Here is a 72,089-nt window from a genome sequence, read left to right on the forward strand (position 1 = left end):
GTTTGAAGTTTTTTGGGACTTGGCGGGTACAACAGACGGTTTGTGAAAGGTTTCTCGATGATAGAAACACCGATGACAAAGTTGCTTCAGAAAGATATCAAATTTGAGTGGTCAGAAAAGTGCCAGAAAAGTTTTGATCAATTGAAAACTCTTTTGACTGAAGCTCCAGTGTTAGTTCAGCCAGAATCCGGTAAAGAATTTTTGATCTATAGTGATGCATCTCTGAATGGTTTGGGCGTGTATTGATGCAAGAGGGTAGAGTAGTAGCGTATGCTTCGAGATAGTTGAAGCCTCACGAGAAAAACTATCCGACTCATGATCTCGAGTTAGCTGCTATCGTTTTCCCTTTAAAATTTTGGCGCCACTACTTGTTCGGGGAAAAATACCATGTGTATTCCGATCACAAAATTCTCAAGTACTTGATGACTCAGAGAGATTTGAAGTTGAGACAAAGACGTTGGGTAGAATTATTGAAAGATTACGAGCTTGTCATTAATTACCATCCGGGAAATGCTAACGTGGTTGCTGATGCTTTAAGCCGTAAATCACTGTTTGTTTTGCGAGCAATGAATGTGCACCTATCTGTGTCCACTGATGATGTGTTAATAGCGGAGTTAAAAGAAAAACCGTTATTAATGCAACAAATCCGTGAAGCTCAAAAAATTGATAATGAATTAGTTGCAAAACGAGCACTATGTGTTTCGATAGAGGATTTAGAATTTTTAATTGATAGTAATGATTGTTTGAGGCTCAGAAATCGATTATGTGTTCTGAGAAATTCAGAGCTTATTCTGATGATTTTGAGCGAGGCTCATAGCAGCTGAATGTCAATTCACCCGGGTAGTACGAAAATGTACAACGATCTAAAACGTCAGTATTGGTGGCATGGTATTAAACGAGACATTTCTGACTTTGTTTCGAACTGTTTGATATGTCAACAAGTGAAAGCGGAACATCAAGTGCCTTCGGGATTACTTCATCCGATCATGATACCCGAGTGGAAGTGGGATGGAATCACGATGGATTTTGTACCTGGGTTGCCATTGTCTCCGGGTTGCCATTGTCTCCGAGCAAGAAAGATGCGATTTGGGTTGTGGTTGATAGATTGACAAAGTTGGCTCATTTTATTCCCATACGTACGGATTATTCACTTGATAAGTTAGTCGAATTGTATGTTTCTCAGATTGTAAGGTTACACGGGGTACCTACTTCTATTGTATCGGATAGAGATCCGAGATTCACAATGCGATTTTGGAAGAAATTGCAAGAAGCATTGGGTACTAAGTTGCATTTAGTAGTGGAGTTAAAAGCAAAACCGTTATGGATGCAACAAATCCGTGAAGCTGAAAAAGTTGATAATGAATGAGTTCTAAAACGAGCACTATGTGTTTCGATAGAGGATTCAGAATTTTTAATTGATAGTAATGATTGTTTGAGGTTCAGAAATCGATTATGTGTTCCGAGAAATTCAGAGCTTATTCCGATGATTTTGAGCGAGGCTCATAGCAGCCGAATGTCAATTCACCCGGGTAGTACGAAAATGTACAACGATCTGAAACGTCAGTATTGGTGGCATGGTATGAAACAAGACATTTCTGACTTTGTTTCGAAGTGTTTGATATGTCAACAAGTGAAAACGGAACATCAAGTGCCTTCGGGATTACTTCAGCCGATCATGATACCTGAGTGGAAGTGGGATCGAATCACGATGGATTTTGTATCCGGGTTGCCATTGTCTTCGAGCAAGAAAGATTTAATCTGGGTTGTGGTTGATAGATTGACAAAGTCAGCTCATTTTATTCTTGTACGTATGGATTATTCACTTGATAAGTTAGCCGAATTGTATGTTTTTCAGATTGTAAGGTTACACGGGGTACCTACTTCTATTGTGTCGGATAGAGATTTGAGATTCACATCGCGGTTTTGGAAGAAATTACAAGAAGCATTGGGTACTAAGTTGTATTTTAGCACCGCTTTTCATCCCCAGACCAATGGTCAATCCGAGCGAATTATTCAGATACTCAAGGATATGTTAAGATGTTGCATCCTTGAGTTTAGTGCCTCGTGGGAACGATACTTGCCTTTGGTTGAATTCGCATATAATAATAGTTTTCAATCGAGCATCAAGATGGCACCTTACGAGGCTTTGTATGGTCGTAAATGTCGTACACCTTTGTTTTGGACCGAACTCAATGAGAATAAGATTTACAGAGTTGATTTGATTAAAGAGGCCGAACAGAAAGTAAGAGTGATCCGTGAAAGTCTGAAAGCAGCATCAGATCGTCAGAAATCGTATGCAGACTTGAAACGGAAAGATATAGAGTATCAAGTCGGAGACAAAGTGTTTCTTAAAGTTTCACCGTGGAAAAAGGTACTCAGATTTGGCCGTAAAGGCAAATTGAGATCGAGATTTATCAGACCATACGAAATTTCAGAACGGATTGGGCCGATTGCTTATAGACTACTTTTTCCACCTGAACTTGAAAAGATTCACGACGTTTTTCATGTTTCGATGCTCCGTCGGTACAGATCCGATCCTTGTCATGTGATTAATCCATCAGAGATTGAAATTCAGTTTGATTTGAGTTATGAAGAGGAACCGGTTCGTATTTTGGCTCGGGAAGTAAAAGAACTACGAAATAAGAAAATCTCATTAGTAAAAGTACTGTGGCTCAAACACGGGGTTGAAGAAGTGACTTGAGAGCCAGAGGACTCAATGAAAGAATGTTATCCTAACCTTTTCACTGGTAAAATTTTCGAGGACGAAAATTTCCTAAGGGGGAGAGTTGTGACAGCCTTAATTTGACCCAAGTCAGAAAGTGGTTTCGGGACCACAAAATCGAGTCACGAAAATAATTAGATGTTAAATTCTGTGCTTATTATATGTGAAAGTGCATGTGTGAAAAATTTCATGCTTTGATTTTGTCATTTGTATGTGAAATTATTAAATAGGACTTATGTGAAAATTTTTGAAAATGTGATAGGTTAATTTAAAGTGGCCAAATAATTTATGGTGTAAAATAGATGGATTTGCATGTCAAATTTTCCACTTTAATTTGTAGTGGCCGGCCATAATGATGATGAGAAGCAGTATATGCATTATATATTAATATTATAATAGTTAATGGCTTAAATTATGAAATAAAAATTAATTAAAATAAGAAAAGATGATAAAAAGAAAAACAAAATGTTTTGGTTCATCTTCTTTCTTAACTTAGCCAAATCTTAAAGAAGAAAATGGGAGATAGCCATTCGGTCGCCTTTGAGTTGGAATTAAGGTAAGTAATTCATGTTAGTTTTTGAGATTTTAGCATAATTTAAGCTAGTTACTAAGTCCCTTACTTAGCCCATGTCAAAATTTTGAATTGTGTCTTGATATGAGTAACCGGCTATGGAAGAATTTGAAAGGAATGGTTGTTGTCTTCATGTTTTAATGAGTAATTGTGGATGAGTGAAGTTTGAGCTAGCTAAATGTTCATATAGGTGCATTAGATAAGAAGGTGAAATCGGTTTGTGTGTATTTGTAGTTGCCGAATGTGAATTTAGATAACATTGAGTAATGTTGCGTTTTAAAATGATGAAATGGAGATTTAAGTTTGATAGAATTTTGTTAAGAATGAATGAAAGAATATGTGTATTCGGCTATATATGTTTGGATAATAAATTAGTGTGGATGCCTTGATGAGTTATGCTCAAATTATAAGTTGAATTTAAAGCTTGTTAAATTGCTCTTAATATTTCCGGATAAGTTACTTAGTTAAGCTTGTTAAATTTTCCCTTATTATTTCCGGATAAGTTACTTAGTTAAAGAAAATTTTACAGTACTTAGTTAATTGATACTAGGTTAATGGTTTGTGTATAAATTAATATAAACTTTGTATATGTACTAAAGGTTGTAGATGAATTCAGCCTTGGGAGAAATTTTCGTATAAAATGCTTGAATGTTAACAGGTTATTGCTTTAATGACCGAATATGTCAATGGCTAATTCATGGACTAGTTGATCAATAGATGTTAAAAGGGAAATGTAAATAAATACCTATTTGATGAGCTATATATATATTTGGCTATATGGTAAAGATATATATATGAAAATATGATAAGCCTTATGAGTTTTGTGTTTGTGTATGTGAATTAAGTATACAATGAATATTCGGCTATAAGCTAGCTTGATGGGACCTTAATAAATTAAATTTTGTTTGAATTAGCTCAAGAGCATAGAGAACCAAGGTTGGACAGGGGAAAAGAGAAAGTAGTTGAACAGCCGAACCGAGACTGTTCGAAAATATGTTCGAGGTAGGTTTTAAGTAGTTAAATATATATAATATTTGATAATGACATGACAGATTATGAGAATTAAGTATTTCCTGTCATATTTGCATATGGCCGAATGGCAATTGTAATGGAAGTAAAATGTGATATGCTTTCATGATCAAATGATAGTGTTAGATGAATATGAGTAAGATGTTACGTGTAAACTATCAAATGTTGAATGTGAGTGATGAAATGAGATAAAAGTGAATAAAATGTAGGATGGTATATTCGAATAATGCTTGTACCCAATTTGGTGTGATTGTGTTATATGAAACTTGTTGATTTGAATATCGCACAGTATTATTCGGGCCTTTAAGCCTAGCAGGCTATAATGCCGGTGAGATACTATTCGGGCTTTCGAGCCTAGCAGGCTATAATATCGGTGAAATGATATCGGGCTTTGAGCCTAGCAGTCGAAATGCCAGTGAATGAATTCAGGTTTTTAAACCTAGCAGGCTAAATGCCGGTGATTTGATAAAAGTCTAAAACTAAGATACCTCGTGTTAGAATGACAAATGAATACATTCAATACATTAAGTTGGGCAGGTACGTATTATGTATTTATATGTGAGTACGATTTGAATTGAATCATAAGTGTATAATGTGATACATATGTAAATAAATGTTATATCTATATCTATGATCATGATACATTCGGTCAAAAGTCTGAAAGTATGCGAAAATGTTCGATTTATTTATGCCATATGAATTCAGATTAAGTGAAATTAGAATGCTAATTGTGCATTATGTGCTTGTGTATATTAGGCCAAATGGTAATATATCTAGAAAATGACCTCTTGAGAAATTGAATAATTGATGTAAAATTGAGTTTATTTGTTGCGTTGCTTAAAACTTACTAAACTTATGAAAGCTTACTCCGTTTGTTACGTTTCTCTGTTTTATAGATTGTTGATTCCAGTCACCTGCTTGGAAAGGGATCGTCAGCAACTCGTCACACTATCTATCATTTTGGTATTAATATGTTTTGAAGCTAGTATGGCATGTATAGAATAGACTTAAGTGAATTGTATTTTTGAGATGTTGTTGTATATGGGCCGTGCGAATATGGTATCTTTTGAATGTTTGTATAAAGTTTTTGAATGCATATAAAAGTTAATGTTCTTATATCAATGTGATTGTACAAATGTGATATTTTGGGTTGGTAACACTTCATAACCCATTCCGGCGACGGATACGGGTTATAGGGGTGTTACAATTTTATTGGTATTAGAGCTATGATTTAGTGATTCTAGGACTAACGTAGCGTGTGTGAGTCTAGCTATACATGCCATAAAGTGTTAATATGATAGAGTGATGATTTTTGACATTTGAAATGTGTTTTTCGTATAGTAATGAATTCCGATCCTGATCAAGCAGTAGCTAATGATGTAGAGAGCATAGCGCCTGCTCCTGCGCTAGGGACAGTGCCGTTGGACTCTCAACTGAATGCTAGTAATCAAAATGATGAGGCTAAACAAGCCTTCTATGCTATGATGAACGATTGGTTTACTCAGTATATTCAGACTAATCCGGCTGTTTCATATTCTTCACCCTTGACTAATACGATAAGATCGAAACATGTAGAAAGCAAATACGATAGCAAGTAACTCTTTTTCTATTACCGTATAATTTAATTGAGCACCTGTCAGAGTTCGGCTTGCATAGTACATGGGATGAAAAACTTTGTACCTTTGCTGGCCCATGACAGCTCCTATTGCGAAGTCACTTGCATCACACATTAATTCAAATGGCAAGTCCCAGTCTAGTGTGACAATTATAGGTGCCATGACTAATCGATTCTTCAGGTCATTGAAAGCTTTTAAGCATTCCTCATTAAATTTGAATATCATGTCCTTCTCCAATAATTTGCATAAAGGTTTAGCAACTTTGGAGAAGTCCTTGATAAATCTTCGATAGAACCCGGCGTGGCCCAAAAAGCTCCTAACACCCTTTACAAATGTTGGAGGTGGGAGTTTCTCAATAACATCTACTTTTGCTCTGTCTACCTCGATCCTATGTCTTGTTATCCGATGCCCCAGAACGATACCTTCTCGTACCATAAAATGGCACTTTTCCTAATAAAGTACTAGGTTCGTTTCTTTGTATCGCCTAAGTACCTTAGCCAGATTGGCTAAGCAATCATCGTACGTATCTCCAAACACTGAAAAGTCATCCATGAAAACTTCGAAAAATTTCTCAACCATGTCAGTGAAAATAGACATCATACATCTTTGAAATGTAGCAGGTGCATTACATAAACCGAATGGCATGCGTCTAAATGCAAATGTACCGTACGGGCAAGTGAATGTGGTCTTGTGTTGATCTTCCTGTGCTACCGTAATTTGGTTGTACCCTGAGTATCCATCGAGAAAATACTAGTAATCCCACCCCGTGAGTCTATCCAGCATTTGGTCTAAAAACGGCAAAGGGAAGTGATCCTTCCTTGTTGCCTTGTTCAGCTTCAGGTAATCGATGCAGATTCTCCATCCTGTAACTATTCTAGTTGGTATCAACTCGTTATTCTCATTCTCTATGACCGTGATACCTCCTTTCTTTGGTACGTACTAAACCGGACTTACCCATGAACTGTTTAAAATGGGGTAAATGATACCCACATCTAACCATTTGATAATCTCTTTTTTCACAACGTCCTTCATGATGGGGTTTAGCCTTCGTTGTCCATCGATCATCCCTTTTTCACCATCTTCTAGGATGATCTTGTGCATGCATACAGATGGACTAATACCGTGAATATCGGCTATGGTCCATCCGATAGCATTCTTAAATTGTTTCAGAACTAAGATAAGTTTCTCTTCTTACTCAGTAGTTAACTCTGCTGAAACAATCACAGGCATAGTAGAAGCGTCACCTAAATAAACATATTTTAAATGAGAAGGTAATACTTGAGTTCTAGTTTAGGTGGCTCCTCGATTGACACTTTTGGCCGTGTGTAATCTCTCTCCTCTAAATCAAAAGATTCAAAACGGGATTGTGGATTAAATCCCTTTTGATTAGCTTCTAGCAAAGCTAAGTTTTCATCATCCTCTTCATCACTTGGAGGGTTTGATGTCAAAATTCTTTCCAGAGGATCCTCAACAGAGTTGAGTTCCTTCTCCACTATGAAATCCTCTAAGTCGGATACTATAGAACAATCATCTATTGCTTCAGGAAATTGCATTGACTTGAAAACGTTAAATGTTACCTAATCATCCTGAACGCGCATAGTAAGTTCGCCCTTCTACACATCAATAAGTGTTGTTCCAGTTGCTAAGAACGGTCTCCTCAGGATAATTGGTACTTCTTTGTCTGCTTCAAAATCTAAAATTACAAAATCAGCAAGAAATATAAACTTATCTACATGTACCAATACATCCTCGATTTTTCCTTCTGGAAGTGCTAAGGATCGATCTGCTAGCTGAAGTGTAACCATAGTAGGTCTAACTTCACCTATCCCCAACTTCTTAAATATAGACATAGGCATCAAGTTGATACTTGCGCCCAAGTCTCATAGTGCCTTACCACAATAAGAGTGACAGCCTTAAAACGACCCTAGTCGGAATGTGGTTTCGGGACCACAAAACCGAGGCATAAAAATAATTTGATATTTATTTTGATGCCTATAATATGTGTTAACTCATGTGTGACATTTTAATGCTTTAATTTAGAGTTATAAATGTGAATTTCACTAGAAAGGACCTAGTAGAAAACTTTGAAAGTATGATGGGGAAATGTATGATGACTGATTAAAGCATGCATGCAAAACAATGGCCTTGCATGTCAAATACCCCCTTTTTACAAGTGATGGCCGGCCATGACAAGGGAGTATGGGCTAAACATGTCATGAAACATGTTTTGTTGGTGCATTAGGGGGAAACAATAAACAAATAAGCATGGGTAGTAAAGAAAAAAAAAAATGTGTGTGTGAGTGAAACCCCCCATTGCCGTACATGGAAGAAAAGAAAAGAAAAAATTTTGCTCATCCATTTCATTCTCTCTTGACCGAAAATACTAGAGGGAAGGGAGGAATTTTGCTTCATGCTTGGGTTGGAAGAGGATTAGGAAGAGGTTTGGCTATATTTGCATCAAGATTAAGGTATGTTTGATGTTGTGCCATGAGATTCATGCATGTTTTGGTTGCTAACTTGATGTTCTTATTAGCCCATGGTTCAAATCTTTGTTATATCATGGGGATGGTATTTGGCCAAGGTGGATTTTGAGTTAATGCCATTGCATGTTAAATATGAAGCTTGATGATGATACATGTGATGGTGGATTGAGGACTCTTAGATTTTCTTTGAGCATTTTTGAATGATATACTAAGTTCTTTGTGTAATCGTGACCAAAATTATGGTGTTGTGATGTATTCGCCATGGTACATCCCCAAGTGTGATTTATGCTCTTTGCATGGAGAGTAAGATTTGTGTTTCAAATCATGTTCATGTTTAGTTACAATCAACTTGAGATTCGGCTCTAGCATACATATATGTATATATGTTTGAGCATGATGTATTGGTATGACGTATATACTATCTTAAGGTATATACTTACTTATGATGATGTTTTGGTTATGAAGGAAATGATAGATGTGTATTGAGTTACAATATGGAAAGGTATTAGTTAGTAAAATGTATGTTGTTTTTGTGTGGTAATAAGTACATAAATGGCCTCAACATGGACATGCATATTGGGCCACATGAAGGGAAATTGGTGTGCATGTATTCGGTTAGAGGCAACCATATTGAAGGCTTATCTTGGCTTAGATTGTTGACTAAATGGGTAATAAGTGAGGATGGTTGCCGAATATACAAACATACATATGCATGTGTAATTGAATTATGAATGTTTAGCAAGATGGTTAAACTAGTTGATTTATTGATTAAGCTCAAGGAGTTAAAGAAGGAGAATCAAGCAAGGGAAAGGCGAAGGTCATCGAGTAGCCGACTTGGACTATTTTTACCCAACACAAGGTAAGTCATTAAGCATATATTTGATATTGCTTAAATGATTGTAATATCTATGCAATTGTGTTTAATGAGATGAAATATATACAAATGTATGTGTATGAAAAGATGATAATGTTGAGCGTAAAAGAGATAGTGAAATGTGTAGGAAGTTTGCTTGGCACTAAGTGTGCGAGAAATAGATGTGTACGGTGATTTGAGATTGGCTTGAGTGTGCGAGCTTGTAATGTACGGCACTAAGTGTGTGAGTTTGGACTATATGGCACTATGTGTGCGGGCTTGAATCACGTGGCACTAAGTGTGCGTGATTGAGTATTAAGCACAATGTGTGCGAACTCTACATATATCTCCGATTGAATATTGATATGGAGGTGTGACTCTATCGAGATGAGTATGGACAGCGGAAAGAGTAAGTACCTTGAGTTCATGGCTAATAGATGCTATGTTCATGCTCGGGGTGGAGTTGGTAAGATTTAAATCTATGTGATGATTTCAATTGCATGATTGTTGCGGAAATGAAATGATGTATGGAAATTGCTTCAAATATCCTATTGAATAGTATATGAAATGTAAATGTATGACTTGGTATGAGATTGATCCGAAGGATCTAAGGAACTATGGTATAGTTCGATGCGGCTAGAACACTTGGCCTTGTTTCATTATTTCATTTTATGATAATGTTATTAATGGATGGTTGTGGAATGCTTATGACTTCTTGAGTTATAAACTCACTCGGTGTTTTCTTGTCACCCATTTTAGGTTCCTTGGGCTCGTCTCCTTTTGGGTGTTCAGAATCACAACTGAAGTCATCACACCGTGAGCAATTTTGGTATTGTCTTCTTAGTCGACTTAGGAGAACATTTGGCATGTATGAGCTATTTTGTTTTGTTAAATTTTGGGTTGTAAACTTTAAGCCATGTGAAAATGGCCTATGTGGTCGTTTGAGTGGGATGCTAGAATCTATAGCCACGAGTCTTAGAAACCTTAATTTTGATAAGGTGGCCATAATTTGTGTCACGTATGATGGATGAGTAGTAAGGCTAAGGAAGGATTCATGAAATTGGCATAGTCTACTGCAGTAACTGTTGCGGACAGCAGGAGTGATATGAGATCGAAAAATCACTAAAAATAGTAGAAGTGGAATTAATAGCTAAAAAAAATTATGTACTCGAAGCTTGATGGGTCTATTTTCATATGGATGAAACGAAATGACCATATGAACTGTATTTTAAGAGATATTAAAGTTCTCGTGAAACAGGGCCAGAACGGTTTCTGGATCCCCTGTTCCAACTTTGGAAAATCATTGTAAATTAACCAGAGATAATTAGGAGTCATGCCATATATGTGTAGATTCCTCTCTGAGTATAGTTTCTATAGAAACAAACGGCATCAGTATTGAAGCCCTGTACAGGGATATATCCAATTCGTAACGGACAAAGGTCAGTGTAGTTGATCCCTGCAAAAGGGGAGATTTTAACTAATAAACTGTACTAATTGGATCGACCAAAAATTCTAGAAAAAAATCTGTAGATGGACATATGAGTCTATTTTCAGGGAAAAATTACGAAACTGATTTTTGAGTTGTAAAACTCAAGTTATGATTTTTGAAGCGACTAGTACACAGATTGGCAGCTTGTCTGGGAAATTCTCAATAAGTGGGTTGAAGTCTGTTAACACCTCGTGTTCGACTCCGGCGACGGTCTCGGGTTCGGGGTGTTACAATAAGCTGCTCCAATGTTGCATGGTATGGTAAAACACCCAGGATCCTTCAGCTTAGGGGGTAATTTGTCTTGAAGATATGCACTGCATTCCTTCGTCAAAGCTACCGTCTCAAATTCTCTAAGTCTTTGCTTATTGGATAGGATATCTTTCATGAATTTTATGTAATTTGGCATTTTTTCAAGTGCTTCAACCAACGGGAAGTTGATATGTAGTTGCTTGAGTACGTTAAGGAACTTCTTGAATTGGACCTCTTGTTTTTGCTTCTGGAGTCTTTGAGGGTAAGGTGGTGGAGGTTTATATACTGGAGTTGGTACTGGTTGATTTGTCTTTGGCGGCAATTCTGCTGCTAACGGAGTGGTTGGCTGATCAGAGTTTGCTGGTTCTGAGGTTACCTTTTCAGGTCTTGCAGGTTCTGGTTCTAGTGTAACTGGAACTTCAACACTCGGTTGAACTTCTTCCAAGTCTTGAGCTTCAGCATGCTCCTTTTCAGCTTCAATGATGTTAGGCTCTACCGTTTTTCCTCTCCTCAATGTTAGTGCTTTACAATGCTCCTTCACTGGATTTCTCAGATTTTCCGTATCACTAGGTAGAGCACCTTGTGGACGATTCCTAAGTTCAGTAGCAAGCTAGCCCACTTGATTCTCCAAATTCCTTAGAGTGGCGTCATTCTTCGCCATATATGCCTTCAATAAATTCTCTAAGCTATTGGACGATTCAGCTTGAGCTGGTTTTTGAATTTGCTGTGAAAAACTAGGCGGCTAATTTGGGTTGGTCTAGGTTGGGCGTAGTTATTCTCGCCTCCACCCTTGGTTACTCGGGAGAGATTGGGGTGATTTCGCCACGATGGGTTGTAAAGTTGGATTGCAGCCCCTGCCTTCCTCGGTTCTGGTTCTGATTACCTATGTAGTACATGGATTCTGGGTTTGACGGACATTCTTCAAACTCAAGTCCTTGCCCATAATAGACACAGGCTATATTCTCATATTGTTTAGGTGGTTGAGCTGCAAAATTGTTAGACCCATTAGTGGTAAGATTCTTTAACATTGAAAATATCGAAGATACCTGGGATGCAAGTGAAGTGAGAGCGTCCACTTCATGGATTCCAGCAGCTCACCTTCCTGACATTGTTCGATTGGTTGGCCATTGATAATTGTTACTGGAAATTCTCTCGATGATTTCATAAGCCTCATTGTAAGACTTAGATAAGATAGCACCGTTAGCAGAAGCATCTACTACCATCCTTGTGTGAGCGTTGAGACCATTGTAAAATGTCTCAGGTTAGATGCAATGCAGAATTTCATGATGAAGGCACTTTCGTAATAAATCTTTGAATCTTTCCCATGCCTCATACAAGGACTCATCATCCATTTGTTAGAAAGCAGTAATCTCATTTCTCAGCTTAGCAATCTTGCTAGGCGGGAAATACTTCAAAAGAAATCTCTCTGCTAACTCTTGCCATGTAGAAATCGAGTTTGGTGGTAGTGAGTTTAACCAAGCTCGAGCTCTGTCACTTAGCGAGTATGGGAACAGTTTTAATCGTAATGCATCTTCGGGTACTCCAGCTAGCTTGAAAAATTCGCTCACCTCCATAAACAGTCTTAAATGAAGATGAGGATCTTCAGTAGGCATTCCACTGAACTGGCCCACTGTCTGAAGCATCTGGAACATGACTGGCTTCAGCTCGAATTGTTGTGCCTCAGTCTCGGGTCTTCTAATACCTGGATTAAGGTCATTAAAAAGTGCCACGACATATTGTCGTAAAGCTCTATCCCTATCATCAGCAATAAGGATAGGATTTTGAGCAAGGTTTGCTCCATTTCCTTGATTGATATTCTCGAAATTCATCTCTTTGGTCTTTCTTTGGTTCGCTTGTTTTCTTCGTTGGTGAAAGGTTCGTTCTATTTCAGGGTCCACTGGGAGTAAGTCGATAATTCGGTCAATACTCATAAACACTCATAATGTTTTTTTTAAAGAAACAGTCCCCGGCAACGGCGCCAAAAACTTGGAACGGTGGAAATGTGCAAGTGTACACAATCATAACAAGTAATAAAGTGACAAGTAAATGTCGAGTTATCGTACCCACAGGGACTGTAAAAATCAATATTTATGAAATTAATTAAAACACTTTGGTGAGGTAAAAATAATTTTTGGTTTGAAAAGAGTGATTTATAAACAAAGATTTTAAAACTAAGCAAACAATTTAAATAAAATAAAAGAGTTCTAGTACACGATTTCAATTAAGATTTAATCAAGATGACATAATTGTGTTGGATTAATTATACCTATTTAACTAGAAATATTAAATTCATGCATATGCTGTTATGAATAAATTCACGGCAACCCAGTAATTTGCTAACTTATGAACATATTTACTAATTAAAAGAATTCCATTTATCTCTTGAACATATCCCTATGCCAATTCAACCGACTAAACATATTTAATAAAGTAAACATGCTATCGCACATACATACTTATTGAATTAAATTATCTCCCCCATATTCCTATGTCGATTCAACCGATTAATCAAAACAATCTTGCAAGTTATGCAAGGCATGTGTATCGTCAAATACAATGCTGATTTAATTTTTAGTTACCTTAGAAGAATTAAACATGCACTGATTAAGTACTGAGTCCATTAATTGCAATTTCAATCCGTTTAAACAATTAATTCTTTAGTTATCTAAACAATTATAATGCCAGATAATCTAAGTATGATTTTACTTCATCAAGCATTTCACTGAGGCCTATAACAGCATAAACACTAATTTAATAATTCAAGTAGACAAAATATAATCAAACCAACACGAATTAAATTCAAGCTAAATTGATTAAAATAACCATTTCAACAAGAATATTTTTCATAGATATGTTCATCATAAAAACAAGAGAATTTAAAAAGAAATGGAACAGAAAGCAAATCCAGTGTTTCTCTGCAGCTTTACTGTTGCTCCGTTCTTAGTCTCCATTGTCTTCACCGAGAAGGCTTCTATGAATCCTTGATTGCTGCTCAAGATGGATGAAGAACACCTCTTTCTCAAGAGAGGAAATCGGCACAAGAGGAAGGGAAAATGGGATGGAAAAATGGAGAGGAAACTTTGAGAGAAGTGAAGAGAGGATGAGATAATGTTGTTGAATGAGGGATGTTGAGGGATTCCTTGAAATGGGCAGCATAGGGTGGCTTTTATAGCTGAAGAGGGCTTCTAAAAATAGCAAATTCAGCAGCCAAGAGAGCCTCCCATGGCCGGCCACACACATGGCAATGTTGAAGCTTTCAACCTTGCTAAAAATAGGCTGGGGCAAATCTACAAAGCCTAAAATAAAGGTGGGGTTTGAACGTAGTTTGGAGGTTTTTCAAGGGCCTTTTTTGCAAGCATATTTTATCATCTAATTTTCTATTTTTGGTCAGCCAATGGATGGTTCTGGTTAGCCTAATTAGTGGCTGGTTCGACTCACTCCATTCAGTTCAACTAGTGCGGCTCACTATTTCTTTATAATTAATTAAAATTAATTCATTTAACCTAAATTGAATAGGAAATAAATTAAAATTAATTTAATTATGAATTAATACACATTTCTGGACCGTCTTGGGCTAGAAATTAATTGGCCTCGATACTTCAAATTACTATGGTTTTGTTCTTCTCGCAGTGTTCACCGGGCCCTCTTTCTTCAATTGTGTAATTCTGTCAAAAATAACCAAATTTAATCAAAATTAACTATAAAATTAATTAAAATTCATAATTTTCATATTTTAATATAATTTAATTATTTTATAATATTTAATTATTTTTTGACAAGAATTTAACCGGAATAGCCTGGTTTTAAGTTAAAAAGGGTATGGAAAAGTATATAATTTTTTGTGTTTCCAGCTATAAAGCTTACTTTGTTTATTTTTCCATGTTTTATAGTGAATTCAAAGCTAAATCGGATTCGAGGATTATCGGAGACTTTGTCACACTATCGGAAACTTTGTTACACTATCTTACCATCACTTTGGTACTTTTTGTACTTATGTTTTGAGTATATGACATGTATAGGGACTTTGGTCATTTTGGTATATTTGGTAATGTGTTGTGCCATTTCAAATGGCTTGTAAATGTTTATATTTTGGTTTATATATATAGCCATGAGTGATGGCTTATTTTGGGTTATTTTGTTATGTTTGAATCATGTATATATATTTATGTATATGTGGGTTGTATGATGTTTTGAAAGTTGGACATGTGAAGCTTGTGGATAGTTAGCATAATAGATATCTAATAGCCAAGTTTTGATTGATTAACATGCTTAAGGAAATGGATCAAATGATGCATAATTGATAATGGTCATATTGATGAACTGAGGAAGTAAAGTTTGGTACAAATAGTATAACATATTTTGGTGATTTGTGTATATGTAAAATTTAAATATAGAATGTGCGTGATTTACGTTTTAATTGGCTGGTTTAAATGCTTGCATATGCTATGTGTTGGTGCCTTGGTGTGGTGTAGGTACATGCAAGTTTGGTGGCAAAATTGGCTTGGTAAATAGGCTATTTTTGTCCACATGGGTAGAGACACGGGTGTGTCTCTTAGCCGTGTGTGACACATGGTTATGTTATACGACTGTGTGTCCCTTAGTGTTGACATTAAAATCCAGTCAGTATGCTCCACACAGCTTCACATACGGGCGTGTGACTTGGCCGTAAGACATAAGTCAGTATACCCTACAATTTTGGCATTGCCTAGCACTTGGCTTGGCACACGAGCGTGTATGGCCATTTTTAGGCACACAGGCTAGCCACACGCGCATGTGTGTTGGCTGTGTGACCCAAATCAGAGTGTTACATGGGTTTGGACACGAGCTGGGACACGACCATGTGCTTCCATTTCGAATGTCCACAATGCTTGTGATAAGGGCGTGTCTTTGGCTATGTGAGACACATAGCCGAGCCACACGGGCGTGTGTCCCCTGTTTTGAGAAAAATTTTGTAAGTGTTTTCAGATTTTCCAAAGTTATCGATTTTGTCCCGAACCATTCGTAATGCATGTTTAGAGCCTCATAGGCTCATATTAAGGACATAATGTTTGGTTGTGAATGAATTGTATTTGAATTGACAATTGGTAAGAGAAATGTATGTTTAAATGTGTGATAAGTTTGGTGATACTCCGTAACCCTATTCCGCATTGAATACGGGTAAAGGGTGTTACATTTATTGGTATCATAGTTTCGGTTTAGCCGATTCTAGAACTAACGTAGCATGTATGAGAGTCTAGCTATACATGCCATATATAACCTGTGATAGTGTGATGACTCCTGACAATTTAAACTGTGTTTTCATATAGTAAATGGATCCCAATCGAACTGTAGATAACGATGTCGTGTAACAGTCCAATTTTAGCTAAATTGGAACAGTGGTTTCGGAACCACAAATCTAATGTCAGAAAATTATTTGAATATTATTTTTGGTGTTTACAGCATGATAACATGTATGTGTGAAAATTTCATGAGTTAATTTTATCGTTTAATTGCTTAATTTGATAAAAAAGACTAAATGCGTAAAATGCAAAAGTGTTGTTCTATTAGCTAAAAGTGTTTAATTGCTATAGAACTTTAAATTTAAGGTCCTTATGTTATAAATAGACCATTAAAATGGTGAGTGGACAAAGATGGCTATGCATAAATGATTTTTAATGGTTTATATTAAAGGATAATATGGTAAATTAGTTAATTATGTTAATAAAATATAACAAAACATGATTTATGTTCATCTTTATTGCTATTGCCAAAATTCAAAGGTGAAAAACACCATTTTTATGCACATGAGGGTTCAACACTTGCAAGGCTTAATTGGTAAGTGTTCTGAGCTCAGTTTTTAATGATTTTTACGTTTTTGTAATCGTTGCAACTCAATCTAGCTAGCTCATACCTTGGATTTTGAAACTGTTAAAGATTTTGAGAGTTACCATTGTTGAATCTATGAGTTATTTGATGTTTAATACTGAAATATGAAAGCTTGATGATAGTTTTACATGTTTTGTAAAGTATTTTTTGACAAAAGTGTCAAATAGGGATTAAATTGTGAAATTTGTAAATTGGAGGGTTGAAATGTGTAATAAATGAAAATTTAGGGCTACTAGGAACCTATATGTAATTCGGCCAAATGTGTATTTTTGGACTAAATTGAAAGTATATGTAATTGAATAAGTAAATTTTGAATTCATATTGATCAAGAAAAAAAAGAATTCGGATTGATATCAGGGAAAAAACAAGGTTATCGAGTAGTCGACCTGATTCATCAATTCCGTATACGAGGTAAGTTCGTATAATTGAACTTAAATGTGTATACATTTATTGAGTGGGTGAAATTGAGATAGTATTTATTCTATTAGATAAATGTAAAGATATTACATGAAATGTACAAGTTTAGTAAGGCAAGTTGCCGAATAAGACCATAGTCGGGCTATGGCATTCCAATTAAATCCATTCATACATATGCAAATTGTCCCTTACAAAACGTACATCTGGTATAGTTAAGGACTAAAACAAGAACTTTAGAAAATTTTGAGAAGACTTAGAAAAATTATCATGAAATAGGGTCACACGCTCGTGTGGCTTGGGACATGCCCGTGTCCTTAGCCCATGTAACTCTCTATTTATGACATCATCACACAATTAGGGTCACATGGCCACGTCACATGCCCATGTGCTTAGGCCGTGTGGCAAATTAAATTCTAAAAATTAAGTGCAAACTTCATACGGCTTGGTCACTCACCTGTGTCCTGAAGTTGTGTCCTTCACACGGCTGAGACACATGGCCGTGTCTCTGCTCGTGTGTTTACTACTGGCATTCTGTTTTACCTAATTAGGGTGTAGGGGACACAAAGCTAGATCACATGCCTATTGGGTAGACCATGTGTCACACAAGGTCTAGACACACGCTAGTGTGCCTATCCATGTGGACAACTTTGAGGCTATTTTCCAAGCCTTTTGTCATCCTCAATAACACCTGCACACTTACACATCTCAATGACACCCTACACGGAATAAATGAGCACTTACACATTCATAAATATTGTTCATACATAACAACTTCTTACCAATTTATACTTGCTTAAGACTTCATGTTTTATTTAGACCAAGCTTACCAAATCACATGCAGTATGAAACATCAATTTGCTTTCATTTCATACATTCATGTCTTAGTTGTTATTCTTTCATTTACTTATGTTTCCATCATCAAGCATCCATGATCATATCCACAATTCATCCATGCCAAATGAATTTAACCACAACATGAGTGACCATAGCACATGTATGCATGTATGAATAGGATTACATCCCTATAATTAATATGGGCCATATCTCATGGCCATATACAAATGAATCATCAAATCATTATAAGCCAACACATTGGGCTACACAAATATGACATATAACAAAAAGACCAAGTCGCTATACATGCCATACTAAAAAATACTTAAATTCACTATACCCAAAAGATTAGTTTGATAGTGTAAATCAAGTTCTTACATCCTTCGGTCCCCGAGCTAGCTTGGCGATACTATAAGAAAATGGAAAGGAAAGGGGAGTAAGCATAAAGCTTAGTAAGTTTGCATGTAAATAATTAACAACGTTAACCACGCAATAATATACACATAACACAATAACATTTATCACAATGTCATCAAGTATCACATCTTAAGTCATGCCATTTACATAATGTACAATAAAACTCATGATCATAATTCATTCATTCACTTCTTTCGAGGTCTCATCGATTCATAATCTCAATGTTTATGAGCTTTGTATACATATCTATATTCTTTCAACATGATCATGCCTTGTCATCTCTTTGACATAATCGTTGGATTACCCGTTGAACCACTTGGAATACTAAAGGATACTCGGGAACTCTCGTACACATGGTAGGATGCCAATGCCATATCCCAGATATGGTCTTACGTGGGATCGTAGATCGATGCCAATGCCATGTCCCAGACATGGTATTACATGGAATAGTAGATCGATGCCAATAGCCCAACTATGGTCTTACACAAAATTACATATCGATACCAAAGTCATGTCCCAGACATGGTCTTACATGGGATCGCACATAACCCTAATGTCATGACATTTGTATCCTAACTATTCCTAAGGTTCAACTGGGTTTTGAGTTATCGAGCTTCGTCGAATTGTCATCGAGTCATCATTAATTAATTCCACAAAAACAATTATACAATTCATGCAATATTAAATCATTAAATACATAAAAATGTAACGTTGCATTATTTACACACGAACCTACCTCGGTACTCAATATGTGGCTACTATTCGATTTAGTCCACAACCTTGTTCTTCTCTCGGTTTAGGTCCGAACTCCGTTTTTATTTATCTATAATAGAAAGTTTCACTTTTTTAATTTTCACATTGTTTAAGATATTCAATAAATAATACTTTGGAAAAATTATAATTTTTTCCCTAAACTTTCACATAATTACAAATTAGCCCCTAGGCTTATAAAATGAAATGTGTCCATTTCTTTTGCTACCCAAGCCTAGCCGAACTTATATCATACTTATATCAACCCATTTTTTTTCCAAATCAGATTTTCAACCACTTATTTTACAACTTTTACAAAAAGGTCCTTCTTAGGTGTTTTCATGAAAAACCACTTAGTAAAAGATGTTTATCATGCATCAAACTTTCATATTCCTCCATTAAACACCATAATACATGCATGTCACACATGGGTAAGTTTTTGAACATGAACCCTAGCTAAAAATAATGGTAGAAATAGCTAGTTCGTGCTTCAAGGATCTCAAAAACATAAAGAACATTAAAAATGGGGCTAGGGAGTACTTATAATCGAGCTTGAAAGTTGAAGAAAAACCCTAGCTATGGCTCTTCAAATTTTCGGCACACATATGAAGAAGATGAACACAATTTTGACTTATTTTTCCCTTTTTATTCTTTTATTAACCAAATGACAAAAATGCCTTTAAGGCATTTCTTTCAAAGTTTTCCTATTCATGCCCCTTTTTGTCCATAAAAAAATAGAAATTGGGCAAATTACTATTTAAAGACCTCTAATTAATAATCCATGGCAATTTCATGCTTAAAGCTTCTAGAACTCACATTTTGCAACTTTTGAAATTTAGTTCTAAATGTCAAAATGGACACTTTATCAATAGAATTTATTTATGAAACTTTCACACAAGCATGCAATCATATCATAGACCTCATAAGAATCATAAAATAATTATTTCTACTTCAGATTTATGGTCTCGAAACAACTGTTCTGACTAGGCCCTAATTTGGGATGTTACAACTCTCCCCCTTAAGGAATTTCGTCCCTGAAAATCTTACTGGTGAAGAGGTTTGGGTATTGGTTTCTCATGCTTTCCTCGGTCTCCCATGTAGCCTCTCCAACCCCATGTCTTTTCCATAATACTTTCATAAGGACAGCACTTTTGTTCCTCAATTGTTTGACTTCCCGAGCCAAAATCTTAACCGGCTTTTCACAATAAGTCATATCCGGTCGAATCTCAACCTCTGTTGGTGAAATCACATGCAAAGGATCAGATCAGTATCGGTGTAGCATAGACACATGGAATACATCATGAATCCTTTCCAACTTAGATGACAATGCCAACGGATATGCTATCGGCCCTATTCTTTCAGTAATCTCGTACGGTCCAATAAAGCGTGGACTTAATTTGCGTCTCTAGCCAAACCTCAAAACTTTCTTCCACAGAGATACTTTCAATCTTTTTTCATTTCAAATCTGCATAGGATTTCTGTCTCTCCGAAGTGGCTTTTGAGTAGTCACGTATTATCTTTACCTTTTCTTCAATTTCTTTGACTAAATCAACTCTGTGAATTTGATTCTGTCTAAGTTCGGTCCAATACAAGGGTGTTCGACACTTATGCCCATAGAATGCCTTATACGTCACCATTTTCAAACTTGATTGAAAACTATTATTGTAGGAAAATTCTACCAACGATAAGTACTTTTCCCAACTACCTTAGAACTCAAGAATACAACACCGTAGCATATCCTCAAGAATCTGAATTACCCTTTCAGATTGACAGTCAGTTTGCTGATGAAAAGCGGTACTAAAATTTAATTTTGTACCCACCGCTTCTTGTAACTTTTTCCAGAACCATGAAGTGAACCTCAGATTTCAATTTGATATAATCGACAAAGGTGCTCCGTGCAATCTCATTATTTTAGAAACATAGAATTCGGCTAACTTATCAAGTGAATAGTCAGTATGTACCGGTATAAAGTGAGCCGACTTTTTCAATCGATCTACAACAACCCATACAGTATCTCACTTTCTCAGTGTCAAAGGTAAACCCGTCATGAAATCCATAGTAGTATGATCCCATTTCTATTCAGGAACCATCACAGGTTGAAGTAAGCCTGAAGGTACTTGGTGTTCAGCTTTGACTTGTTGACAAATCAGGCATCTTGAAACGAACTCTGAAATATCTCTTTTCATATTCGGCCACTAATACAATTTCTTCAGGTCATTGTACATTTTAGTACTACCCGAATGCATAGATAAATGACCACTATTGGCCTCATGAAAACTCTTCTGAATTAATTTGGTATTCTTAGGAACACAAATCTTATCTCGGAACATCAAGCAACCATCTGAACTAATCCAAAAATCTGATTCTATACCAGATTCACATTGGACTCTTTTGGTTGCAAATCACCGTTATTTTTCTGAGCTTCATCAATCTCTTGGAGAAGTATTGGTCTAGCTCTTAACTCAGCTAGAATCGAACCATCATCTGATAAGGCCAACTGAGTGTTCATATCCCTTAAAGAAAATAACGACTTTTTACTTAAAGCACCGACGACCACGTTCGTCTTTCCTGGGTGATAATCCATCACTAAATCGTAATCTTTTAATAACTTCAACCATCTCCTTTGCCATATGTTCAAATCATTTTGATTCATTAAGTACTTTAGACTTTTATGGTCAGTGAATACTCGACATTTCTCTCCATACAAATGGTGTCTTCAAATCTTCAATGCAAACACAATGGCGGCTAGATCTAAATCATGGGTCAGATAATTCTTTTCATGCGGTTTTAGCTATCTCGAGGCATAAGCTATCACCTTACCTTCTTGAATAAGTACACAACCCGATCCATTTAAAGACATGTCACTATAAACCACAAATTCTTTTCTCAGTTCAGGTTGCACTAAAATCGGTACCTCGGTTAGCAATGCCTTTAGTTTCTCAAAACTCTGTTGGCACTTTTCTATCTATTTGAACTTAACATTTCTCTGTAATAGCTTCATCATCGGAGTAGCAATCATGGAAAATCCTTTAACAAACTATCTGTAATAACCAGCTAAGCCTAAAAAGCTTCTAACCTCAGTTATGCTCCTCGGCGGTTTTTATTCAACAATAGCCAATATCTTACTCGGGTCAACTCTAATACCATCACCCGAAACAATGTGACCTAAAAATTCAACTTATCTAAGCCAAAAATCGCTTTTACTAAACTTAGTATACAACTGTTTTTCTTTCAAGGTTTGCAAAATAGTTCTCAAGTGCTCAGCATGCTTGGATTCATCACGAGAATAAATCAAAATATCATCAATAAAAACAACCATAAATATATCCAAGTATGGTCAGAAAATACGATTCATTAAATCCATAAATACTGCAGGAGAATTTGTTAAATTGAAAGGAATAACCAAAAATTCATAGTGACCACACCTCATCCAAAATGCAGTTTTCGGCACATCAGACTCCTTAACTCTCAACTGGTAGTAACCAAACCTCAAGTCAATCTCGAAAAATATTGTGGCTCCCTTCAGTTGGTCAAATAATTCATTGATTTTTGGCAAGGGGTACTTGTTCTTTAGGTTTACTTTATTGAGCTGTCAGTAGTCAATGCACAATCTCATTGAACCATCTTTATTTTTCACAAATAGCACCGGTGCGCCCCATAGAGAATGACTATGTCTCGTAAAACCTTTATTCGTTAATTCTTGTAACTAAAATTTCAACTTCTTTAATTTTGTCAGAGCTATCCTATACGGAGAAATCGAAATAGGTGTAGTACCAGGAATTATCTCAATACCAAACTCCCTTAATCGGAGGCAATCCGGGCAACTCTTCCGGAAGCATATCCAGATACTCACATACTACTGTACTGATTCAATTTTCAACTCAAACTCCTTTGTATTCAGTACAAAGGCGAGATAAGTTTCATAATGCTTTCTTACACATTTTTTAATAGTCATAGAAGAAATCACTACAGGCAAGCTATCTGATCCATCTGGTTCAACCCGAATAATATCACCACTTTCACATTTTAATTCAATGATTTTCCTTCCACAATTTACTACTACATCATGCATGGTCAACCAATCCATACCAAGTATTATATCAAATTCATCAAACGACAAAAGCATAAAATTAGCCAGGAAACAATGACCTCTAATCATCAAAGGGCAATTCTTACATACTTTGTCAACTAACACATGCTTGCCTAGAGGGTTTGACACTTTTATCACAAATTTTATAGACTCAATAGGCATATTTATGCTAGACACCAATTTCACACAAACATACGAATGGGTAGATCCCAGTTCAATCAAAGTAACAACATGAGTATCATAGAGAGAAAAAATACCCGTAATCACATCAGGAGATGAAGCCTCTTCGCGAGCGCGAATGGCATAAGTCCTCACAGGTGCCCTACCCTCGGGTCTCATAGCTAGATCCCTAGGTGCACTTTTACTACTTTCTCTATTTCTCAGATTCCTCTGTGGTCTCCCTCTAGAAGTAGCATTGCCCGATCTTGTACTCTAAAATCTCTCCTTGTCAACCATCTCGGGGCAATCTCTAATGAAATGATCTTGCGAACCACACTTAAAAAAAGTTCCATCATTATCTCGGCACTCACCGAGGTGACGTCTACCATAATGTGAACACTCCGATCTACTCGGTCAAACATTACCAACACTAGCTATTGAAATATTCTGAGCTTTTAAAATCGAGTATTGCTTACCCTTATTTCTATTTGAATACCCAGCTGAAACACTTGATCGAGTATTAAAATCCCTTGATTTTTTAGATGAGGACTATAGTGACTTACTTATTTGTCTCTTCTTCAAATCTCGAGACTCAATCTCTGTTTTTCTTTTCTCTTTAGCCTTGCATGTAACATCCCGAAAATAGAGCCTAATCGGAATAGTGGTTTCGAGACCATAAATTTGACATTAAAATAATTATTTCATGATCATTATAAGGTTTAGGACATGAAAATATGCATGTGTTAAAGTTTCATGAAGAGATTCTATGCGTAAGGTGTCTAATCAAAAATTAAGGACCAAATTGAATAAGTTGCAAAACTTGGGTTCTAGAACCAATATGTATGAAATTGCTTTGGAATGTTAATTAGAGGTCCTTAAAGAGTAATTTTCCCAATTTCTAAATTTTTGGACAAAAATGGGTATGCATGGAAATTTTGGAAAGGTTAATAAGGAAGGAAATTTTGGTCATTTGGTTAATTAATGAAATAAAAAGGGAAAATCAAGCAAAATTTGACTCATTTTCTTCTCCATGCTGCCAAATTAGAAGGAGTCTCCATAGCTAGGGTTTTCCAACATTTCAAGCTCAATAGTCAGTGTTCCCTTGCCCCATTTTTAATGTTCTTCGTATTTTTGAAACCCTCGTAACATGCCCTATCCATTTCTACCCATATTTCAAGCTAGTGTTCATGTTATAAATTTGACTAATAAATGAGATGGTTGTACTTTGATGATTTATGGAGGGTTATGAAAGTTAGCTATTATATAAACATCTTTTGATAGGTGATTTTTCATGAAAACACCAAAAAGGGGACTTAATTGAAAAAGGTATAAAATTTGGGATAGAAATGTAAAATGGAAGAAAATGTGGGTTGCTCTAGGCAAGAAGAACATTTGGCTAGGCATGGGTAACTTAGAAATTTCATGCATTTCATTATACGAGCCTTAGGACTAAAATGTAAAAGTGTGAAAGGTTAGAGGCAAACTGGTCATTTTGTTCGAGGGTGAGTCTTAAGCCAAAAATAAGCAATAGGAGGTATTAATAATTTATTTTTACTGATATAGACCTCGAGAAACCAATTCCAAAGGTTGACCATGGAAGATGAAAAGGTTTTAGAATAACCGAGACACGAATCCGAAATGACTAACAAGTAAGTTCAATAACCAAAAGTAAACTCTTAATATACTTAATTATGTATGTTCTTGAATGTATGAAAATTTAAATATTCATTGCATGATAATCCATGAAATGTGTTAGTGTAAATGAAAGACGATAAATGTCCCGGTTGAAATAGAAAGCGAAATCCGATGGATAAATTATGGCTTACATGACATTAGATCCTGCGTCTGTTGCAGAAAAGGATTTAGCCCAGATGGGTAATTCGATGATTTGAAAATAGAAAGGATCTAACCCGGACAGGTGTTCTTTGAGTGATTGAGCCTCCCGAAGAATATAGTGGCAACAAGGATTTAGCCTAGACGGGTAATCTGATTGAGGACTGAATTTAGCCTGGACTGGCATTTCAGATCTGAGCTTATGGAGAAATTGTCGTAAAAAAGAATTTAGCCTGGACTGGTAATCACACCATAAGATGTAAGGTTGCGGGAATGCGTTCTAGAGATGATCACTTGTATGACTTGACGATTATTGGACTATCCATCGAGATTTCTGATAAATTCAATGGGATTAACATGAGAAATAGAGAATGGAATTATTGAATTGATGAGCTCATCTAAGATTAATGACATGATGTATTGTTATGAGACTAACTTGATGATTGAGTGCATGTGATAGGGAAACTATTTCATGCTTGTTAGAATTATTGCCTAAAAATGGTTGTATGCTAATTAACTGGTAAGTTTACTTTCTAGTTATCTGGACTTACTAAGCATATAAATGCTTACCCCTTCTCTTTTCCATGTCTTCAGAGCTCGTGGACTCGTGAAGATTGAAAGACAGTTGGAGAATCAACACACTATCATCTTGTCCTGCTTTGGTATATAGATACTTTTATTTTGTTTAATGGAAAGTATAGGGCTTTTGGTTATTTTGTTATATGTGTCATTTGGCTACCCAATGTAAGGGGTTAAATGGTATACTTATTCTTTTGTATATGGCCATGAGATGTGGCTCATATTGATGTAGGTTGTAATCCTACTAATGATGCATGTTTATGTTTAAATGGTTCATGAGTTATGGTGACGAGGTTTATCATGAATGGATGGTTAAAATGGGACCTAATAATTTGAGAGTGGTCATAGCATACAATGGTTTATGGTTATAATATGGCCTAAGTGTAAAATATAAAATGTGCTATGTTAATCCCTTCAACGAAAAGGATAATTTAGTATATACTAAGCTGATGAGATGAGGCCAACATGTGATGAGTCATACCAAGGTTGTTTAAGAGTATAGTGAGGCCATGTTAAATACTATTGAAGTCTTTAAGTGTGTATGAATGATAGAGGGTGCCCATAGGCTTGGAAAATAGCCCTAAAAATGGTAAACACATGGGCATGTGTCTAGGCTGGGTGTGACACACGGTCAACCCCCATGGGTGTGTTGCTTGGCCGTGTGTCCCTTGTATATAAAATTTTAGGTCAGTTTGTATGGTAGTAATCACGTGGGAAGAGACACGACTGTGTGTCTCAACCGTGTGGTGGACATGTCCTAAGCACACGGGCGTGTGCCTTGGCCGTGTTCCTCAAAATGAATGATGATGTCATAAATAGAATGTCTGGGTTTTTGGACACGGGTGATGAAATGGGCGTGTCTAGGTCGTGTGACGGACACGGGCTAGGAATTCGGGCGCGTGCTTAGGCATGTGAAAACCCTGTAGGTTCGAAATGAAAAATAAAATCAAATAATTCAACACGGGTAAGGGACACGAGCGTGTGCTTTACCTCCACCCAGGCGTCTGAGGCATAATCCTAGGAATTTTACTAAAATTTTTAATAGTTTTTGGTTTAGTCCCTGATCAATTTTAATGTATGTTTTGGACCGTGTAGGTCCATAATAGGGACACTATGATGTTGTTTGATCGGTTTTAAATTAGAATGAAATTATATAACCTGTATTTTTTTTGTAATGTCTGAGTATGTGTCCGATAACGCCTCGTACTTTGTCCCGATCTCAGGTATGGGTAAAGAGCATTACATTTAGTGGTATCAAAGCTAAAGTTTAGACAGTTCTAGGACTAGCATAGCGTGTATTGAGTATAGCTATACATGCCATTACACAAGTTATAATAGTGTGATATCTTTAACAATTTTTAATTGTATTTGAATATAGTAAATGTCTTCCAATCAAGCTTAAGATGAGTCCGAGGAAGCCGAGAGCCGTACTCCAGCTTCCATTCAGCGAGCTACTGTTAGTAGTAGTAGACGACCTATGTCTGAAGGCCGGGAAGAGCCAAGAGCTGCCTTCTTCGAGATGATGGATGAATGGTTTAGGGATTACTTGAGAAACCGTCCCAATATACCACGACCTCCTCCGCCCCCTGCTCGGCCTCAGGGAGAAGTGCCACAAGGTATGGCACCCGTGAGAATTGGTAAAGCCCTAGTGGACAAACTTAGGAAGTACAGGGCCAAAGAGTTTAGGGCTAGGGTTGAGGATGATGCGGAACAATCTGAGTTCTGGCTCGAGAACACTATACGAGTTTTAGAGAATTGTCATGTACACTCGATGAGTGCTTGAAGTGTGCTCTATCTCTTCTGAAAGATACAACATACCATTGGTGGAAGACGATATCCTCAGTGGTACTGAAGGAAGACATTACATGGGAGTTCTTCCAAGCTGAGTTTAAAAAGAAATACATTAATCAAAGGTTTGTAGACTCAAAGCGAAAGGAGTTCCCAGAACTCAAATAAGGAAATAAGACTATGTCAGAGTACGAAAGGGAAATTGTAAGGTTAAGTTATTATGCAACGGATTGGGTCCAATCAGAGATAGAAATGTGTAAGCGCTTCGAAAAAAGATTGAATGAGGAAATTATATTGCTGATCAGGATCCTTGAGATATGAGAATTTACCACATTAGCTAACCAGGCCAAGAAGGCCGAATTAAATAATGAAAGAAAGCAAGCTAAGAGACAAGCTTGTGTTTCGAGTAAGAGGTCTAGTGGCAGAGCACACTCCTTCCCTATAAAGAAATAAAGAAGTCATCAAGAATGCTCCACTTCATCAGTAGGATATAATTTGGTAGAGCAGAAGCTCCAAGTGGTATAACCCGAAGTCTTCTTCCCTTATGGTAACTAGTGTGGGAAGTGTAGATGACCAAAAGCCAAAGTGTAAAAGCTGCAACAAATTTCACATTGGAGAGTGCCGAGTGAATAGTGGTGCATGTTTCAGATGTGGGTCTCTTGACCATTTTCTCAGACACTGCCAGGAGTAAGCTAATAAAGAGTTTGAATTAGCTCCGTAGCCAAATGCTCCTATTTCTTGAGGTAGACCTCCGAGACATCCCAAAAGTACAAGTGGTAGTCAAACTGTTGCTAAGGATGCTACTGCAAAATCAGAGGCTTGAGCCTCGGCAAGAACTTATACAATATGCACTCAAGAGGAAACCTCTACTCCTGATGTCATCACGGGTACATTTTCTATCTATAATACTCCTGTCATTACCTTAATTGATCCAGGGTCAACCCATTCATACATTTGAATGAAATTAGTGTCTAGCATGAATCTGTCTGTAGAGCCTACTGAATTTGTGATTAAGGTGTCAAAACCTCTAGGGAAGTTAGTCCTAGTTGATAAAGTTTGTAAGAATTGTCCTTTGACGATTGAAGGTCATTTTTTTCAAGCTAACCTTATGTTATTGCCATTCAATTAGTTTGATGTAATACTTGGCAGGGATTGGTTAGCTGTGCATGATGTAATTGTAAATTGTGGTAGGAAGTATATTGAATTGAAATGCTCAGATGGTGAGATTCTCCGGATTGATTCAAGCGGGTTGGATACTCTATTGGTTGTGATTTCCTTAGTGATGGCTCAAAGGTATATGAGAAAAGGATATGAAGCCTACCTTTATTTTGTGTTGAATACTAAAGAATTTAAGTTGAAGTTGGAATCGGTATCGATAGTATGCGAGTATTTAGATGTGTTTTTGGAAGAGCTACCTGGATTACCTTCTATTAGAAAAGTAGAGTTTGGTATTGATCTGGTGCCTGGGACAACTCCTATCTCTATTGCTCCGTATAGAATGGCGCCAACCGAACTAAAAGAGTTAAAAGCACAGTTGCAAGACTGAGCTTTTCACCTTGGGGTGCTCCCGTATTATTTGTAAAGAAGAAAGATGGTTCGATGAGACTATGTATAGACTACTGAAAACTTAACAAGGTAACTATCATGAACAAGTATCCATTTCTGAGGATTGATGATTTGTTTGATCAATTGAAAGGAGCCACTGTATTTTCAAAAATAGATCTAGGATTTGGTTACTACTAGTTGCGAGTTAAAGAGTAGAACGTACCTAAGACCACTTTCAAGACGAGGTATGGTCATTTCGAGTTCCTGGTCATGCCTTTTAGTTTAACGAACACCCCAGCCACGTTTATGGATTTAATGAATTGCGTTTTCTGACCATACTTGGACAAGTTTATTGTGGTATTCATTGATGATATTTTGATCTATTCTCGTAATGAGTCAGAGCATGATGAACATCTGAGAACCATATTACAGATCTTGCAAGGCAAGAAATTGTATGCTAAGTTCAACAAAAGCGAGTTTTGGCTTCGAGAGGTAGGATTTTTGGGTCACATTGTTTCGGGTGATGGCATCCAAGTTGATCCGGATAAGATATCTGCTATTGTCAAGTGGAAACCACCTAAGAGCGTAACTGAGGTTAGAAGCTTTTTGGGCTTAGTCGATTACTATCGACGCTTCGTAAAAGGGTTTTCAATGATTACAACTCCTTTGACGAGATTGCTGCAAAAAGATGTTAAGTTTGAGTGGTCAGAGAAGTGTCAGCATTGTTTTGAGAAATTGAAGACATTACTGACTAAAGCTCCAATTTTAGTGCAACCGAATTGAGAAAAGAATTTGTAGCCTATAGTGACGCGTCCTTAAATGGACTGGGTTGCGTGCTTATGCAAGAGGGCAAAGTAATAGCATATTCTTCGAGGCAACTAAAGCCACACTAGAAAAATTATCCAACACATGACTTGGAGCTAATAGCTATGGTATTTGTCCTGAAGATTTGGAGACACCATTTGTATGTTAAGACATGCTGTGTATTTATCGATCATAAGAGTTTAAAGTACTTGATGACTAAAAAAGAATTGAATCTGAGACAACAAAAATGGTTAGAGTTGATTAAAGATGATGAACTAATCCTTCCCGGGAAGGGTGAATGTGGTTGTAGATGCACTAAGTAGAAAATCCTTGTTTGCTTTGAGAGGCTTGAACATGCAGTTGGCCTTGTTAGATGATGGTTCAATTTTGGCAGAGTTAAGAGCTAGACCAATGTTTCTATAAGAAATTTGTGCAGCCCAAGTCAATAATAGTGATTTACAAGCCAAGAGAACTCAATATGAGTCAGGCACCGACTCAGATTTTTGGATTGGTCCCGATGGTTGCTTGATGTTCAGAGATAGGATCTGTATACTGAGAGACGGCGAGCTTATTTGGAAAATTTTGCAAGAGGTGCATGATAGCCGTTTGTCTATTCATCTAGGAAGTATCAAGATGTACAATGATTTGAAGAAAATGTACTGGTGGAATGGCATGAAAAGAGACATCTCCAAATTTATATCGAAATGCTTAATATGTCAGCAAGTCAAGGCTGAACACCAAGTACCTTCAGGTTTACTACAGTTTGTGCTGGTCCCTGAACGGAAATGGGATAGAACTACCATGGATTTTGTGACTGGATGGCCATTAACCTTGAAAAAGAAATATGCTGTTTGGGTTGTGGATGATAGGCTAACGAAGTCGGCTCACTTTATTCCAGCAAGAAATGACTACTCACTTGACAAATTGGCCGACTTGTATGTATTTGGAATTGCGAGATTACACGGGGTACCGATATTAATTATCTTAGATAGGGACCCGAGATTCACTTCGAGATTTTGGAAGAGGCTGCAAGAAGCCTTGGGTACAAAGTTGAGTTTTAGCACAGCTTTTCACCTGCAGACTAATGGTCAGTCTGAGTGGACGATTCAGATTCTTGAGGACATGTTACTGTGTTGCGTCCTTGAATATCAGTGTAGTTGGGAAAAATACTTACCATTAGTGGAATTCGCCTACAACAACAGTTTCTAGACAAGTTTAAAAATGGCACCTTATGAGGCTTTGCATGGCTGGAAGTGTCGGACTCCACTGTATTGGGCAGAGCTCAAGGAAAGCTAGATTCACAGAGTTGATTTAGTCAGAGAAACTGAAGAAAAGGTTAAAGTGATACACAATCGTTTGAAAGCGGCATCAGATAGATAAAAGTAATATGCTGAAAAGAAAGGAAATCGAATTTAAAGTTGGAGATAAAGTGTTCTTGAAATTGTCTTCATGGAAAAATGTATTGAGATTTGGCCGAAAAGACAAACTAAGTCCACGATTTATCAGACCATATGAGATCACCGAAAGGCTTGCACCATTAGCCTACCATTTAGCATTACCACCCAAATTGGAAAAGATTCATAATGTATTCCATGTATCCATGTTGCGAAGATATAGGTCAAAACCCTCTCATTTGATTTCATCGACAGAAATTGAAATCAAATCGAATATGACTTATGGTGAAGAACTGGTTAAGGTTTTGGCTCGGGAAGTCAAACAGTTGAGGAACTAAAATATAGCCTTGGCGAAAGTTTTAAGGCATCGACACGGAGTGGAAGAGGCTACATGGGAACTCGAAGAAACCATAAGAAGTCAAAATTTGAACTTGTTTACTCGTAAGACTTTCGAGGATGAAAGTCCCTAAGGGGGGAGAAATGTAACATCCCGAAATAGGGCCTAGTCAGAATAGTGGTTTCGAGAACACAAATTCAACGTTAAAATAATTATTTCATGATCATTATGAGGTCTAGTATATGAAAATATGCATGTGTTAAAGTTTCATGAAAAGATTCTATGTGTAAGGTGTCTAATCGGAAATTAAAGACCAAATTGAATAAGTTGCAAAACTTGGGTTCTAGAAGCAATTTGTATGAAATTGCTTTGGAATGTTAATTAGAGGTCCTTAAAAAGTAATTTGCCCAATTTTTAAATTTTTGGACAAAAATGGGCATGCGTGGAAAATTTGGAAAGGTTAGTAAGGAAGGGCATTTTGGTCATTTGGTTAATTAATGAAATAAAAAGGGAAAATCAAGCAAAAATTCACTCAATTTCTTCCCTATGATGCTGAATTTCAAGGAGTCTCCATAGCTAGGGTTTCCCAACATTTCATGCTCAATAGTAAATGTTCCTTAGCCCCATTTTTAATGTTTTTCGTATTTTTAAAATCCTCGTAACATGCCCTATCCGTTTCTACCCATATTTTAAGCTAGGGTTCATGTTAGAAATTTGACCGATGTGTGAGATGGCTGTACTTTGATGATTTATGGAGGGTTATGAAAGTTAGATGTTATATAAACATCTGTTGCTAGGTGATTTTTCATGAAAACACCAAAAGGGGACCTAATTGAAAAAGGTACAAAATATGGGGTAGAAAAGTGAAATGGAAGAAAATGTGGGCTGCTATAGACAAGAAAAACATTTGGCTAGGCTCGGGTAACATAGAACTTTCATGTATTTCATTATACGAGCCTGAGGACTAAGTTGTAAAAGTGTGAAAGGTTAGAGGCAAATTGGTTATTTTGCCTGGGGGTGAGTCTTAAGCCGAAAAAAGCAATGAGAGGTATTAATAATTTATTTTTACTGATATAGACCCCGAGAAACCAATTCCAGAGGTTGACCATGGAAAATGAAAGGTTTCAGAATAACAAAGACACGAATCCGAAACGACTAACAAGTAAGTTCGTATAACCAGAAGTAAACTCTTAATATACTTAAATATGTATGTTCTTGAAAGTATGAAAATTTAGATATTCATTGTATGATAATCCATGAAATGTTCTAGTGTAAATAAAAGACGATAAATGTCCCGGTTGAAATAGAAAGGGAAATTTGATGGATTAAGTATGGCTTACATGACATGAGATCCAGCATGTGTTGCAGAAAAAGATTTAGCCCGGACGGGTAATCCGGTGATGTCAAAATAGAAAGGACCTAGCCCGGACGAGTGTTCCTTGAGTAATTGAGCCTCCCGAAGAATATGGGTGCAATAAGGATTTATCCCGGATGAGTAATCTGATTGAGGACTAAATTTAGCCTAGACTTGCAATTGAGATTCGAGCTTATGAGAGCAATTGTCGTAAAAAGGAATTTAGCTTGGACTGGTAATCCCGACATTACTCTATGAGTTACTACTACGGGGGATTTAGCCTAGACTGGTAATCCTACCGTAAGATGTAAGGTTTGCGGGAGTGCGTTCTGGAGATGATCACTTGTATGACTTGACGGTTATTGGACTATCCATTAAGATTTCTGATAAATTCAACGGTATTAACATGAGAAATAGAGAATGGAAATATTTAATTGATGAGTTCATTTAAGATTAAAGACATGATGTATTGTTATGAGACTAACTTGATGATTGAGTGCATGTGATAGGGAAACTATTTCATGCTTGTTGGAATTATTGCCTAAAAATGGTTGTATGCTAATTAACCGGTAAGTTTACTCTCCAGTTATCCGGACTTACTAAGCATATAAATGCTTACCCCCTTCTTTTTTCCCTATCTTACAGAGCTCGTGGACTCGTAAAGATTGGAAGATGGTTGGAGAATCAACCCACTACCATCTTGTCCTACTTTGGTATATAGATACTTTTATTTTGTTTAAATGGCATGTATAGGGCTTTTGGTTATTTTGTTATATGTGTCATTTGGGTAGCCAATATAAGGGCTAAAATGGTATACTTATTCTTTTGTATATGGCCATGAGATATCGCTCATATTAATGTAGGTTGTAATCCTACTAATGATGCATGTTTATGTTTAAATGATTTCTGAGATATGGTGACGGGGTTTATCATGAATGGATGTTTGAAATGGGACCTAATAATTTGAGAGTGGTCATAGCATACAATGGTATATGGTTATAATATGACCTAAGTGTAAAATATAAAATGTGCTATGTTAATCCCTCCTTTGCAAAGGATAATTTAGTATGTACTAAGCTGATGAGATGAGGCCAACGAGTGATAAATCATAACCAAGGTTGTTTAAGAGTATAATGAGGCCATGTTAAATACTATTGAAGTCTTTAAGTGTGTATGGATGATAGAGGGTGACCAAAGGCTTGGAAAATAGCCCTAAAAAGGTCTACACGGGTAGACACAAGGGCATGTGTCTAGGCCGTGTGTGACACACGGTCAGCCCCCATGGGCGTGTTGCCTGGCTGTGTGTCCCCTACACCTAAAATTTTAAGTCAGTTTGCATTGTAATAAACACACGGGCAGAGACACGGCCGTGTGTCTCAATCGCGTGGTGGACACAGCCTAAGCATACGGGCGTGTGCCTTAGCCAGGTGCGTCAAAATGAATAATGATGTCATAAATTGAATGTCCAGGTTTTTGGACACCGGCGATGACATGGGTGTGTCTAGGATGTGTGAGGGACACGGTCGTGTGCTTGGCCATATGAAAACCCATATAGGTTCAAAATGAAAAATAAATTCAAATAATTCAACACGGTGAAGGACACGAGCGTGTGAGGCATAACCCTAGGAATTTCACTAAAATTTTCAATAGTTCTTGGTTTAGTCTCGGATTGATTTTAATGTATGTTTTGGACCTTGTAGGTCCATAATAGGGACACCATGATGTTGTTTGGTCAGTTTTAAATTAGAATGAAATTCTATAACCTGTATTTTTTTTTAATGTCTGAGTATGTGTCCGGTAACGCCTCGTACTTTGTCCCGGTCTCAGGTACGCGTAAGGGGCATTACATTGCAAGCTCTCTCAACTAGTACAACAAACTCTTTTAATTCTAAGATTCTTCATTTAATCCATCCTCAAACCCCTTACACATGATGGCCTCAGTCGATATACACTACCGTGTGTTCTTGCTAAGTCTCACAAACTCCCTTTAATATTCTGTTTTAGTCATTTGGCCCTATTTTAACTCAAGAAATTCCTTTCACTTTTGATCGATAAACCTCTGACTTATGTACTTCTTACGAAACTTCTCTTGGAATAATTCCCAATTAACTCTTTCCCTTAGTGCAACTGACACAAGGGTGTTCCACCACTGATAAACCGAGTCTCTCAAGAGTAATACTACACACTTCATGCATTCTTCAGGTGTGCATGATAACTCATCAAATACCCTGATGGTATTCTCGAGCCAGAACTCTGCCCCTTCAGGATCATCATCTTACTAGCTCGAAACTCTTCGGCCCTTTGCTTTCAAATTTGATCCACTGGGGGTCTATTCAGCCTCATAAAATCCATACCTTGAGGTGCTACAGGAACAGGCGGAGGAATAGGTGGGGTGGAGGGGGTTGAGCGTTCGGGTTCGTTCAAATGAAGTCCTTATACCAGGCATTCATCATGTATGTAAAGGCTTTCCTAGCCTTATCTCCTCCTCCTTGACTCACGGTCATGGGTCTACTCTCAACTGGCACTGCCCCTTGAGCGAGAGTTGACACATTACTTTCTACATCATCAGCTTTAGCTCGATTGGGATCCATTGCTATATGAAAACACAATTTAAAAAGGTCAAGATTCGTCACACTACCATAATTCATTTATGGCATGTATAGCTAGACTTGTACATAAGCTACGTTAGTCCGAGAATTAACTAAACCGTAGCTCTGATACCACTAAATGTAACACCCCTTACCCGTGTCTAACACCGGGACAGGATACGAGGCATTACGTACTTAAACACAAGAAAACATACAAAACTACTGCTGTCCAACACTGGTTTACCACTAAAATTCATTCTTACATAATTCCACTTAATCCATTTTGTCTTATCGAAATTCATCCAATTATCGAGCACATTGCTCATAATTTTTCATAAACATATACCTACACTTATTCATCATATAATCATGTTCAATTGTATTTTTACTTAATCGATTTTCCTGTTGAACTCTTCGGAATAATAACTGATACTCAATTGCTGCACATATTTTCACACTTGTAGCCAAAGCTATCTGCACGCATGGTAGCTTTGCACATAGTACTACACATGCGACCAATTATCCCAAGACACTTAGTAACTCGCACTTAGTACTACACACGTGACCAATTATCCGGTACACGTAGTAGCTCTGACTTAGTACTACACGTGACCTAACCATCGATACACGTAGTAGCCTACACTTAGTACTACACACGTGATCACGGTTTTCAATGCGCATAGTAGCTTTGCACTTAGTACTACACATGCAACCTCACAATAGATCATTCAGTATCGTTTTTATTCGAAGGTTCAATCGGAAATTCCTCACTTTTCAACATTTTACTAAATTATCCGTAATCAATTTAAATTCATAATTTACATCAAATAACCATTTGATAGGCGACCACATTTCATATGATATCAAAATATAATAACATAAAAAGAATCGATAGATTATTTATGTGCAATTTACTCAAGTGTCGATCTCACTATGCTTAGTACCAATTGTCCATTCATAGTATAATAAGACACAACTCAAATATCAAATCACTTTTAAGAATTTACATAACATATATCACATATTTCATATATAACTTGTCATGTATCTTCATTTTCTTGCATTTCATGTAACATTCTTTCATGTCATATTTCCACATCATAAACACCATTCCATCAACTTTTCCAATATATTAAATCATAAAATATATGCAATAATAGTAAGAAACATAATTCAAACATAACATTGCATTATTATTATCATACGAACTTACCTTGATCTAGAAACAACAATTTACCATTTTAGTCCATAACCTTGTATTTTCCCGATTTAAGCCCGAATCTCGATTTCCTTCATCTATAATATCACATTTAGCCTAATAATTAGTCACACTATTCATACGGGTCCAAAAATCATATTTTTAAAAATTTTCATTTTGACCCCTAAACTTTTGCATATTTGCACTTTTTTCCCAAGGTTCGAAAATTAAACTTCATCCTATTTTCTTATGTTTTATGACATGCTGATCATTTTTTTCCCTTCTATGGCAATATCAAATTCTCACTCTAACATGTACTTATGGCTATTAGGTATTTTTACCGATTAAGCCCTTTTGCTCGTTTTCACTTAAAACCGAGTAGCACAAGTTGTCTGACATAATTTAAAACCTCATATTCTATCATAAATCACCAAAATACACAAATTTCACCTATGGGTAGTTTTCCAAATATGAACCCTAGGTTGAATTATTGCTAGCATAAGCTAAATCAAGTTACCGGGACTCCAAAAGCGTAAAATCATTAAAAACGAGGCTAAAACAGACTTACAATCGAGCTTGGAAGCTTGGAAACCCTAGCCATGGAGTCTCCCTTGGTATACACGTCCATGGTGAAGAAGATGAGCAAAATTGGCTTTTAATTTTGTATTTTAATTCATTTTACCCCTAAATGACCAAAATGCCCTTACTACTAAACTTTCCAAAAATTCCATTCATGTCCAATATTTGTCCATAAACTTTGAAATTGGTCAAATTCTATTTAAGACCTCCTAATTAATGTTTCAAAGCAATTTCATACTAGAAACTTCTAGAATGCAAGTTTTTCAACTTATTCGATTTAGTCCCTAACTTCAAATTAAGCACTTTATGCATAGAATTTCTTCATGAAATTTTCACACAATCATGCAATCATATCATAGACCTCAAAATAATCATAAAATAAATATTTATATCTCAAATTTTTGGTCACGAAACCACTATTCCTATTAGGCCCTAATTCAGGATATTACATAAATCCAACACATTAAACTTTAAAGTGCACCTACTTGCTTCCAGATATATTGAAAAGAAAAACCAAAATATATTGCAAGAGCCAAGACTTGAACCTTGGACCCCTTGCTTCCTCTATGGCGTCACTTCCTTGTCCCCTAAGTGGCGCCACCTTGCCACTACACCACACTCTTTTTTGTGTCATCTTTTACCCCTTTACTCTTAAAAGCCCAAACGCCAATTGTATCACCTGTTCATAAAATTAAAATTCCGAAAACTACCACGGATTTAACTTAAGTTTGGGCTTTCCAAAGGCCCACTAACCTACTAAAATATATATTTTAACCAACCAGAACACACACAAATTTAAAAAATCACAGAAACGCAGAAAACCCAAAAATTGAGGCGTTACAACTGTACCCTCCTTAAAGAAATTTCGTCCTCTAAATTTTTCCTGAATCAAACAGATGAGGATATTATTGACGCATCGCCACTTCTGGCTCCCAAATAGCTTCCTCTCTGCCATGATTACGCCACAGCACCTTTACTAGCAGAACTGATTTCCTCCTAAAAATCTTAACATCTCGATCCAAAATCTGCACAGGCTCTTTCTCAAAAGTCAAGTCTATTTGGACCTCGATCTCTACAACTGGCACAACATGAGTAGGGTCAGAACGATACCGCCTTAACATGGAGATGTGAAAGACATCATGAATCCTATTCAACTCTGGAGGTAGCTCCAACTGATAAGCCACTGGACCCACTCGCTTAAGAATCCGATAAGGCCCAATGAACCGCGGACTTAACTTGCCTTTCCTCCCAAACCTTAATATTTTCTTCCAAGGCGAAACCTTTAAGAAGACCATATCACCCATAGAGTACTCAATTTCCTTGCACTTCAAATCTATATATGACTTCTATCTATCAGATGCTTCCTTCAACCGGTCTCTAATCAACTTGACCTTATCCTCAGTATCTGCCACCAACTCAGGTCCAAGAACCTGTCGTTCACCCAACTTGGTCCAACAACTAGGTGTACGACATCTTCGCCCATACAGTGCCTCATAAGGAACCATTCGAATACTTGCCTGATAATTGTTGTTGTATGCAAACTCTACCAATGGTAAGTAATCCTCCCAACTGCCTTGAAAGTCGATAACGCATCCCCTCAACATGTCTTCCAGAATCTGAATAACCCTTTTCGACTGACCATCAGTTTGAGGATGAAAGGCTGTACTAAAGTTCAACCGCGTACCCAACGCCTCATACAACTTTTTCCAAAACCGAGATGTGAATCTAGGATCTCAATCAGAAATAATCGACACTGGCACTCAGTGAAGTCGCACTATTTCTGCCACATACAATTTGGCTAACTTCTGAAGTGAATAATCGGTCATGACGGTATGAAATGAGCAGATTTGGTCAACCTATCCAAAATTACCCAAATCGAGTCCTTCTTCGACGGTGTCAAGGGTAACCCACTCACAAAATCCATGGTTACCCACTTCAACTTCCAAAGTGGTACTTTCATTGGCTGCAAAAGTCTAGAAGGTAATTGATGTTCAGCTTTCACTTGCTGACAAGTCAGACATTTTCCCACAACTTCCGTTACCTCTCGCTTCAATCCAGGCCACCAATACCACTCCTTTAAGTCGCGATACATTTTACTCCCTCTAGGATGCATAGCACACAGACCTCCATGAGCTTCTTTCAGAATTGCTTGCCTCAAGTCAGAGTCCTTCGGAATACAAACTCTACCTCGGTAACACAGAACTCCCTCATTGTTCAGTCCAAACTCAAAAGTATCCCCATTCTTAACCTGTCAGAATCGAGAAACCAGGGACTCATCCCTCGACTATTTTTCCTTAATCTCATCCACCCGGTCGGCCTAACTTGCGATTACGCTAACAGACTCTGTCGTCGTCACAGACTCAAGCGAGCAAACATGGCTCTCGAGATCGATCTGATTCTCGACTTAGGGCATCGGCCACCACATTAGCTTTGCCTACTGGGTGATACTCAATCGTGCAGTCATAATCCTTAAGCAACTCTATCCATCTCCGCTGCCTAAGGTTCATCTCCTTTTAAGTCAGCAAGTACTTAAGACTCTTATGATCTGTGTATATAATACACCTTTCTCCGTACAGGTAATGTCTCCAAATCTTAAGCGCAAAGATTACCGTTGCCAACTCCAGATCATGAGTAGGATAGTTAACTTCATGTGGTTTAAGCTGTCGCGATGCATAAGCAACCACTTTACCCTCTTGCATCAAGACACACATTAACCCTACATGTGATGCATCACTGCATACGGTAAAATCTTTTCTAGACTCCGGTTGAATCAGTACAGGTGCCTCGGTCAGAGCTTTCTTCAGCTTCTCAAAAGATTCCTATTGTTTTTCAGTCCAAACAAATGGTACTCCCTTCCTCATAAGCTTTGTCAAAGGTGCTGCCATCACAGAAAATCGTTCCACAAACCTTCTATAGTACCCAGCTAAATCCAAAAAACTTTGAATTTTCGACACTGACCTCGGTGGCTTCCATTCCAGAATCGCTTCAATGTTTCGAGGGTCCACCTTGATCCCTTCAGCAGAGACAACATGCCCTAAGAAAGTTACCTCTCTCAACCAGAACTCACACTTCTTGAATTTCGCATAAAGCTCCTTCTCCTCGGCACTTCCGGCTGTCTGAAGATGCTCATCATGCTTCTCTTCTGTTTCAGAATAAACCAAAATATCGTCGATAAAGACGACCACGAATCGATCCAAGTGTGGCTGGAACACTTGATTCATCAGATCCATAAATGTCGTAGGTACATTCGTCAACCTAAATGGCATAACCAAGAAGTAATAGTGACCATATCGAGTTTTGAATGCCATCCTGTGAATATCCACCTCCTTAACCCTCAATTGATGATACCCAGATCGAAGGTCAATCTTGGAAAATACTAAAGCTTCTCTAAGTTGGTCGAATAAATCATCGATTCTCGTCAGTGGGTACCTGTTCTTAATCGTCAATTTGTTCAACTGCCGATAATCGATGCACATTCGCATTGACCCATCTTTCTTCTTTACGAACAACAGTGGTGCTCCCCACGGAGACACACTTGGTCTAATGAAGCCTCTATCCAATAACTCTTAAATTTGGGCTTTCAGTTCCACCAACTCCTTCGGTGCCATCCTATAAGGTGCAATGGACACAAGTGCCGTTCCAGGCAACAAGTCGATTCCAAACTCAACCTCTCGGTTCAGGGGCAAACCCGGAAGCTCTTCTGGAAAAACATCTTGAAAATCCTTGACGGTTTTAATTTTATCCACTGTTAGATCCTCAGTTTCTGATTGCCTTACAAATGCCAAATAAGCCTCACATCCCTTTCGAATCCACTTCTCGGCTCTCAATGCCGACACCACATTAGACAGATAAACCCTACGCTCACCTATCACCAAAACCTCCTCATCCTTTGTGGTCTTTAACATTATTCGCTCAGCAGCACAATCCAGAGTAGCCCTATGCTTAATAAGCCAATCCATTCCCAAAATGAGATCGAATTCTCCGAAAGGTAGCTCCATTAGATCTCCAGAGAAAACTTTTCCTTGAATTTCCATAGGCATATCTCTATACAGTTTATCTACCCTAACCAAGTGACCCAAAGGACTTAGTACAGATACCCCACTCACGGTCTCCTCGGGCGCACACCAATGACCAGATATAGCATATGCAACATATGAATGGGTAGATCCAACATCTATCAACGCAATGTATGGCATACTGGAAATCAGAAACGTACCAGTTATGACATCAGGTCCATCACCAACGCCGACTGACAAGCCTCAAAAAATCTAGCACCCCTGCCAGGCGCTCATCTTCCTCGACCGTTTCCATTACCACCTCTGCCTTACCCACGTCCTTTTGGAAATTGTGGTCCACCCCTCACTGGTTGAGCGACCCTCTGCTCTAAAACTTAAACCTAATATGGTTCTTGGGGACAATCCTTAACCCTATGCTCCATAGATCCGCATCAAAAACAAGCACCAGAACGTTTCTGACACTCACCCATATGCATCTTCCCACAATTCCTACAACCCTGCGGTCTAACAACATTCATCGGTACTGCTCAAACTGGCTACATTACCCTTACTCTCTTAACATTCCTGTTCATACCACCTGAAAGTCTTGAATCTCTCCTAAAACGGTTCTGATCTTTCTCACAATTCTATCTTTCTGTATGCTTCACTTCCTCAGCTATCTTAGCTTTCTCCACTAAAGCAGCGAAGTTACCCTCCCTATGCGGAGCAATCAGCACCCTAAGTTCATCTCTCAGACCATCCTCAAAGCGTATGCTACGCTCATACTCTGTAGCGACAATCCCAGAAGCATACCGCCTCAGTCTCAGAAACTCAGACTCATACCCAGCCACTGACTTACTCTCTTAGACCAGGTTCAGAAATTCTTTTCGGTGAGCGTCCACGTAACTAGCCCCAACATACTTTCCTTTGAAGGTTGTCTTAAACAACTCCCAAGTCACACTGTCAGTAGGAGTTCCATCTCTCACCGTTAGCCACCACTGATAAGCCTCATCCTTCAGTAACGATATGGCTCCCTTCAGCTTCTGCTCCACAGAGCAGTCCAAATCATCCATAATCCACTCTGTGGCTTCTAACCAATACTCAGCCACATTCGGAGCTAACCAGATACGCCCCTAAATATCTTTTCTCCATTGGCCCGGAGCCACTCAGAAATAGACCCCCGAATTTCATTTCCTGTACTTGCCCCAGCAACCCTTTCCAAAACTTTAAGCATTGCCTGGGATAGAGCATCATCCCCGGCACCTCGATCATGAGACTCTACCTCTGTTGCCGGTGGTACCGGTGCATCTGCTACCGGCACATGTCTTGAAGACGAAGATTCGGCCTGAGCATTACCTTGGCCACGTCCACAGCCTCTTCCATGAGCTGCTCGTGTACTCATTTCGTATTATCTGGTTAAGAATTTTATGAATCAGTTTAATATTTTAGTGTTTATTACGGATGTCTTATGAATAATGATAATTGAGTTTGAGTTTGTTTCCTTTTGCGGTAGCCTAGCTACAATCTCAGTCTACTTATCAGAGTTTCTATAGTTCCAGTGTTACCCTAACTAAAGTACCATGATAAGGTTTTGTACAAGCATATAACATATATTTCAGAAACAATCAGAAAGGCTCAGAAAACTTACAGACTTGGGCCAGAGATTCGGTGTGCCACCTTCTAAAAAAAACCTAATTTTAGAAAACTGATTTTAATCTTTAAAATCATCTATTTGTAAAGAGAAAATATTGGAAATATTCTCGAAAAAAATTTATAATCAAGTTCCAAAAAAAAATAATTTTTGAAAACCTTTATTTAGTGTTTCTTTACAAACTCCTATTTTTAGACCCGTTCGACAGCTGAGTTGGTGCAACTTGGCTCTGATACCACTAAATATAACACCCCAAATCCAGCCCAAACGTTATGGCCAGATCTGACGTGTCACATGGACCTACGACTTAGTATGCATTCGTTGGTTTAAGTGATTGGGGTGGTCTTTGTAAAAATAGCGGTTGAATGAAAAGCCGGTTTATCAATCTTTAGGCCATCCATTTGTTGTGCTAGTTGAGTCTTGGAAACGTTTATTAATTTTGAAAACCCGCGGAGCCTAACATTAGCAGTTTCGATATAGTATAAACATAATCAGAAAATAAAACCATTGCGGAAAAAGAAATTTAAATAGCGGCCTTATTACAAATTAAAATGTGACATCCCTAATTTAACCCTAGTCGGGAAGTGGTTTTGGGACCACAAAACTGGGTCACAAAAACATTTAAATACCTTATTCCATGCCAAATATATGTGAAAATGCATGTGTGAATTTTTAATTCTTTGATTTAGTTAAATTGAACGTGAATTAAAGCAAAAGGACTCATGTGAAAGGATTTAAATATATGTGGCTAATTTTAAGAGGTTAGTAAAAGAATGAAGTAAAATAGATGGAGTTGCATGTCAAATAGTCCATTTCCTAAGGATAGTGGCCGGCCATGACAAGATTATGGGCAAAGGGAACATGTTTCCAACATGTTAGGTTAGTGGTGTATGTAGGAAGCCATAAAATAAAAGCTAGCATTAAAGAATTGAAAAAAAATGATGAGCATGGATGCCCCCCTCATTTCTTTGTGAATTGAACAAGAAAAACAAAAAAAAAAGTGCTCATCCTTTCTCAAATTTTTGTATTGCCGTGAGTAAGGGAGAGGGGGGGTTTGGAGAAGCTTGGCCATACTTACAACTAGATTGAGGTATGTTTGATGTCATTCCTTAAGATTCATGCATGTTTTAGTTGTTAGTTTGAAACCTACCTAGCCCATGGCTTAGATTTCTTTGCTATTTGATGGAGATGAAGTTCGGCCATGGAGGTTGTCTTTCTTGGTTGGTATTTTAATGTTGTTGTGACGAAGCATGAAGAGAAGTGAGATGAATGTTTAATAAAAGGAGATTTTTGTGCCATTGAGTTCTTGTTGTGTATGTGCATGAGTATTCGACCATGCTATAGAATTCATGTTGCAAAATAATTAATGCTTAATGTGATATATAATAGTACTTGTGAATGAGCTTGAGAGTATCTAAATTATTAGTTGGAGGTGCCGAATGTGGTCTTGGATGAATTTTAAAGAACAAAGAAATTTTGGGTGACTATAGGTCAAGGACATTCGGCCAAAGGCTTGTATGCTAGCAAAGTCGGCCTAGATGGGGTAAATGTTAAGTGTTAAATGTTCATGAGATAAAATTTTTTGATTTGATGAATTAATGATGATAGTATAGTTGATGTCATGTATAAATATGTGGCAAGATGGTTAAACTAGTTAATTTATTGATTAAGCTCAAGAAGCTAGAGGTGGAGAATCAAGCAAAGGCAAAGGAAAGAACATCGAGTAGCGAGTTGGAACCATTTTACCCAATACAAGGTAAGTCATTAAGCATATATTTGATATTGCTTAAATGATTGTAATATCTATGCAATTGTGTTTAATGAGATGAAATATATACAAATGTATGTGTATGAAAAGATGATATTGTTGAGCGTAAAAGAGATAGTGAAATGTGTAGGAAGTTTGCTTGGCACTAAGTGTGCGAGAAATAGATGTGTATGGTGGCGAGATTGGCCTTGAGTGTGCGAGCTTGTAATGTATGGCACTAAGTGTGCGAGTTTGGACTACATGGCACTATGTGTGCGGGCTTGAATCACATGGCACTAAGTGTGCGTGATTGAGTATTAAGCACTATGTGTGCGAACTCTACACATATCTCCGATTGAATATTTATATGGAGGTGTGACTTTATCGAGATGAGTATGGACAGCGGAAAGAGTAAGTACCTTGAGTTCATGGCTAATAGATGCTATGTTCATGCTCGAGGTGGAGTTGGTAAGATTTAAATCTATGTGATGATTTCAATTGCATTACCGTAAATAAGGTATCGTGGAATAGATGAAAGTTCATTTGATTGCATGATTGTTGTGGAAATGAAATGATGTATGGAAATTGCTTCAAATATCCTATTGAATAGTATATGAAATGTAAATGTATGACTTGGTATGAGATTGATCCGAGCGGTCTAAGGAACTATGGTATAGTTCGGTATGGTGGAACACTTGGCCTTGTTTCATTATTTCATTTTATGATAATTTTATTAATGGATGGTTGTGGAATGCTTATGACTTCTTGAGTTATAAACTCACTCGGTGTTTTCTTGTCACCCATTTTAGGTTTCTTGGACTCGTCTCCTTTTGGGTGCTCGGAACCGTCAACGAAGTCATCACACCGTGAGCAATTTTTGGTATTGTCTTCTTAGTCAACTTAGGAGAACATTTGGCATGTATGGGCTATTTTGTTTTGTTAAATTTTGGGTTGTAAACTTTAAGCCGTGTGAAAATGGCCTATGTGGTCGTTTGAGTGGGATGCTAGAACCTATAGCCACGAGTCTTAGAAACCTTAATTTTGATAAGGTGGCCATAATTTGTGTCATGTATGATGGATGATTAGTAAGGCTAAGGAAGGATTCATGAAATTGGCATAGTCTACTACGAAGAATTGCGGACAGCAGCAGTGATATGAGATTGAAAATCACTAAAAATAGTAGAAGTGGAATTAATTGCTAAAAAAAATTACGTACTCGAAGCTTGATGGGTCTATTTTCATATGGATGAAACGAAACGACCATATGAGCTGTATTTTAAGAGATATTCAAGATTTCGTGAGACAGGGCCAGAACGGTTTCTGGATTCTATGTTTCGACTTTGAAAATTTACCATAAATTATCCAGAAACAATTAGAAGTCATGCCTTATATGCATAGATTCCCCTTTGAGTATAGTTTCATTAGAAACAAACGGCATGAGCATTGGAGCTCTGTACGAGATGATATCCAGGTCGTAATGCGCAAAGGTCAGTGTAGTCGAACCCCGAAACAGGGGTGACTTTAACTAATAAACTGTACCAATTGGCCCGACCAAAAATTTTAGAAATAAATCCACGGATGGATATATGAGTCTAAATTTGGGAAAATTTTACGGAACTGGTTTTCGAGTTCTGGAACTCGAGATATGATTTTAAGGTGACAGGGACGCAGTTTGCCATTTGGATGGAAATGTGAAAAATAGTCATGCGACACATGAGAGTTGGTGCGAGAACCCTCGTGTCCGACTCGCTGACAGTATCGGGAACGGGGTGTTACATAAAACCCAAAATTAAATCATAATATAAAAATAATAAAAATAAACTAACTTAGAAAAACCAACTGCGGATGATGTGGCCACTCCGAATCCCTCACGGCTCTAAGCCCACTATGGTTGGGGATTTCTGTAGAGATGAAAATAAAGGGTGAGTTGGTAAACTCGATGTGTAACATAACCCAACCATAGCCCAAAACAGATCAAACCTCAGTCGACTTATCTAGGCCTTGGCCCGATCTGAGATATCGAGAATGAAACCCATAGGCCCATAGTAGATACAGAACAAATATATCATGAATGCAGAAATCCCAACCCAGAACCATCCATAACACCCCCGTACCAGCCTTACACCATGTGGGGAGACTACTCGACCTACCCAACCGCTACACACCACAGAAATTGCAGCGAGGCTGCCAGATATTGTGACGAAGTCACCAGATACAGATGTGATGAATGTGAAAGTGTATGCCTTATTTCCACACGACCTAAGACATGGACGTGTCTACTAGCCGTGTTCCTCACACGGCTTGTTCACACGGGTGTATGACCCTTTTGTGATTGAAAACTTTCCAAGTTTTTAGAAATTTTTGTATGTTATGGGTTTTGTCCCGAACCACTTCTAAAGCATGTTTAAGGCCTCATAGGCACTTATAAGGGACATTGTGTTTGTTTTGAATTATATATTAAAATAAATGCTTGAGGTTAATAAATGTAAGCTAAATGTTGTATATTGATCAGAAATGCCTTGTAACCCTATTCTGGCAATGTATACGGTTAAGGGTGTTACATGTCGAGAGTAATGCGCTAGCTCCCGCTTAAAGAGCAGCTCCTTCTAAATCTAAAAATGTATCGGGTAGTCACAGAGGAGAGGATAAAGAAGCCTTTTTCCAAATGATGAATGAGTAGTTCACGAGATTTGTTAGAACCAATCCAACTACTCAACAACCTCCACCCCTACCTAACCCTCAATCTATTCCCGTAGCTCTTCAAGTTGTGGAACTTCAATGGCTGAATAAGCCACTAGTAGATAAAATTCAAAAACACGGGGCTGAAGAGTTTAGAGCTACCATTGATGATGATCCTGAGCAAGCTAAATTTTGGCTTGAAAACACTATTCAGGTATTTGATAAACTGTTGTATATGGCAACTGAGTGTTTGAAATGTGTTATTTCATTAATGAGGACACTACGTATCATTGGTGGAATACCCTAGTATTAGTGGTGCAGAGAGAAAGAGTGACCTAGGGTTTCTTTCAGACTAAGTTTTGAAAGAAATATATACGTTAACGGTTTCTTGATCAAAAGCATAAAAAGTTTCTACAATTGAAATAGGGCCGTATGACTGTGATTGAGTACGAAAGAGAATTCATAAGATTGAGTAAGTATGCTCAGAAGTATGTTTCTACTTGAGAAATCATGGGTAAACAATTTTTTGATGGGTTGAATGAGGATATTAAACTTATAGTCGAAATTCTAGAATTGAAAGAATTTGTTGTCTTGATTGATAGAGCTTGCAAAGCCGATGAGCTTAGTAAAGAAATGAGAAAAGAAGATTCAGAGGCTAGAGATTCAAGAAAAAGATCGATGGATAAGACATATCAGTCATTGTCAAAGAAATCTAGAGATTTGTTCACTCGTCCAAATGCTTCAATTGGGTATTCAAGCAGAGATCATGGAAAACAAGATTCAAGTCTTAAAACTCAAGCTACATCAGTATCAAGTGTTGGCAGTATGAGAAATAATAAACCCAAGTGTCAATAATGTAGGAGACGACATTTTAGAGAATGTGGGAATAAAAGTAATAAAGCTTGCTACATATATGGTTCATAAGATCACTTTATTAGGGATTGTCCTGAGTTAAATGACAAAGACAAATCTCAAAATGGGAGATTAAGAAAAATAGCTGCTAGAGGGAGGCCACCAAGAAATGCGGGAAATGAAAGTGGTAATCATGGTCCTACGAGAGATTCTACAATAAGTGTGACAGCCCAAAATTGACCCTAGTCGGAATGTGGTTTCGGCACCACAAAACCGAGGCATAAAAATAATTTAATGTTCATTTTGATGCTTATGATATGTGTTAATTCGTGTGTGACATTTTTGATGTTTGATTTAGAGTTATAAATGTGAATTTCACTAGAAAGGACCTAGTAGAAAACTTTGAAAGTATGATGGGAAATGTGTGATGACTAATTAAAGCATGCATGCAAAACAATGGCCTTGCATGTCAAATATCCCTCTTTTATAAGAGGTGGCGGCCATGACAAGGGAGGATGGGCAAAACATGTCATAGACATGTTTTGTTGGTGCGATAAGGGAGAAACATTAAACTAAGGGGTATGGGTAATAAAAAATGAAAAAAAAATTGTGTGTGAAGGCTTCTCCCTCCCCATTGCCGTGTATTGAAGAAAAGAAAAGAAAAAAATTGTTCATCCATTTCATTCTCTCTTGACCGAAAATACTAAAGAGGAAGGAAGGAATTTTTGCTTCATGTTTGGTTTGGAAGGGATTAGGAAGAGATTTGGCTATACTTGCATCAAGATTAAGGTATGTTTGAGGTTGTGCCATGAGATTCATGCATGTTTTAGTTGCTAGCTTGATGTTCTTATTAGCCCATGGTTCAAATCTTTGCTATGTCATGGGAATGATATTCGGCCAAAGTGGATGTGGTGTTAATGCCATTGCATGCTAAATATCAAGCTTGATAATGATACATGCGATGGGGGATTGAGGACTCTTAGATTTTCTTTTAGCATTTTTGAATGAGATGCTAAGTTCTTTGTTAACCATGACCAAATTGAAGCGGTATGGTGTTGTGGTGTATTCGCCATGGTATATCCATAAGTATGTTTCATGCATGTTGCATGGTAGGTAAGATTTGAGCTTTGGATATGTGTTTATATTTGGATATAAGCAACTTGAGATTCGACCCTTGCACCTACATGAATATATGTTTGCACATGATGTATTGTTATGACATATATACTATTTCAAGGTGTATATTTTCTTGTGATGATGTTTGGTTATGAAGTAAATGAGAGATGTGTATTGAGCTACAATATGTAATCGTTAGTTAGTAAAATGTATGCTGTTTTTTTGTGTGGTATTAAGTGTATAATTGGCCTCAACATGGACATGCATATTCGGCCACATGAGGGGAGTTGGTGTGCATGCATTGGTTAGAGGCAAGCATATTGATGCCTATTCTTGGCTTGGAAAATTGACAAAGAGAGTACTAACTAATGTGTTGAATTGATTCGTGATTTCGTGCACATGTGACTCTAATGTCTAATGTATATAAGGGCTAAGTACCTTGAGCTTCACTTTGATGTTTGAATGAATTGTATTGAATTGCTTGTTGTGATTAAAATGTGCATGACCGTTGTGTATTTGAGCTAAAGGATGGCCATATGACCATTTAAACTCCTTGTCATATTCGGCCATAAGCTATCATAATGAGATTTTAATAAGTTAAATTTGTGTGAATTAGCTCAAGAGCTTAGAGGACCACAGTTGGATAAGGGAAAGGAAAAAGTGATCGAATAGCCGTCGAAATCGTTCGACAACATCCGAAGTAAGTCTTGAGTAATGACCCTACTTGAATTATATTGAAATCATGCTCCTTGTGTTTGGCTATTGAGCGAAATTGTAAAGGTTTGATAAATATTTTGTGTTTGAGCCTTAATAACGAAAATGAAATATGGATGTGTCCCGATTATTGATATATGTGTACATGAGCATTTGAATGATACCGGGCTAAGTCCGAAGGCATTTATGCTAGTGATTATATCGGGCTAAGACCCAAAGGCATTAAATGCGAGTTGTTATATCCGGGTTAAGACCGAAGGCAATTGTGCAAGTTACTAAATTGGGTTAAGACCCGAAGGCAATTGTGCTTGTGGTTATATCCGGTTAAATCCCGAAGGTACATGACTCATAAATGAGCAATCTTGCTGTAAAAATTTTAGTTTATACACTTGTGAAAATTCCAGCAATGAGGTATGTTCGTATGTGCTTGAATTAGTTGAGTCCTTACAAGTAAGTATTCTTTCAGTTGATAAGCGAGCTCTAGGCCTTTAGCTAAGTTGTTCTTTGTGTATGAACATAAGGGTCGGTAATGTGAAGTAAGTATGATTATGAGAATGTGTATTAATAAAGCGATTCATTTAGTTATGTAAATGTAATACTTTAGTCAAAATTTGGTTTCATTACTTGAGACTTACTAAGCATTAAAATGCTTACCCGTTGCTTTGGCTCTTTGTTTTATAGATTTTGCTCGTTAGCTATCAGATTCGGGATCATCGAAGTCGAAGTCATCCACACTATCAAAGCCCCATTTTGGTACAATTTTGGTTGAACTTTGAAATGGCATGTATAGGACTACCCTTTTGTTGTAGGTCATGTACCTTTCGGTTTTGTGTAAACTTGGATAGCCATGCAAAATGGCTTATATACGTTTTAGCATAGTACTCTAATCGTTTGTATGTTGATCATTATGAGGTATGGAATGGTTTTGAAGCGATTAGCCATTGGAATGGTTAATCATGATCACACTTTGTGCTATGTATGCAAAAGGGCCAATTGAATCATGGAAATCATGAAATAGGTAAAGCCTACCTTAAAGGCGAATCTTGACAGCAGCAGTGATGTGGATGTGAAAAATCACTAAAAATAGTAGGAATGGTATTAAATAGTGAATAAATTATGCAAATGAACCTTGATGAATATACTTTGATATGGAAGAAACGAAACGGTCATATGAGTTATATGTTCAGAGATATTTAAGTTCTCGTGAAATAGGTCCAGAACGGTTTCTGGATCCCCTGTTCCGACTTTGGAAATTCATTGTAAATTAACCAGAGATAATTAGGAGTCATTCCATATATGTATAGATTCCTCTCTGAGTCTAGTTTCTATAGAAACAAACGGCATCAGTATTGAAGCCCTGTATAGGGAGATATCCAATTCGTAATGCATGAAGGTCAGAGTAGTCGAACCCTAGATTAGGGGAGACTTTAACTAATAAACTGTACTAATTGGGCCGACCAAAAATTCTATAAAAAATATGTTGATGGACTTATGAGTCTAGTTTCAGGGAAAAATTACGAAACTGATTTTCGAGCTTTAAAACTCAAGATATGATTTTTAAGTCGACGGTGACGTGATAACCACTAGTCTGGAATTTTTTTTATGGATTTGTGAAAACAATTAAGTTAAGTCTGTGTGCACCTTGTGTTCGATTCGATAGCGGACTCGAGTGCAGGTGTTACAATTTTATTAGTATCGAGCTACGGTTTAGTCGATTCTTGGACTACCGTAATACGTTTGGGTCTAGCTATACATGCCATTTTGTGATAAATTGATAGTGTCTTTGATTTACGATATTTGAATTTGTGTTTATTTATAGTAATGGATCCGATCCCAACCGGCGATAGGCGATGATGTGGAGAGTGTGGCGCTGCTCCCGCACAAGGGCAATGCCGCGGACTCTCAACTTTCGCTAGCAATCCGAATGATAAGGCTAGGCAAGCTTTCTATAAGCGTGATGAATGATTGGTTCAACCAATACATTCGAACTAACACTACTATTCCACAACCTCCATTCCCGACTAATCGACCCCGCACCTACAATGCCTCCGATGCGACCAAATATGGTCCAATAAGCCCCAGTTGATGAATCCGAAAACATGGGGCTCTGAATTTAAAGCTACGGATAGCGGCGATGCCGAGCAAGCTGAATTTTGGTTGGACAACACTATCCGAATTTTCGATGAGCTATCTTGTATACCGATGAATGCCTAAAGTGTACTATCTCCTTGCTACGTGATTACGCCTACTATTGGTGGTGTACTCGACTTGTTGTGCCGAGAGCAAGTAACTTGGGAGTTTTCCAAAGCGAGTTTGGAAAAAGTATATCGATCGAGATTTATGGATCAAAAGCGGAAGGAATTTCTTGAACTTAAGCGAGGTTCCATGTCGGTTACCGACTCTGAGCGAAAATTTGTGAGGCTTAGCGATGCAGCAGAATGCATTTCTTGAAGCTGTGATGTGTAAGCGCTTGAAGATGGACTAAATGATGATATAAAGCTGTATGTTGGCATTTTGGAAATTGAGAGTTTGTGGCTCTTGTCGGCGAGCATGCAAAGTGAGGAGCTCGATATGGAGAAAAGAAAAGTGAAGTGGGAGCAAGGGAGTTTAGTAAGAGGTCTTGGGAAGCCCTTCCCACGATCATCAAAGAAATTCGAGAGATGGCTTAGGCGGTCTAGAGACACTTGGGCTTTTCTAGAGCGAGATCACGATCGACCCCTGTGACCACACGAGTCACTTGATCGCTAGTGGTGGAAATGATCGTCGAGAGAGGCGGAGTGCGATATTGTTGCAAATGGCATTAGGAAGTTGTAGATTTCGTGACCACTCTGTTACAAGTGCGGAGCGATTGACCACTTCATTAAAGATTGCCCAAGGTTGTGCGAGCAGAATATAAATCGAGTGGGAAGCGGGTGCTACCCTTTGCTCGAGGTAGACCATCTGGAAATCTGAGCAATGCTAGTGGTGGTCGAGAGGATCTAGAGATGCTACGACCAGATCGAGGCTCGCGCTCTGCTAGGGCTTATGCCATCTGCATGCGTGAGGATGCTTCCTCGCCGGATGTTATTACCGGTACTTTCACTCTCTTTGGTACTAATGTGATTGCTTTAATTGACCACGGTTCTACTCACTCTTATATATCACGAAACCTTAGCATCGGTAAGACTTTACCTATTGAGTCTCTTGAGTTCGTAATTGGTGTCAAATCCCTTGGGTCGTTCGTCTTTGGTCGACAAAGTGTGTAAGAAATGTCCCTAGTAATTGAGGTTCTGTTTTCCGGCGGACTTGATGCTTTTGCCGTTCGATGAATTTGATGTTATTCTTGGGTTGGATTGGTTGACCGTGCATGATGCGGTTGTGAATTGCAAAAGCAAGACTATTGATTTGAGGTGCGCAAATAACGAGATGATCGAGTTGAATCTCTGAACTTAAAGGGTTGCCGGTGTAATATCATCAATGTTGGCCCGAAGTATGTAAGAAAGGTGCGAAGCATACCTTGCGTATGTATGATGATAAAGAGTTAGAAATAAAACACGAATCTGTCTTGGGTGGTTTGTGAATACCGGATGTTTTTCAGAAGAATTAGGGTTTGCCACTGTTCGGAGATAGAGTTTGGTATTGAGCTTGTACAGGACCATACCGATTTCGATAGCTCCGTATCGTATGGCACCAATGGAATTAAAGGAGTTGAAAGCTTCGGTTGCAAGAGTTGGTGGATAGAGGTTTTGCTGCTTGAGTTTTCACCTTGGGGTGCACTAGTGTTGTTTGTGAAAAGAAGGGCGGAACCATGAGGTTGTGCATAGACTATCATCGACAATAAAGTGACAATAAAGAACAAATATCCGTTCTGTGTATCGATGATTTGTTCGATCAAGCTGAAGAACCTCGGTGTTCTCAAAAATAGATTTGAGATCGGGCTATTATTAGTTCGAATCCGAGATTCGGATATACCCAAAAGCGCCTTGAGCGAGATATGGTGACTACGAGTTCTTAGTGATCTTTGTTTGGGCTCACCGATACCCTGCGGTATTTATGGATTTGATGAATCGGATCTTGGACCGTATTTGGATCGGTTCAGTAGTTGTGTTCATTGGCGACATCTTGGTCTATTCAAGAGATGAGACCAAACATCTTTGAGCACACGAGATTAGTGTTGCAAATTTTACGGGATAGCGGTTATATGCTAAGTTAAACAAGTGTGAGTTACGGTTAAGAGGTTAGCTTCTTGGGTCATGTGGTATCTGCATCGGGTATCTGAGTCGACCGAGCAAAATTTCAACCACACTTAGCTGGAAGCCTCAGAAACATTCTTGAGGTTCGGAGCTTTTGGGACTTCTTGATTACTACTGACGGTTTGTAAAAGGATTCTCGATGATAGCCACACCCATGACGTAAAGCGCTGAGAAAGATGTCAAGTTGAATGGGCGGAAAAGTGTCGAAAAGTTTCGATCAATTGAAAACTCATTTGACGGAAGCTCGATATTAGTGCGGCCGAATCGGCAAAGAGTTTGTCATCTATAGTGGCGCATCCCTACTTGGGTTAGGTTGCGTATTGATGCAAGAGGGTCGAGTTGTGGCCTATCGTCGAGACAATTAAAGCCACATGAGAAAAATTATCCGACCCATGATCTCGAATTAGTCGCCATCGTATTCGCCTTAAAGATATGGCGACATTACTTATTTGGTGAGAAGTGCCATGTGTATTCGGATCACAAAATTCTCAAATATTTGATGACTCAAAGAGACTTAAATCTGCGACAAAGACGTTGGCTCGAGTTGTTAAAAGATTATGAGCTTGTCATTGATTATCACCGGGAAAGGCTAATGTGGTTGCGGACGCCTTAAGCGAAATCCTTTGATTTGATTCTGACGATGAATGTACACTTGTCCATTCTACCCGACAATGTGTTAGTAGCGAATTAAAAGCCAAACCATTATTGACTCATCAAATTCGTGAAGCTCGAGAAAGTTGACGATGAGTTGGTTGCAAAGCAAGGTGAGTGTGTTCGAACAAGGAATCGGAGTTTCAAATTGATGATGACGATTGTTTGAGGTTGAAGTCGTCTGTGTGTTCCAAAGAATTGAACTTATTTGATAATTCGAGCGAAGCCCATTGTAGCGAATGGCAATCCACCGGAGTCTGAAGATGTACAACGATTTGAAGCGTCGGTTTGGTGGCATGGTATGAAAGCGAGACATCTCCGACTTTGTTTGAGATGTTTAATATGTCAACAAGTGAAAGCGGAACATCAAGTGCCTTGAGATTACTTGACCGATTACGATACCCAGTGGAAATGGGATCGAGTCACAATGGACTTTGTGTCGGACCGCCATTGTCGATGAACAAGAAGGATCTGATTTGGGTTGTTGTTGATAGGTGACTAAGTCGGCTCACTTTATCCCCATGCGCACGGATTTTCATTGGATAAACTATTTGAATTATGCGTTTCTCAGTTGTGAGATTACACGGGTACCGATTTACATTGTGTCGGATAGAGATCCGAGATTCACCTCGCGATTTTGGAAGAAATTGCAAGAAGCTTTGGGTACCAAGTTGCATTTCGATCGCCTTTCATCCCCAAATCGATGGTCAATCCGGCGGATAATTCAGATACTTGAGGATATGTTGAGATGTTGCATCCTCGAGTTCAATGGTTCATGGAGCAGTACTTACCTTTGATTGAATTAAACACAACAATAGTTTTCAATCAAGTATTAAGATGGCACCTTACGAGGCTTTATGCGATTCGTAAATGCCGTACACCATTGTTTTGGACCGAGCTCGGTGAAAGTAAAATTTTGGAGTTGATTTGATTAAAGATCTTGAGCAGAAAGTAAAGGTAATCCGTGAAAGTCGAAGGTGGCCCAGATCGTCGTAAAATGCAGCGGATTTGAAGCGAAAAGACATTGAGTATCGGTGGGAGATAAAGTGTTTCTTAAAGTTTCGCCTTGGAAAAAGATACTCGATTTGGCCGTAAAGGCAAATTGAGTCCGAGGTTCATCGGGCCATATGAAGTCTCCGAACGAGTCGGTCGATTGCATATCATTTGATTTTGCCCCGAACTTGAAAAGATTCACGGCGTCTTTCATGTTTCGATGCTTGACGCTATAGATCGATCCGTCGCACGTAATTAGTCCATTAGAGGTTGAAATTCAAGCCGATATGAGTAATGAAGAAGTACCGATTAAGTATCCTAGCTCGTGAAGTGAAGGAGTTCTTGAAACAAAAGGGTTCCGTTAGTAAAAGTGTTATGGCTCAAACACGGGATGGAAGAAGCTACTTGGGAACCGAGAACTCTATGAAAGAGCATTACCCAAACCTATTAACAGGTAAGATTTTGGGACGAAAATTTCTTAAGTGGGGAGAGTTGTGACAGACCCAAAATTGACCCCGATCGGAATGTGGTTTCAGGACCACAAAACCGAGGCATAAAATAATTTAATGTTCATTTTGATGCTTATGATATGTGTTAATTAAGTGTGTGACATTTTGATGTTTGATTTAGAGTTATAAATGTGAATTTCACTAGAAAGGACCTAGTAGAAAACTTTGAAAGTATGATGGGGAAATGTGTGATGACTAATTAAGGCATGCATGCAAAACAATGGCCTTGCATGTCAAATATCCCTCTTTTATAAGAGGTGGTCGGCCATGACAAGGGAGGATGGGCAAAACATGTCATAGACATGTTTTGTTGGTGCGATAAGGAGAAACATTAAACTAAGGGGTATGGGTAATAAAAAATGAAAAAAAATTATGTGTGAAGGCTTCTCCCTCCCCATTGCCGTGTATTGAAGAAAAGAAAAGAAAAAATTGTTCATCCATTTCATTCTCTCTTGACCGAAAATACTAAAGAGGAAGGAAGGAATTTTTGCTTCATGTTTGGTTTGGAAGGGATTAGGAAGAGATTTGGCTATACTTGCATCAAGATTAAGGTATGTTTGAGGTTGTGCCATGAGATTCATGCATGTTTTTAGTTGCTAGCTTGATGTTCTTATTAGCCCATGGTTCAAATCTTTGCTATGTCATGGGAATGATATTCACCAAAGTGGATGTGGTGTTAATGCCATTGCATGCTAAATATCAAGCTTGATAATGATACATGTGATGGGGATTGAGAACTCTTAGATTTTCTTTTAGCATTTTTGAATGAGATGCTAAGTTCTTTGTTAACCATGACCAAATTGAAGCGGTATGGTGTTGTGGTGTATTCGGCCATGGTATATCCATAAGTATGTTTCATGCATGTTGCATGGTAGGTAAGATTTGAGCTTTGGATATGTGTTTATATTTGGATATAAGCAACTTGAGATTGACCCTTGCACCTACATGAATATATGTTTGCACATGATGTATTGGTATGACATATATACTATTTCAAGGTGTATATTTGCTTGTGATGATGTTTGGTTATGAAGTAAATGAGAGATGTGTATTGAGCTACAATATGTAATCGTTAGTTAGTAAAATGTATGCTGTTTTTTTGTGTGGTATTAAGTGTATAATTGGCCTCAACATGGACATGCATATTGACCACATGAGGAGTCGGTGTGCATGCATTCGGTTAAAGGCAAGCATATTGATGCCTATTCTTGGCTTGGAAAATTGGCTAAGGAGAGTACTAACTAATGTGTTGAATTGATTAGTGATTTCGTGCACATGTGACTCTAATGTCTAATGTATATAAGGGCTAAGTACCTTGAGCTTCACTTTGATGTTTGAATGAATTGTATTGAATTGCTTGTTGTGATTAAAAATGTGCATGACCGCTGTGTATTTGAGCTAAAGGATGGCCATATGACCATTTAAACTCCTTGTCATATTCGGCCATAAGCTATCATCATGAGATTTTAATAAGTTAAATTTGTGTGAATTAGCTCAAGAGCTTAGAGGACTACAGTTGGATAAGGAAAGGAAAAAGTGATCGAATAGCCGTCGAAATCGTTCGACAACATCCGAGGTAAGTCTTCGAGTAATGACCCTACTTGAATTATATTGAAATCATGCTCCTTGTGTGTGGCTATTGAGCCGAAATTGTAAAGGTTTGATAAATATTTTGTGTTTGAGCCTTAGTAACGAAAATGAAATATAGATGTGTCGTGATTATTGATATATGTGTACATGAGCATTTGAATGATACCCGGGCTAAGTCCCGAAGGCATTTATGCTAGTGATTATATCCGGGCTAAGACCCAAAGGCATTCATGCGAGTTGTTATATCCGGGTTAAGACCCGAAGGCAATTGTGCAAGTTACTAAATCCGGGTTAAGACCCGAAGGCAATTGTGCTTGTGGTTATATCCGGTTAAATCCCGAAGGTACATGACTCGGAAATGAGCAATCTTGCTGTAAAAATTTCAGTTTATACACTTGTGAAAATTCCAGCAATGATGTATGTTCGTATGTGCTTGAATTAGTTGAGTCCTTACAAGTAAGTATTATTTCGGTTGATAAGCGAGCTACCGGCCTTTAGCTAAGTTGTTCTTTTGTGTATGAACATAAGGGTCGGTAATGTGAAGTAAGTATGATTATGAGAATGTGTATTAATAAAGCTATTCATTTAGTTATGTAAATGTAATACTTTAGTCAAAGCTGATTTCATTACTTGAGACTTACTAAGCATTAAAATGCTTACCCCGTTGTTTTGGCTCTTTGTTTTATAGATTTTGCTCGTTAGCTATCGGATTCGGGATCATCGAAGTCGAAGTCATCCACACTATCAAAGCCCCCATTTTGCTACAATTTTGGTTGAACTTTGAAATGGCATGTATAGGACTACCCTTTTGTTGTAGGTCATGTACCTTTCGGTTTTGTGTAAACTTGGATAGCCATGCGAAAATGGCTTATATCGTTTTAGAATAGTACTATAATCGTTTGTATGTTGATCATTATGAGGTATGGAATGGTTTTGAAACGATTAGCCATTGGAATGGTTAATCATGATCACACTTTGTGCTATGTATGCAAAAAGGGCCAATTGAATCATGGAAATCATGAAATAGGTAAAGCCTACCTTAAAGGCAGATGCTGACAGCAGCAGTGATGTGGATGTGAAAAATCACTAAAAATAGTAGGAATGGTATTAAATAGTGAATAAATTATGCAAATGAACCTTGATGAATATACTTTCATATGGAAGAAACGAAACGGTCATATGAGTTATATGTTCAGAGATATTTAAGTTCTCGTGAAATAGGTCCAGAACGGTTTCTGGATCCCCTGTTCCGACTTTGGAAATTCATTGTAAATTAACCAGAGATAATTAGGAGTCATACCATATATGTATAGATTCCTCTCTGAGTCTAGTTTCTATAGAAACAAACGGAATCAGTATTGAAGCCCTGTACAGGGAGATATCCAATTCGTAATGTGTGAAGGTCAGAGTAGTCGAACCCTGGATTAGGGGAGACTTTAACTAATAAACTGTACTAATTGGGCCGACAAAAAATTCTAGAAAAAATATGTTGATGGAATTATGAGTCTAGTTTCAGGGAAAAATTACGAAACTGATTTTCGAGCTTTAAAACTCAAGATATGATTTTTAAAGGCGGACGGTGACTTGATAACCAGCTAGTCTAGAAATTTTTTTATGGATTTGTGAAAACAATTAAGTTAAGTCTGTGTGCACCTTGTGTTCGATTCCGGTAACAGACTTGGGTACGGGGTGTTACAATAAGATCTAAGGCTAGAGCACTTGCTAGAGCTTATGCCATTCGCACTCGCGAAGAGGCGTCGTTACCCGAGGTTATCACTGATACATTTTCTCTTTACACACTAATATGATTACATTGATTGATCTTGGATCAACTCATTCGTATATCTATATGAATTTAGTGTTTAGTAAGAATTTGCCTGTTGAGGCTACCAAATTTGTGATTAAAGTATCGAACTTCTTAGGCAAGTATGTTCTAGTTGATAAATTTTGCAAGAACTGTCTTTTAATGACTCAGGGTTACTGTGTTTTGGCTGGTTTGAAGCTATTACCGTCTGATGAGTTCTATGTAATTCTGGGTATGGATTGGTTGACTCTGCACGATGCTGTTGTGAATTGTAGATGAAAGACTATTGAATTGAAATGTCAAAATAGTGAAATCCTTTGAATTGAATCTGATGAGTCGAGTGGGTTGCCGTTGTGATTTCATCTATGTCAGCTCAAAAAGGTGTAAGGAAAGGTTGCAAGCTTACCTTGCATATGTACTAGATGTAAAAGTGTCTAAATCAAAAATTGAATCAGTGCCAATAGTCTGTGAGTTTCCAGATGTGTTTCTAGAAGAATTATCAGGATTGCCACCAATCAGAAAGGTTGAATTTGCTATTAAGTTAGTACCAGGAACTTCTCTGATATCAATAGCTCCGTACAAAATGGTTCCGACAAAATTGAAAGAGTTGAAATCTTAGTTGCAAGAGTTAACAGATAGAGGTTTTGCACGACCTAGTTTTTTGCCCTGGGATGCACCAGTATTGTTCATAAGGAAGAATGATGGGTTAATGAGAATATGTGTTAACTATCGACAGGTCAACAAGGTTACGATAAAGAATAAGTATCCGTTACCGAGAATAGATGATTTGTTCGATCAGTTGAAAAGGGCAACAGTGTTTTCGAAGATTGATTTGAGCTCTAGCTATTATCAGTTGCGAGTGGAAGACTCAGATGTGCCTAAAACTGCTTTCAGAATGAGGTACGAATATTATGAATTTCTTGTTATGCCTTTCAGATTGCCTAATGCTTTTGCAGTCTTTATAGATTTGATGAACCAGATTTTTAGACAGTATTTAGATAGATTCGTTGTTGTGTTTATTGATGACATTTTGATCTATTCATGAGATGAGTCTGAACATGCCAAGCATTTGAGAATTGTGTTACAAATTTTGAGAGATAAGCAACTGTATGCTAAATTCAGTAAATGTGAGTTTTGGCTTAGAGAAGTTTGATTTTTGGGGCACATTGTTTTAACAAAAGGTATACGAGTTGATCCGAGCAAGATTTTAGCTATTGTTGATTGGAAACCACCGAGAAATGTATTAGAAGTTAGAAGTTTTCTGGGGTTAGATGGTTATTATCAATATTTTTTAAAGAGTTTTCGATGATTGCTACTCCTATGACCAGATTGCTACAAAAAGATGTGAAATTTGAATGGTCCGAGAAATGTCAACAGAGTTTCGATCAATTGAAAGCATTGTTAACTGAGGCACCAGTGTTGGTTCAACTTGAGTCAGGTAAACAGTTTGTGATTTATAGCGATGTGTCATTGGATGGTTTGGGTTGTGTTTTGATGCAAGAAGGAGAAGTCATAGCTTATGCTTCCAGACAATTGAAGCCGCATGAAAAGATTTATCCAACGCACAATTTAGAGTTGGTCGCTATTCTTTTCGCATTGAAAATTTGACGAAATCACTTGTACGGTGAAAAGTGTCATATTTTTATCGATCACAAATGTGACAGCCCTAAAGTGACCCTAGTAAGAAAGCGGTTTTGGGACCGCTAAACCGAGTCACTAAATTATTTGACTATGATATTTATTGTCTAAAATAAATGTGTGAAAATTTTAAGCTTCGATTTAGTAAATTGCATGTGAATTTAGTGAATAGGACTTATGTGTGACACTTTTGAAATGTGATAGATCAAAACATAAGGACCTATTAGTGCATGTTGAAAAGGGGGACTTGCATGTCAATTTCCCCATCTAGTAGTGGAAGCCATGACATTAGGGTGGACAAAGGATGATGGGCAAAACATGTCATAGACATGTTGTGTTGGTGCACCATGGGAGGAAACAATAAAATAAAGTTAGTAATAAAGAAATGGAAAAAAAAAAGAAAGGAGAAAGAAAATGATGAAAACAAAAAAAAAAAAATGTGTCCATCCTTTTTTCATTCTTCTTGACCGAAAATTCAAAAGAAAGAAGGGAGGAAATGTTGAAGAGATTCGGCCATGCTTGTAGCTAGGTGAAGGTAAGTTTGATGTTGTGCCATGAGATTCATGCATGTTTTTTTGTTAGCTTGAGTTCTAACTAGCCCATGGTTCAAATCTTTACTATGTCATGGAGATGATATTCGGCTAAGGTGGATTTGTGTTGATGTTATTTGCATGCTAAAAGTGAAGCTTGTAATGATACATGTGATGGTGGATTGATGACTCTTGAATCTCCTTTTTAGCATCCTTGAGTGAGACATTAAGTTCCTTGTTCAACCATGACCAAAATTGAAATGGTATGGTGTTGTAATGCATTCGGCCATGGTAGGAAGTAGAAGAGAAATATGTTGTTGTTCACGTTATTGGATGAGAAATGGTAGTAAGGTGAAGTGCAAATGCTAGTGTTTGATTTACTAGTGTATATGTGTGTATTAGCCAAGTTTTGAACTTGAAACAAAATGGTGTTTAGTCAATACAAGTGACCATACTTGTAGAATGTATTAAATGTTGCAATCATTTAACATAGACATGTATGTTCGGCCACATGAATGAGTACATGAGTTGATGTGTATGTTGGCCATAGGTAGCCTATTGATGGCTTTAGCTTGACTTAGAAAATTTGGCTAAGGGGAAATATTAGCTAGTATGTTGAATTGATTCGTGATTTCGTACATATGTGACTCTAATGTCTAATGTATATATGGGCTAAGTACCTTGAGCTTCTCTTTTGATGTTCGAATAAATTGTATTAAATTGCTTGATGTGATTAAAAATGCGTATGATCATTGTGTATTTGAGCTAAAAGGTGGCCATATGACCTATCAAACTCCTTGTCATATTCGGCCATAAGCTAGCATAACGAGACTTTAATAAGTTAAATTCGTTTGAATTAGCTCAAGAGCTTAGAGGACCACAGTTGGATAAGGGAAAGGAAAAAGTTATCGAATAGCCTTGAAAACGTCCGACCACATCCGAGGTAAGTTTTGAGTAATGGAACTTAGATTATGATTTGATTAGATCATGTTTTAAGCAAATCAAAATCATGCTCTTTGTATGTGGCTATTAAGCCGAAATTTGTAAGTGTGATAAGTGTCTTGTGTTTGAGCTTTGATAATGAAAATGAAATATGAATGTGTCATGATTTATTGATAAATGTGCATGGTTATTGAATGATGACGGGCTAAGTCCGAAGGCTTTGTGCTAAGTTACTAAATCCGGACTAAGATCCGAAGGCATTTGTGCGAGTTACTAATCCGGGCTAAGCCCGAAGGCATTGGTGCGAGTTACTAAATCTGGGTTAAGTCCCGAAGGCATTTGTGCGAGTTACTATAACCGGGCTATGTCCCAAAGGCATTCGAACGAGTAGCTATATCTGGTTAAATTCCGAAGGTACGTGATTCGGGAATGAATGATCTTGTTGTAAAAATTTCAGTTATTACGTTTGTAAAATCTCAAGAATGAGGTATGTTTCGTATGTGCTTTGGAATAGTTGATTCCCTTCGAATAATATTCGCTTAGTTGATAAATGAGCTATCTGCCTTTGGCTAAGTTGATCTTTGTGTATGAATATAAGGGTTGGTAATGTGAAGTAAGTATGATATTGAGAATTTGTGCATATGAAATTATCTGTTTAGCTACATGAATACTATACTTTGGTTGTGTCTAAATTCATAACTCAACTTACTAAGCATTAAATGCTTACTCGTTTCTTTGATCCTCTGTTTTATAGATTTTGGTTAAATCACCATATCGGACTCGGGATTTTGAAGTTGAAGTCGCCCACACTATCAAAGCTCCTTTTGGTCTACTTTTGGTTGAACTTTGAAATGGCATGTATAGGGCTACCCTTCTTGTTATTGGTCACATACCCCTTTGGTTTTGTATAAATTTGGATAGCCATGTGAAAATGGCTTATATACACTTTGGGCATAGTATTATAATCATTTGTATGTTGATCATTAAGAGGTATGGAAATGTTTGGAAACGATTAGCCATTGGGATGGTTAATCATGATCGTATTTTGTGCTATATATGTAAAAGGGCTAGTTGAATCATGGAAACTATGAAATAGGTAAAGCCTACCTTAAAGACAGATGCTGACAGCTGCAGTAACGTGGATGTAAAAAATCACTAAAAATAGTAGGAATGAAATTAAATAGTGAATAAATTATGTAATCAAACCTTGATGAATCTACTTTCACATCGAAGAAACAAAACGATCCTATGAGTTGTATGTTAAGAGATATTTAAGTTTTCGTGAGACAGGGCCAGAAAGGTTTCTGGAGTCCCTGTTCCGACTTCAGAAATTCATTATAAATTGACCAGAGATAATTAGAAGTCATACCATATATGTACAGATTCCTTTTCGAGTTTAGTTTCTGTAGAAAGAAACGGCATCAGTACTGAAGCCCTGTACAGGGGGATATCCAAGTCGTAATGCGCAAAGGGCAGTGTAGTTGATCCCTGTAACATGGGAGACTTTAACTAATAAACTGTACTAATTGGTCCAACCAAAAATTCTAGAAAAATATTTGTAGATGCATATACGAGTCTAGTTTCAGGGAAAAATCATGAAACTCATTTTCGAGTTGTGGAACTCAAGATATAATTTTTAAGGTGACAGTGACACAGTTAGCCAGCTGTCTGGAAATTTTTAAAATGAACTGTGCTAGTAAGTGGATTAAGCCTGTTAACCCCTCGTGTCCGACTCCGGCGACGGTCTTGGGTACGGGGTGTTACAGTTTTATTAGTATTAGAGCTACAGTTTAGTCGATTCTAGGACTACCGTAATGCGTTGGGTTTAGCTATACATGCCATTTTATGTGACTATTTGATAGTGTGGTGATTTCTGACATTTGCAAATGTGTTTATTTATAGTAATGGATCCCATCCCGACCGAGCGGTGGCTGATGATCTTGAGAGTGTAGCGCTGCTCCCGACAAGGGACGCCGCGGCGGACTCTCAACCTAATGCTAGTAATCCGAATGATGAAGCTAGACAAGCTTTCTATAGCGTGATGAATGATTGGTTCAACCAATACATTCGAACTAATCTGGTTGTTCCACAACCTCCATTCGACAAACACAACCCCCGCACCTATAATACCTCCGGTAACTGACCAAATAAGGTCAAATAAGCCCCCAGTTGGCAGAATCCGAAAACATGGGGCTACCGAATTTAAGGCTACGGACAGCGATGATGCCGAGCAAGCTGAATTTTGGTTGGACAACACTATCCGCATTTTCGATGAGCTATCTTGCACACGATGAGTGCCTAAAGTGTACTATCTCCTTGCTACGTGATTACGCCTACTATTGGTGGAATCGTTGACTTGTTGTGCCTAGAGAGCAAGTAACTTGGGAGTTTTTCCAAACCGAGTTTGGAAAAAGTATATCGATCGAGATTTATGGATCAAAAGCGGAAGGAATTTCTTAAACTTAAACAAGGTTCCATGTCGGTTCACGACTATGAGCGAAAATTTGTGAGGCTTAGCCAGATGCGACGAGAATGCATTTCCTCAAAAGCCGTAATGTGTAAAGCGTTCGAGGATGGACTAAATGATGATATAAAGTCGTATGTTGGCATCTTGGAAATCCGAGAATTTGTGGTACTTGTTGAGCGAGCTTGCAAAGCCGAGGAGCTCGATATGGAGAAAAGAAAAGGCGATATGGGAGCAAAGGAGTTTCAGTAAGAGGTCTTGGGAGGCCCTTTCAACGACCATCGAAGAAATTTAGAGAAGATTTGGGGCGATCTAGAGACACATTGGGTTTTCTAGATGAGACCGTGATCGACCCCTGTGAGTGCGAGTCACTTCAATCGCCGATGTTGGAAATGATCGTCGAGACGAGCGAGTGTCGGTATTATGTAAATTGCATTCGGTAGTTGTAGATTCCATGACCGCTCTGTTACAAGTCGGGTCACCGACCACTTTATCAAAGATTGCGAGATTTATGCGAGCAGGCGTAAATCGAGTGGGAAACACGGTGCTACTACTGCCGGGTAGACCATCTAGGAATACGGGCAATGCTAGTGGAGGTCAGGGAGGATGTAGAGATGCTACAACCAGATCCGAGGCTCGTGCTCCTGCTAGAGCTTACGCTATACGCGCACGCGAGGATGCTTCCTCGCCAGATGTTATTACCGGTACTTTTACTCTCTTTGATACTAATGTGATTGCTTTGATTGACCCTGGTTCTACTCATTCTTATATATATGAAACCTTAGCATCCAGTAAGACTTTACCTATTGAGTCTACTGAGTTCGTAATTCCGGTGTCAAATCCCTTGGGTCATTACGTGCTTGTCAACAAAGTGTGTAAGAAATGTCCCCTAGTACTTCGAGGTTCTTGTTTTCCGGCCGATTTGATGCTTTTACCGTTTGACGAATTTGATGTTATCCTCGGTATGGATTGCTTGACCGTACATGATGCAACTGTAAATTGCAAAAGAAAAACCATTGATTTGAGGTGTGTAAATAATGAGATAATTCGAGTCGAGTCTACTGACTTGAATAGGTTGCCAGCTGTAATATCGTCGATGTTGGCTCAGAAATATGTAAGAAAGGGGTGTGAAGCATACCTTGCGTATGTACTTGATGACAAAGAATTAGAAAAGAAGCCCGAATCTGTGCCAGTGGTTTGTGAGTACCTGGATGTTTTTCCTGAAGAATTACCGGGTTTACCACCTGTTCGGGAGGTAGAGTTTGGTATTGAGCTTGTACCTGGGACTACACCGATTTCGATAGCTCCGTATCATATGGCACCAACCGAGTTAAAAGAATTGAAAGCTCAGTTGCAAGAGTTGACGGATAGAGGTTTCGCTCGACCAAGTTTCTCACCTTGGGGTGCACCAGTATTGTTTGTGAAAAAGAAGGACGGAACCATGAGGATGTGCATTGACTATCGTCAGCTGAATAAAGTGACGATAAAGAATAAATATCCGTTACCGCGCATTGCTGATTTGTTTGATCAACTAAAGGGAGCCTCGGTGTTTTCAAAGATAGATTTGAGATCGGGTATTACGGGCCCAAATTCGAGATTCGGATATACCCAAAAGCGCTTCGAGAATGAGATCGGCCCTCTGAGTTCTTAGTGATGCCGTTTGGGCTCACTAATGCCCCTGCGGTATTTATGGATTTGATGAATCGGATCTTCAGATAGTATTTGGACCGGTTCGTAGTTGTGTTCATTAACGACATCTTGGTCTATTCAAGAGATGAGACCGAACATCTTTGAGCACCGAGATTAGTATTGCAAATTTTACGGGATAAGCAATTATATGCTAAGTTCGAGAAGTGTGAGTTACGGTTAAGAGAGGTTAGCCGTGGGTCATGTGGTATCCGCATTGGGTATTCGAGTTGACCGAGCAAAATTTCAGCCATACTTAAGCTGGAAGCCTCAGAAATATTCTTGAGGTTCGAGCTTTTGGGACTTGCGGTTACTACCAACGGTTTGTAAAGGTTTCTCGATGATAGCCACACCCATGACGAAGCTACTTCAAAAGATGTTAAGTTGAATGGACGGAAAAATGTCGAAAAGTTTTGATCAATGAAAACTTATTTGTGGAGCTCAATTTTAGTGCGGCCGAATCGGGCAAAGAGTTTTCATCTATAGTGACGCCTCCCTACTTGGGTTAGGTTGCGTATTGATGCAAGAAGGTCGAGTTGTAGCCTATGCGTCGTGACAATTAAAGCCACATGAGAAAAATTATCTGACTCATGATCTCGAATTAGCTACCATCGTATTCGCCTTGAAAATATGGCGACATTACTTATTTGGTGAGAAGTGCCATGTATTTTCAGATCACAAAAGTCTCAAATATTTGATGACTCAAAGAGACTTGAATTTGCGACAAAGATGTTGGCTCGAGTTGTTAAAAGATTATGAGCTTGTCATTGATTATCACCCGGGAAAGGCTAATGTGGTTGCGGACGCCTTAAGCCGGAAATCCTTGCTTTCTGACGATGAATGTACACTTGTGCATTCTACCCGACAATGTGTTAGTAGCGAATTAAAGGCCAAACCATTATTGATTCATCAAATTCGCGAAGCTCAGAAAGTCGACGATGAGTTGGTTGCAAAACGGGCTGAATGTGTTTTGAATGTGGAATCGGAGTTTCAAATTGATGATGACGATTGTTTGAGGTACAGAAATCGGTTGTGTGTTCCAAGAAATTCAAAACTCATTTCGATGATTCGAGCGAAGCTTATTGTAGCGAATGTCAATTCACCGGGAGTACGAAAATGTACCACGACCTAAGGCGTCGATTTTGGTGGCATGGTATGAAACGAGACATTTCGATTTTGTTTGAAGTGTTTAATATGTCGCAAGTGAAGGCGAACATCAAGTGCCTCGGGTTTACTCCAACCGATCATGATACCGAATGGAAATGGGATCGAGTAACGATGGATTTTGTATCCGGGTTGCCGTGTCGGCAAGTAAGAAAGATGCGATTTGGGTCGTTGTTGATAGATTGACTAAATCGGCTCACTTTATCCCCGACGCACGGATTTTTCAATGGATAAATTAGCTGAATTATATGTTTCTCAGATTGTGAGATTACACGGGGTACCTATTTCTATCGTGTCGGATAGAGATCCGAGATTCACCTCACGATTTTGGAAGAAATTGCAAGAAGCTTTAGGTACCAAGCTGCATTTTAGCACCGCTTTTCATCCACAAACCGATGGTCAATCCGAGCGGATAATTCAGATACTTGAGGATATGTTGAGATGTTGCATCCTCGAGTTTAGTGGTTCTTGGGAATGGTATTTACCTTTGATTGAATTCGCTTACAACAATAGTTTTCAGTCAAGTATTAAGATGGCACCTTACGAGGCTTTGTATGGTCGAAAATGCCGTACGCCATTGTTTTGGACCGAGCTCGGTGAAAGTAAAATTTTTGGAGTTGATTTGATTAAAGATGCTGAACGGAAAGTAAAGGTAATCCGTGAAAGTCTGAAGGCAGCCACATATCGTCAGAAATCGTATGCGGATTTGAAACGAAAAGACATTGAATATCAGGTTGGAGATAAAGTGTTTCTTAAAGTTTCGCCTTGGAAAAAGATACTCAGATTTGGCCGTAAGGGCAAGTTGAGCCCGAGATTTATTGGGCCGTACAAAATCTCCGAACGAGTTGGTCTAGTTGCATATAGATTGATTTTGCCCCCTGAACTTGAAAAGACTCACGACGTCTTTCATGTTTCGATGCTTCTACGTTATAGATCCGATCCGTCACACGTGATTAATCCATCGGAAGTTGAAATTCAATCTGACTTGAGTTATGAAGAAGAACCGATTCGTATCCTAGCTCGTGAAGTGAAAGAGTTGCGAAACAAAAGGGTTCCGTTAGTAAAGGTGTTATGGCCCAAACACAGAGTCGAAGAAGCTACTTGGGAAACCGAGAATGCCATGAAAGAACGATACCCAAACTTATTTACCGATAAGATTTTGGGACGAAAATTTCTTAAGTGGGGAGAGTTCGACGACCCTAAAGTGACCCTAGTAGGAAAGCGGTTTGGGACCGCTAAACCGAAGTCACTAAATTATTTGAATATGATATTTATTGTCTAAAATAAATGTGTGAAAATTTTAAGCTTCGATTTAGTAAATTGCATGTGAATTTAGTCAATAGGACTTATGTGTGACACTTTTGAAATGTGATAGATCAAAACATAAGGACCTATTAGTGCATGTTGAAAAAGGGGGGACTTGCATGCCAATTTTCCTCCCCATCTAGTAGTGGCCGGCCATGACATTAGGGTGGACAAAAGATGATGGGCAAAACATGTCATAGACATGTTGTGTTGGTGCATCATGGGAGGAAACAATAAAATAAAGTTAGTAATAAAGAAATGGAAAAAAAAAAGAAAGGAGAAAGAAAATGATGAAAACAAAAGAAAAAAAATGTGTCCATCCTTTTTTCATCCTTCTTGACCGAAAATTCAAAAGAAAGAAGGGAGGAAATGTTGAAGAGATTCGGCCATGCTTGTAGCTAGGTGAAGGTAAGTTTGATGTTGTGCCATGAGATTCATGCATGTTTTTTTTTGTTAGCTTGAGTTCTAACTAGCCCATGGTTCAAATCTTTACTATGTCATGGAGATGATATTCGGCTAAGGTGGATTTGTGTTGATGTTATTTGCATGCTAAAAGTGAAGCTTGTAATGATGCATGTGATGGTGGATTGATGACTCTTGAATCTCCTTTTTAGCATCCTTGCGTGAGACATTAAGTTCCTTGTTCAACCATGACCAAAATTGAAATGGTATGGTGTTGTAATGTATTCGGCCATGGTAGGAAGTAGAAGAGAAATATGTTGTTGTTCACGTTATTGGATGAGAAATGATAGTAAGGTGAAGTGCAAATGCTAGTGTTTGATTTACTAGTGTATATGTGTGTATTAGCCAAGTTTTGAACTTGAAACAAAATGGTGTTTAGTCAATACAAGTGACCATACTTGTAGAATGTATTAAGTGTTGCAATCGGCCCCAACATAGACATGTATGTTCGGCCACATGAATGAGTACATGAGTTGATGTGTATGTTCGCCATAGGTAGCCTATTGATGGCTTTAGCTTGACTTAGAAAATTGCTAAGGGGAAATATTAGCTAGTATGTTGAATTCGATTCGTGATTTCGTACATATGTGACTCTAATGTCTAATGTATATATGGGCTAAGTACCTTGAGCTTCTCTTTTGATGTTCGAATGAATTGTATTAAATTGCTTGATGTGATTAAAAATGCGTATGATCATTGTGTATTTGAGCTAAAAGGTGGCCATATAACCTATCAAACTCCTTGTCATATTCGGCCATAAGCTAGCATAACGAGACTTTAATAAGTTAAATTCGTTTGAATTAGCTCAAGAGCTTAGAGGACCACAGTTGGATAAGGGAAAGGAAAAAGTTATCGAATAGCCGCTGAAAACGTCCGACCACATCCGAGGTAAGTTTTCGAGTAATGGAACTTAGATTATGATTTGATTAGATCATGTTTTAAGCAAATCAAAATCATGCTCTTTGTATGTGGCTATTAAGCCGAAATTTGTAAGTGTGATAAGTGTCTTGTGTTTGAGCTTTGATAATGAAAATGAAATATGAATGTGTCATGATTTATTGATAAATGTGCATGGTTATTCGAATGATGACCGGGCTAAGTCCCGAAGGCTTTGTCCTAAGTTACTAAATCCGGACTAAGATCCGAAGGCATTTGTGCGAGTTACTAATCCCGGGCTAAGCCCGAAGGCATTTGTGCGAGTTACTAATTCCGGGCTAAGCCCGAAGGCATTGGTGCGAGTTACTAAATCCGGGTTAAGTCCCGAAGGCATTTGTGCGAGTTACTATAACGGGCTATGTCCGAAGGCATTGAACAGTAGCTATATCCGGTTAAATTCGAAGGTACGTGATTTGGGAATGAATGCTCTTGCTGTAAAAATTTCAGTTATTACGCTTGTAAAATCTCAACAATGAGGTATGTTTCGTATGTGCTTTGGAATAGTTGATTCCCTTTGAATAATATTCGCTCAGTTGATAAATGAGCTACCGGCCTTTGGCTAAGTTGATCTTTGTGTATGAATATAAGGGTTGGTAATGTGAAGTAAGTATGATATTGAGAATTTGTGCATATGAAATTATCTTTAGCTACATGAATGCTATACTTTGGTTGTGTCTAAATTCATAACTCAACTTACTAAGCATTAAATGCTTACTCCGTTTCTTTGATCCTCTGTTTTATAGATTTTGGTTCGTCAGCTATCGGACTCGGGATTTTGAAGTTGAAGTCGCCCACACTATCAAAGCTCCTTTTGGTATACTTTTGGTTGAACTTTGAAATGGCATGTATAGGGCTACCCTTCTTGTTATTGGTCACATACCCCTTT

General features: G+C 37.9%; 1 non-coding gene across 1 annotated transcript; it reads left to right on the forward strand.

The window, feature by feature from the left end:
* The first annotated feature begins 12,290 nt into the window (after nt 1-12,290).
* On the forward strand, nt 12,291-12,397 carry LOC128285004 (small nucleolar RNA R71). Its single transcript, XR_008275420.1, has one exon. It is a non-coding gene; the product is annotated as a small nucleolar RNA R71 (small nucleolar RNA).
* Nucleotides 12,398-72,089: the final 59,692 nt, after the last annotated feature.

Source organism: Gossypium arboreum, chromosome 11 (genome assembly GCF_025698485.1).
Source record: "Gossypium arboreum isolate Shixiya-1 chromosome 11, ASM2569848v2, whole genome shotgun sequence".
Classification (NCBI taxonomy): Eukaryota; Viridiplantae; Streptophyta; class Magnoliopsida; order Malvales; family Malvaceae; genus Gossypium; species Gossypium arboreum.